The 72,089-nt window shown below is 42.0% G+C and overlaps 1 long non-coding RNA gene across 1 annotated transcript in view; it reads right to left on the bottom strand.

Moving 5' to 3' along the window:
* Positions 1-71,372: 71,372 nt before the first annotated feature.
* Positions 71,373-72,089, bottom strand: part of LOC117548416 — a 2,418-nt gene continuing 1,701 nt past the window's right edge. The window contains exons 2-3 of the long non-coding RNA XR_004569330.1: positions 71,871-72,089; positions 71,373-71,454 (exon numbers count right to left, since the gene is read on the bottom strand). The exon at positions 71,871-72,089 is cut by the window's right edge and continues 7 nt beyond it. This is a non-coding gene — a long non-coding RNA (uncharacterized LOC117548416). The remainder of the gene's footprint in view (positions 71,455-71,870) is intronic.

Raw genomic sequence — 72,089 nt, 5'->3', positions numbered from 1 at the left:
CCAGGGCCCTCGGCCACGCTGGCTCCGATGCCCGGACCTTGGCTGCCATGCAGGACCCGGCAAGGGTGGGGCTGGGTGGCATGCCACCCATTGAGCTTGCCATTGCCTCCCTGATTCTGGCTCCTGACGAGGCTCTAAGGCCTGTGGTCAGGTGCCCTCAGCCTCAGTGCAGGGTCACAGATGGGCTGCTCTGTAGGGCCTACGACGCAGCAGCACGCATGGGTCGTATCGGGAACTCCCTCTCCCATCTAATGCTGGCCGTCTCCGCCTCGCTGCAGCAGGCTCCGGCCGAGCCTTCTTTGCTGGGCCTCAGTGATGCATCACTGCAGGCCTTTGCCCTAATGACTAGGGAATTGGGACGAGTTATGTCCTTTCTGGTACAGACTCGTCGCCAGGTTTGGCTGGCTCAGTCACCACTGACGGAGACATGTAGGAGAGTCCTCCGTAGCGTGCCAGTCGTGCCAGGGGAGCTGTTTGGGTCAGCTGCCCTGGAGGCGCTGGAGCGCGCTGCCCAAGCTAAGCAGACCAGGCAGCAGCTCTCGGGTCTTCGCAGACCCGTGGCCACTCCCAGCAGGCCCAGGGGCCGCTCTAGCAGCCGCACTCAGCCACCGGCTTACAGGGGTGGTCTGCAGAGGTCCCAGCGGCCCACTCAACCGGCCGATGGCTTTCGTGCTGTTTTTCCCAGCAGCAGCTCAGCTACTGGGCTGCCTGTACTTCCGACCCTTGGGTGATTTCCACCCTAACCCAGGGCTACGAATTGCAGTTCCGACGCCGGCCCCTAGCCTTCGGCCGGGTCAGTATGACAGTTGTCAACGACCCGGCGAAGGCCTTAGCTCTGGCCCAAGAGTTGTCCGTCCTCTTGGCCAAGGGCGCAATCGAGCCAGTGGACCCCCTGCTTCAGGGCGGGTGGTTCTACTCGGCGTACTTTCTTGTGAGCAAGAAAGTTGGCGGATTCCGTCCAGTTCTGGACCTCAGAGGAATCAACAGATTCTTGAGGGTACTGCCCTTCCATATGCTAACCACAGCAGACACCCTTCGTGTTGTCACACAGGGGGAGTGGTTCACAACCGTGGACTTGAAGGACGCCTACTTCCACGTGCCAATTGCATCCCATCACCGGAAGTTCTTGAGGTTCGCCTTTCAGCTGCCTCAGCCGTTGTGCCCTTGGGCATGCTATCACTGCGCCCCATGCAGATGTGGCTGAACAACTTTCGCTTGGACGCCAAGCGGCACAGGCACAAGAGAGTCAGGGTGTCTCAGCGGTGCCTCCACTCTCTGTCCCGCTGGAGGGACAGGGCCTATCTTCTGATGGGTGTGCCTATGGGCGCCATCCCATCCCGCCGGGAGACGGTCACTGTGGATGCATGTCTCTCGGGGTGGGGTGCGGTGTGGCAGGGCAGGACTGTGCAGGGGCAGTGGTCTGCCCAGGAAGGTGCACACCATATCAATGTGCTGGAGCTGCGGGCTGTGTTGCTCGCACTCATGCACTTTTTACCCCAACTGGCGGGCAGGCATGTGCTCATTCGTTCGGACAACATGTCCGCCGTTGCCCAAATCAACCACCAGGGGGGCACCAGGTCCACACAGCTGCTCCGTGTTTCACAGAGCCTCTTGCCTTGGGCGCTCCCCCGCCTCGCCAGTCTGCAGGCAGTCTTTCTGCCAGGAGACCTGAATCAGGTCGCAGATTTCCTCTCACGGCGCAAGCCTCCACCGGGGGAGTGGAGGCTTCACCCAGAGGTGGTGGAGACAATTTGGAGCCTTTTCGGCAGGGCCGAGGTGGACCTCTTTGCCTCAGAAGAGTCGAGGCACTGCCCCCTCTGGTTCTCCTGGACGGAGGTGACCAGCCCGTTGGGTCAGGATGCCCTGGCGCACGACTGGCCGGACACTCTCCTGTATGCCTTCCCGCCGCTGCCTCTGATACTGCAGACGCTTCAGAGGGTCCTTACTCAGGGGCACAGGCTCCGTCTGGTCGCCCCCCGCTGGCCGGGGAGAGTCTGGTTCCCACTGCTGCGCAGTCTCTGCTGCAGCTCACCTTGGCGTCTCCCCGACAGGAAGGACCTTCTGTCACAGCTCAAGGGTCAGATCTGGCGTCCCGACTCTCACCGCCTTCAGCTCTGGGTTTGGCCTCTGCAGGGCCCAACCCACTGTTGAGCGGCGTCACGGCATCAGTCATGGAAACTATCCTGAATGCCAGAGCTCCATCCACTCGGGCACAGTATGAGTGCAAATGGAAGCTCTTCTCCCACTAGTGTGTGAGTAAGGCTGAGAATCCGGGGCATTGCTCCGTGGCCACCATTTTGGAGTTCCTGCAGTCCCTTCTGGAGAGTGGACGTTCTCACTCCACTTTGAAGGTGTATATGGCTGCGATCTATGCCCGACATGTCGGAGTTGATGGCGCCACAGTGGGGCGCCACAGGTTGGTGTCCCTCTTTCTAAGAGGGGCTCTACGGCAGCGTCCCCCTAGCACCCCAAGGGCCCCGGCTTGGGACCTGCCCCTAGTGCTGAATGCCCTATCATCTCCGCCCTTCGAGCCCCTGGCCCAGGTCGGGCTTAAGTGGCTGTCCCTGAAGGCAGCATTTCTGCTTGCCGTAACCTCAGGGAAGCGAGTCGGAGAGCTTCATGCCCTCTCCGTAAGCAGTACATGCCTGAGGTGGAACTCCGATGACTCGGGCGTTACCCTCTGGCCGAATGTGGCGTTCCTGCCCAAGGTGCTTCCACTAGCCCACTCCAATCGGCCTATCCAGCTGGCACGCTTTAACATTCCACAGGAGAGCGGCACACCTGAGTCAATGTCGCCACTCCTCACCCTCTGGGTGTGGTCCTGTTGCCAAGCTCCGCTGCTTCCAGCTAGGTGAGTAAGTGCTTGGATTCTTCATGACATGGTTGGTATAGGTCATCCAGTGCTAAAGCACCGCCTCTGGCGGTCAGTAGGGACAAAATAGAACGATAGTTACGGCTGTAACTACGGTTCTATGAGTCCCGGATGACCGCCAGAGTATCCTGTCACTCAGAATTATTGTGTGCTCGCGAGAAGATTCTGGGAACAGATCCACTGACGACACCGGCTGATATAGCCGGTGTCACGTGGGTCACAGGTGACTGTGACAACACAGGTGTTGGTATTGGTACTCGAGCTGCGCATGCGCGCGATGGACACATCCAGTGCTAAAGCACCGCCTCTGGCGGTCATCCGGGACTCATAGAACCGTAGTTACAGCCGTAACTATCGATTTTAGCCTTTGCAGACCTTACATGAACAAAAACCCTCAACAACAGACCATAGGAAAGGGAAAACCAAAAATGGCCCCTTTAATGCCCAGTCCTATCCAGATTTTTTTTTGTTGTGGTTTATTGAATATAATATTGAAGCAGTATGCAATACTGTGCAGCTCTAGTGTTACAATGTACAACTTTAGGTGTAAAAAAAACACCAGAATTCCATCATAGAACTATTGAGATAATTGTGACAGACTGCAGTTATTTTCCCTGGTATCGTCTTATTTTGTATAAAACCAGCACATTGTGCCTTCAGAATCATTTCAGACGCCATTATCATAAAACAAATTCAACAATAGCTTTAAAGACACCAGATAATTGATATGTAGTCAACCAGACATGAAGAAACACATGCACATGTCACATTTGGATATTTTGCGAGGTGAACACATCCTGATGCAACAGAGAGAAAGATTAGACATCCGTCTCTCCGCTAAGGGAACAGGAACAAGAGAGTCAAGTGCTCAACTCACCTTCTTACTCTCTTCCATCTCGGCTCAAACATGGCACTGAACATCGGCGAGTAAGCTGAGACAGACAAACAAAAGACACACACAGGTTTGTTATTGTGTGTAATGTTGATGCATGCTGAGGTTTCTGATATCCGTTAACAGCCTGCCACAGGGTCAGAGGAGAGCGGGGGGGATGATTGACAGCAGTGACAGCAGAAGAAGCTTCATGTGGAAAAGCTCTGCCGTGCTGACAGACTCATGACGACCTCTGAGGTGCGCTTAGCAAGAGTGTAACGCTGATAGACCGACGACTTGACTGAAGCTTGTTTGATACATTATGCTTTAATTAAGATGTATCTTCCTGGCTTGATAACATGGTCACGTGCTGCCACTCAAAATAGACTATTCTCTAGTAATATATAGGACTGGTAAGGCTTATTTCAATAAAAAAAAAAACTTATTTATCTACTATTTTTTTCAAGAGCGATTTTTACCAAGCTTTTATGTCCTTATTTACATTCATTTTCTTAAATTGTATTTAGCTAATTCAATTTGAACATGAATACATTTAAACCCAGTTACCACAAAGTGCTGTACTGTAAGAGTTGTGACAAATGGAGGATTTAAGTGTTTCTATCACTTCACAGGTGAGACGGCCAATCACTTGTGTGTTTTCTCTCTCACTACTCCAGACATGACCCCATCTGCCAAGGTTATGTTTCATCTTCAGCACAGACCGACAATGCCAACGGTGTGATCCAACCACAGCACTTCCAATTACGTAAATCAGTCCTACTTCTTTTCTCAAGATCAACTCCTGTATGATAACGCGGCATGAGTAAAATAATCACCACATCTCGTCTCAGTAGTTCTGCTCGAGGCAACAACACTGTATTCTCTCTCTTATCATGGCAGCCGTGACAGCTGTTAGTCTCGACACAGGCTGAGGAGGACGAACCTCACACATTGTTTGAACTCCGTAACCTATTGGTTGTTTAACAGCGGAGAAACTGTCTCTTATAAATACCTTTAACCTTCACTAAAAAACTAAAAATCCCAAATCAACTAGCATTGTGCTCTTCTGTTTGACTCCACTTTGTTTGATAATGTGCTCATTGGGTAACACTTTACATTACTATTCACTAATGAATGCTTAATTAACTAGTGATTAAAATGTAACCAATGTTTCAACATGTTATTAAGTATGTGTCAAAGTCAGTAATATGTTAATTCATTTAAGTACTTAATAATGAGTTATCAACCTCAGAGCTAGCTACCCATTTAATGACTCATTTGGAAACGTGGTGTCATCCATCAACTCGGAACGAGACACAAATAAGGAGAATACAGATAATATCAGTAAAGCGTGGGCCTAAAAGTGGATCGATAAGGTAACAATGGGACATAGCTTCTTTGATATTAACTAATATCATCTATAATTAAAACGGTAACCAACACCCCCAAAGCACTCAACTCAACGCATTCCAGGTGTGTTTCAGATATAATCCAGGGTCAGAAAAATGTCCAAGGTCAGGCCAGAAACAAACGCTCTGGGTTAACCCACAACCTATATTTGAATAGCCAAAACACAGAGATTTACTTTTTATTAATGTTTTCCGATAAATCTATTGAGTTGTCATGGTGAGAAGGGTCTGCGTTGCTTTTATCATGAGATAAGATGTGACAAGACATGTGACAAACCATTTCTCAGTCAGTGTCAGAGGGAGCAGGTTAATGCTCTCCCTCCCAGCAGCTGGACCATTATAGAAGCTCAAAAGTGGAATGGGTGGTATCTAACTATTAAAAGACGAGGGTTGTTTAAGGGATTAGTGAAATAGATACAAGGCATTTTAGTATCCCTTCTGCTTTCTCTGCAGAGGTCATTTGTTTGTTTATTTTACACAGGAGGTGAACAAATCTGTCCGGACAGCTTAAGCAACTTAAGGTTTTGGACAAATCCACCAATGATGAGAATGTTGCCGTAAGAAAACATGGTCTACAAGATAGAGAACCAAAAAAGGGAGTATGTGCAGTGTCAAAGACAACATGCCAAAGATTCTTGGTGCTTTGCCATGTCTTACAATTATATGGCAGGCCAAAGTATCTTGGATCATGATTTTCCTACTAATGCTTTTGTCCCAGATCAGGTAGGGTCAACATCCGACAAAGCTCCCTAAAAAAGTTAGTGTAGTCGTCAGTGAATAACATGCATTCTGGATAGCATACTTAGCACTCAATGGGCAGGTGGGACTGTGGGGACAAACCTACAGTAAGTGTGTCTGGTGCAGCTCAATACTGGTGAGCTCATACTGCAGCAACAAAGGGAAGGGGCGGGCGAGAGAGACAGAGACAGAGAGAGAGGGTCATAGAAAGTAAATGTAGGGAGAGAGAGAGAAAGTCAGGATTTGGCAGTAAAGGGAACTGAAAAAAGAGATGAAGCAGAAAATACTTACAGGAAGACAAATAGTATAGTGATAGGGAGAGAAGGGGGCAGGAGAGAGGAAGGATGCAAATAGAAGACGGTAAAAAGAGACAAGGAAGAGATATAAAGGGGAAAACATGAGAGTGAAAAAGGGGATATTGACAAAATGTAGAATAGGAAAGAAAAGCAGAGAAAGAGCAGGTAAGAGAGAGCGGTGTAAAGATCACATGGCCAATGTGGAGCCAATTTCAGTTGCTCTCCCTCCTTGGTTTGATCCTTCTCTGTCCGTCTCCACGGCGATTAACGGCCGGGAGAGTTGTCACGGGAACAGCCGAGAGGGGGAATAACGAGGAGGAGGGACTTCGTCTGGACCAAGTGGAGCAGAGAGAGAGAGGGAGGGAGAGGGGAAGACCCCAAACCACAGCAGCACATAATTAAAATGGCTCCTCACACACACATTTCAACAAATCCAATAATGAGCAGCCTCTGCCTCTCTCCACAGAGACGCACAGTTCACCAGTTCCCTCAAACTGACTGACGCTGTCCATCATTAAGGTGCCAATATATGCAACAAGTTGTTTACCGTGCATCATGTTTGTTTGTGTCTCAACATTAAAGGTTGTGGTCAATATATGTATTATATGAAGGCAGATTAAGTGCTAAAGGTGCTAAGAGCAGATACGTTGTTTTGATATTGGATCTGTTGAAATGTAACCATCCCTGTGGTAAACAGAAATTATTCATTAAAGGAATGTAATTTGATTAAGTATTTCCTCCGGAATTTAACTCCTTGAAGAGAGGGAAACATTTGAAGCAGAATTAAGACTGTATTTAAACTCTCAAATAAAAAATTCAGGATAAAGACAAACATTAATTTCCTCATACAGTATATTAGTTTGGAAGCATTCCAACTCTTACACCTGAGTCAATACTTGTTGAATCAATCTGCAGACACCAGTTTAGATGACCCAATAATATAGGTAACGTATGACACAAAAATGCCATTGAGTCACTTGTTTTAGATTGTCAAATGAATGAGGATTAGCTGTTTTTCTTTGTTTTATTTTATTATAATTTCAGTATCTGGGTTCTAAAGAAAAGGATTCACCTTGGATGTCTTTCTGGGATCAAAAACATCAAAGAATCGAAAGGCAACGAACCAATGCCTTTCAGTTTTTCCCACTTGAACGCTAAGTATAAGTCTTATTCTATCACCTATTTTAGATATGATGAATTAAAAAGCATATTGTCCCCCACCATAAAGGCTTTGAGCGGTATTTCTGTCCGGTCACACACACTTTCGCACAGATCTCCAAACTCGTTGTCCAGTCTGCAGTCAGGAACCTTCATGGTGTTTTGGCCACATGGTGTTCACACAGACCTGCACCACATTCACCTGAAAACACAGACGAGTAGAATGTAACATTTGAGTTGCTTGTCTAGCTTGTCTGAATACATTGATTAGAGTATTTACACACAGACTTTGAATTTAATAACTGCTCCTTTACCGCACTCACTAGTTGACACAAATAAGAAATGTGCAACGTTCATAAAAAGAAAATGAATTGGGTAATAAAAACATGCTGTGAATGACAAATGTGGGTTCTCTGCTTCTGTAATCAATACATCACACACTCAATATGGAGGCTATTCAAACAGAACCGATTCTTCCTTCTTTATCAAATCAGATCGGCCACGCTCTCAAACAAGCCAGAAAATCGGCATTGATGTGAAATTGGGCGTGCCCGTGTGTGTGTGTGTGTGTGCACATCAGAGTTGTCTGTAGCTCTTCCCTGCTGACTTCACCACCTGTTCCAGACAATGTCAACCAGACTCATTTATCTCTCAACAGGAGTCACCACACACACACACACACACACACACACACACACACACACACACACACACACACACACACACACACACACACACACACACACACACACACACACACACACACACACACACACACACACACACACACACACACACACCAGGTAGTCATCCACAGCCCTGCATAAAATATGATAAGCAAGTTATTCACTAAGTTACAATTCATGAACAGGAGACCCGTCATACTCATTTAGAGTGAAAATAAATCCTAAAGTATTCTTTGATGGTCAGCATCAAGAGTGTAATAAAGCGTAAGGGTTGGCAGTCAACTCGAGCACCAATGATACATTAACACGTGACGTGTCTCTCTTACAACCAACCAAACACAATCTCCTTAACTTGCCGCTCTATTTAAGCTGCCAGATCTGCCTCTGCCTCGCTAATGCTGCGGCTCTGTCACATTGCTGATGCGTTCACGTGCTGCTTGCCTGCCCCACCACCACCCCAGCTTCCACCTGTAGGCTCGGGGGATAGTTACAGTATCTAATCATCACTCAATGTTCTATGTAAATCTGTGGAGTGATGAGGCCGAGCCTAGACGCCAAACTCAACTATATGCTGCTCTAATAAACATATTAAGTGAGTTGTCTGACTGAAATACACTATACCAAAAGTTGTGATAGAATTTCACCTTATACTATATCTTGTATGGTGTGTTGTACTTTATCACATTCTTATGTTTAACTATAAATCAAAGTGTTATAATACATACTATGGTCAAATACTAAGTATCATTATTTAATCATTCTATACATTAGTCTGGTAGACTTTCTGACTTTAAACCACTCTCTCTTTAACCTTGTGATTTTTGTCTTAAATGGTATTGTTTTTACATAATTTTACTTTCCTTTAATTCCTTGTTTACCTCTTAAATGTTATATTTCACTTTCTTCATTTATCTATACTTCTTTTTGACCTTGCGCTGCACCAACAACAGAGTTTCCTTAGGGATCAATAAAAGCTTATCTTATCTGATCTTGAGGCTGTTAAATGCATTCAGCAGCTTTTAGATTTTCGACCATTAAACAAACTATGGTGCACTTTAAAAATGTCAGCTTGTAAAAAAAAGAATTCTTTAAATTGGCCAAGGTTAGACATTTTAATTAAAGGCATTAAAGTAATACAAAACAAAAAAAACAACAATGCTTGAAATCCAGTCTAACAAATCTGGAAAACATTACTAAACAGGTTTGTCCTAGGTTTGTTTAGGAACTTTAAGGTGAGATAATAATCAAAAAATGTTTTTAATATAAATCTGTCAAAATATATTAAAGCCTACCTAATTGTTGCTGGATAGTAATGCATAGATAATTCTGCTAAATGTTTTCACATTATCAAGAAAATATATAATTTCTAATAAGGTAAGCCTTTGTTTAATCTTAGAGTGCACATGTAAAGATGTTATACTATCAAATTGAAACTTTTAACATAAATATCAAAAACATTTATAGGATTTAAAATAGTTATAAAGGGATTTGTAATACAAAATAGATTCTCAAGAAGATTTGTAACATCTTAAAAAGATCTTACTGGATTGTGAAACTGTTTTAAAGGTTGTTTTTAATTACCACACAAGAGGAAGAAGAAAATAAACTTGAGGATAATCTTGGTTCTTCTGGTGCTGACAGATACAAATACATTTAGTATACAACTTTCAAGAAAAGGCTGAAAATCCCCACAAAGTGACCTTGCTATTAAAGCTAAATAAAAACATCCCTGCTTATCCATCCCCATCCATCTGCCTGCCTATTCGTCCCATAGCACACCCATCCACCTATTCAACTCACACAAAAAGAGTCCTAGAAAAGGAGAGAAAGCACATACAATAGACAAGTACGTGGCAAGCAGGAAATTGAATGTCAAGGAGCCTTGTTTGCTCCTGATGGAGGTTTTGGAGTTACCCTGCAGGGGACAGAACGACAGAGAGAAAAAGAGATGGAAGGAAAGATAATAAAACAGAGGAAGAGAGGAATAAAAAGAAGGATAGAGAAAGGGGAATATAGGGATAATAAAAGGCAGAGAGAATACAGATGCAGAGATACCAAGAAGAGGCCATCACACATGGGGGGCGGGGGGATATGGGTGCGATCTGCAGTTGGAGATGGCCTCTCTTAAGAAGCAGCTCATTTGTGGCTGAGAAATGACAGGGACACAGTGAGATGGAAATGTGACTTTTTTAAAGAAAGGAGCTTTCACAATGTGTTCCTATGACTGTGTGACAGTCTGGTTTCCACAGCGGCTCTGTTAATCACACTCCAGGGGGATGCAGGTCTGACTGACTGACGTACATCCATCTCCTCACAGAGGAATGCTCACACACACATATATATATACATTCACATGAGGAGGAGACAGTCCCACTCAGACACTGGCATTCATAAAACGCTGATAAGCAATATAGAAAGCTCGGTAGAAAGAGAGTTGCTATGCGAAGGAGAAGAGAGGGAGAAGAAAAAAAAGGGGAGACTGACGGACAGACAAAGACAGAGGGCAGGGGACATCAATTCAGTCAGCTCAAGTTTAAATGAAAAATGGCTTTAAGAGAGGAGGAGGGCTGCGAGTCTTGCTTTGTGTCCTGAGAAGTAAACAAGTCTGAAAAGCGAGTTGGAAGAGAAGCCAGCGAGCCTGGTCAATGCCTTTCGGTATAAATAGCCCAATTATCATGGCGGAGCTGTAGCTGGGCTCTCAGACGCAGCGTGGCAGAGCCGGTCTAATTACTGGCTAACTTGACCAATTATTCCACTGTTTAACCAGGCAGAAACTAAATCGCAGCACCTGGTTATTTAGACACACCGGCTGCCCTGACAGTCTTCACGCCATAAGCTGTCATCTTCAGTCATTGTCAACCTCCTCCTCGTTCTCCTCAGAAACCCTTCTTCTCTTCTCATACTGCTGGGTGGACAGGGATGTAAAGGGTTTGGATACATGTGCTTTTTTCTGAAAATACCGTTAAATGTACTCAAATCTATAATGGTAGTTTAAATGAAGGGCTTAAATTCTATTTTAGATTTTTGAAATGCTTTACAGACATTAGAACTGCAACTATTAGTCGTTAATCAGTTAATAGACAGAAAAAGAAACATAGACTGTGAGTAACTATTCATGCAAAATTGGCAGAAAATTCAGTTTTCAGATTTCCTGATTTCTGTTTTATATCATATTGAACTTAACATCATTAGGTATTGGACATTTTTTTCCTGAATATGTAGTGTCCATCTGTTCAAGGCTTTTAAATTGAATAGATAAGTCATTACGGACTGAGTCAATCTGTTCATGTGAGTTTTGTAATTCTTATAGCAGTGGAATGTTTTTGGCTTGATGGTAGTACAACAATCTATGTAAAAAATAATCACTAAAAATATTTGTGTTCAACCTATGTTTTTCACAGAGAATGAACTTAATACTTTTTAAGATATCAAGTAATAATGTTTTTCGTATATATTTCGTTGTAATCCAACAAGCAGTGGTGAAAATATCCAAACAAATTGTTAGACTGACCAACAAACTTACTTTTATTTACTCCCCACTGGTGCTAATTATGATTATGATGACAGAAATACATTCTGTGTGTACAACCTAAGGTAAAGAATAACAGTAATGAAGAATCATTGCTGCTATATCACCACAATCATCATTTGTTTTAGTAATTAAGTTCCCAGGATAAGTACACACTAAAGCGCTTCCCAGTTAGTTCCTCAGACATCAAGATGGATCTGTCGTAAGCTCCCTCTCAACCCTCCAGGCAACGCAGAGTTAATATTGAGTTTATCTACCCAGATGATTTATTCATAATGCATCAATCTTTTTCTGCCTGTTTATGTGTTTGTTTATGGATTTACAGTGCTTTGCCATGCGTGAAATAGTTTGGAAAAGGGGGGAACAAATCTAATTAAATGAAATTCATTAAGTTATGGAACACTTGTTCGTTTACCTCCCAAAGTCTCACTTTTCTCGACACAGGCGGAGATCAGGGACACATGGACATATTCATATTCATTCAGTACACTGACCTTATCAGACTGCACACACTCATATGACACTATAACACTGCAGCTGTAAGGTTTGAAATAGAAAATCAAAGTATTTTTTTCTCGCAATAGATCATTTGCATGAAAATTATTTAAATGTGCACATTGCATAGTTTTACTGACCTGAATTGAAGAGGCGCCTTTGAAATCTAATTTAATATTACTGTAATATATTTCACTCCAAATTCAAGATATGTCAGTCTATGTAACATGACATTTTCTTTCAAGCCCCCTTACCACACATTTTCATGACAGCACATTGTTCAAAATCAAACAAATATTGTTTCTTGACATAATATGAGAAGGGTTGCCAGTCTATTCCCATACTAGCTGGACAATTGGTATTTATTACATACTGTATGTGAGAAATAGGCACCGGTTTGATTGGGGAAATAATGGAGAGCTGCTGACAGGCAAGCACAATGTCTAATGATCTTTTACTGTAATCGATGGAGAAATTGTGTGTTTTTTTGACAAGCCGATCTTTCCACAGACTTGTGTGTAATTTATAAAATTTGAGACATAATAAACAAACAAATGACGGAATGTGCAAGAGAAAAATAACCAGCCCCATTCTGCTGACAGAGGGTCCGACAGCAAGTTTAGGAAATGGCTGCCACACAGCTATTGCCATAATGGTGGTCACATTTAAATGGTTCATAGCTAGAGTCATAATGGTCCCGTGTAATAAACAATATTTCAGTGAAAATACCAAGATTAGCTCAATTTATTCATGTTCAAATCCATATTACACCTGCTGCAGCCCACTGTCACCTTCATCTTTATGTTTTAAACTCACCCTCTTCTATCTATTAGCTCTGACTGCTCCCAATATTTTATTGCATTCCCTACTTATCTTTTATTCAGTTTTGGCTGTCAAAGTATTCAATGTATTATCCTGTGGGATATACTTTGTTGTTGACAGGTTATCACTACATCATTTTACTCGACACTTTACTTTCACATTGTATTTCCGGCAGATGAAACCAGCACACTCTTTTGCCTATAGGTTAAAATAAATACTGAGCATTAAATACAAATGGTCGCTTTTTGAGGAACCAAACATATGAATTCAAAAAAATGATTTAATTTAGCTTTACAGAAGGGGAAAACCAGATTACTGTATTGTGGCTCCATCATATTTTATTCATTAAAAGTTTGTTTTCAACTTAAACCAAACTTTTAGCGGGAAATACAGCATATCACATATTAAGTCTATCACACACCTCATATATAGGTGAATCTATTATAGCTGATAAATGTTAAAGTAACAAGTGACTGCAGTATTTTCATTTAAACCACATAAATACACACTCAACATACAGGCAAACACTGCAATGGCTTAATGGATCTGTGATCTTTAAACTTGTCCTCTGAACCCTCCGAGCACGGAGCTCATCACCGGCTCTTTATAATGCATCGCTCGCCCTCCAGTCTGCAGCCAGCCAGAGTAAACAGACCCACCTCTCTTCAGCTCCATTTCTGCCTCTGCCTTTTCTTATTCATCCTCTGCAGCCACTTTAATATGGTATTGCCTTGCTCATCAAAACCAGAAGCAGAGGGCAATGATGATGATTTTCCAGTCAGGAGACTCGGATGAAAGATTTAGTTAGCCGGCCCTCTGGCAGCTGCAAAAGGTGACTGAACTGATTAAAACTGAGAATAATAGCAGAATCTGATTTGTTCTTGACACAATTAAACAAACACAGCCCCAATTCCCAATGCTATTAAACCAAAGTCAAAAATAAACACTGCACTCTCTTTCCTCAGAAGGCAAAAGCCAGAATATTCTTTAATTGCAGGTTCTTCATTTCATCTAACTTACTCATAAATGTATTTCAAGGCACCATGTTCAACCAATAAGACACTTTTATAGTGGCTGTCTTAACAACATTTAGAGCACAATATGTGACATATGTTTGTTGTTGGGAAAACAGGAGAAATACTGGGCAGCGACAGACAACAAGCTGGAGGAGGAAACAAAAAGAGCGCACCATCACAAAGCATATCAAAGGCTGCTCAGTTAATCAGAGACTAAAGACTGCCAGTGTAAGAAGAAAGAGCTGCCACAGTGAGCCTAGGATGAAGGCTGTACAACAACTCCTCAGCAAGGTAACAGGCTTATGAGGATATTTGGCAGCACACTAAATGTATACACCAGTTGTTTTGAAAGCAAAGTAGACCTGTAGTATTGAACTCACTGTTACCAACAACAACTACAGGTGGTGCTAAAACACTCAACCCAGAAAGATTATGGAAGGAAATAAGGGTCATTAATATTCTGAGCTTGTGAAATAATGCTCAAAGTATTTGACAGCCTTAAATAATTATAATAATATTAAAGTTTATGAATGTGTTATAAAGTGTTATAGTGGTAAATATATTTTGTTTATGTTTGGACAAAGTGATATAAAAGGAAATGCCATTTGTTACACATGCACACACATTTACAGGTGTATACAATTATTTGGGAAAATCCTTTCAAAACACTAATGGCCCTTATTTGAATCCATTGGCTTTCTCTTAAAGAAAAGAAGGTCTTACTGAGTTTCTGCTGAAACCCGAATGCTTGAACTAAACTGCCATGATTCTTCACTCAAATTTAATCCCACGTAATCACAAAACTGTATCCATTCATGTGTTAGAGCTGTGTAACCTTTCAGGTGGCTGTTTGCAGGGACGCAGATGTATCCATTTCAATGGCTCAGACAGGCGTGCCAACCTGCCATTGATACATTTCATGCATGATTTCAAGTCAAGCTGCTCAACGAGTGTTGTGGCCGGCACCCCCGTTTACAGCCAAGTGCCTGTCCAGCCCTGTTCTTACATATACACACACCCAAATACAAGCTGTCAGACATATGCAGGGTTTCCCCACACTCACACACACAATCACACACACTTATTACCACTGACAGTTAGCATGAGCCTCTGCACGCCGTGTGAGCACCATCCATTTGGGTCTCTTTATAAGTAGATTTGTTCCCTGTTGAAAGATCACAGAAACAAAAGTGAAAGCTTTGAGACTTTGAGGCCCGATTTAAAACGCTCGAAGGAAATGTTTGGACAAAGAAAACTAATAAATAAGCAGGTAAAAGTGTTCTGTTTGTTCAATTACTGCTGTCTTTACTCCTGGAGAAGAAAAAGGCTTTTGATGGGATATAAAAGACCCGTTGATGTGGTGCTGCAGAAAACATTTTTCAGAGGAAGTATCAATTACAAGGATCCATTGTGAATCGAAAATGGGCACCAACTAGCTATCATAAACAAATCATAATGCAATGAATCAAGCTTTTATTTCCATTAGGGTGTTCTCTTCCTCTGCTCACCGTCTCAATCAGCATTTTAATTTCCATCTTTTCACTCAGGTCAACTCTAAATCATCTAAGCCTTTAAACATTTCCCTCCTGTTCTGTTTGACGCAGCTATATAATTATATTTGATGTAATTTCCAAGGAATTCATTATTGTTTTTGTCGTCCCTTTTTACACAAACCCAAATCTCTTGTGGACCCTCTCTCCTCGCCCTAATCTCCCAACTCTGCCTTTGTATCCCCCTCAGAGGGCTGGTTGGTGTGTGTGCGTGTGCGTGCGTGCGTGCGTGTGTGTGTGTGTGTGTGTGTGTGTGTGTGTGTGTGTGTGTGTGTGTGTGTGTGTGTGTGTGTGTGTGTGTGTGTGTGTGTGTGTGTGTGTGTGTGTGTGTGGGTGTGGGTGTGGGTGGGTGTGTGTGGGTGCTCAGTGTGCATGTGTGGTGCTCAGTGTGCGTGTGTGGTGCTCAGTGTGCGTGTGTGGTGCTCAGTGTGCAGGGAGGGAGCAGCTGGAGCATCTGCAGTCGTCTCCTCTGACAGCAGCACGGCATATGGCACGGCCCTGTGAAGGATGGGTGCTGTCACCCGGCAAAGTGCTTACCCACCGACAGGAGAGGCGAGCGGCACTAACACCATGAAGAAGAGGAGGAAACAGCTGAACATCAGCACCCCACTCATTCATTCTCCCACTGCCACCTCGCCCAAGGAGGGAGGCACGAGAGAAGCCTTAAAGGAAAGACTAGCTAGCATTGGCCAAGACGGCGCTTATAATGCAATTCAGTATTTGAAGAAGATCTATTAGGTCAGAAAATAAATGGTGACACAGTGAATTTATTACAAAATGATCTACTTTGGTCCACTACAACAAAGACAAATTGTTGTGATGACACAAAATATTGCTCTTAAAACGATATGATAATATTAAGCACATGTATAAAGAGATACAGAGACAGAAAAAGCAGGCAGAGGGGGAGAGGGTAGATATGATGTCCATACTGAGGTAAATGTAGCCAAACACACACTTAATGGTCTAAAACAACACAAAGAAAGATGCAACCTGTAGTGATTATACAGTTCAATGGTGGTCACGTTCAGGTTCAACTTTAATGGACACAAACCACAACATCTGTCCACTAGTCCACAGTGTCCATTAATGAAAGCCTGATTGCTTCCTTTTAGTTTCTTATAATCACTTTTTAGTTATTTACAAGCCTTTAGTTGCATGTTTCTTCTCCCACTGCAATCTTCCTTGTGGGTCTCGTAAATCCCATCAGTGCAGTATTTACGCCTCGTTTTCAGAGGCCGGGAATTTGCAACTGTAAATAGCATGACCTCAGCAAACCTAGCAGAATACATAATCATCCTGTGTTAACATGTACCTCCTATGAATTAGGATATTCTCCCTACATGCGTATGCAACGACTGAAGGGTTGCACCTTGCAGACTTTTCCACAAACTGACTAATCGCTCAGACTAATAAAAACAGAACATGTGTTTGAGTGATTCACATCTGCTCCTTAAAACAGGCTCAGAAGCTTTTGTAAATCTCGCCCTCTGTTTTTCCCTCTGTCGCACTTCACAGCAATATTTGCTGAACATGACCAAGGAAACTCTCTTCATGTCCCCTCCCTCATGCATTTTATGTGAATCAGACGGCATTTCTAAGTCAATTTCTGGATGTAACAGCGATTTGACCCAAAAACAGATGATCTTCCATGTCCACAAAAAAAGGGAATGTATTCCAAAAACAAATGAAGGCACAATGTTTGTTTGGGGTTATAAAGTACGGTAGGAATTCATAGCCTAATTATAAACCCTTTATGAATCATTTATAAGGGTAGTCTTATTGTATAGTGGAACCTAAAGTACAAAGCCTTTATTATACAGCAGTGGTAAGTAACTAAGACTAGAGTAGTAGCACTATTGACTGCACGCCCGCCGTCATCTGTTGACTGAAGGAAGAGATCGTCTACTCAGACTCCTGGCTGACTAAAGGTGGACTGGTGTGTTCCTTCACCTTTGAGCAGCCAATTTAACACGACTGACAGATAAGTTTCACCATATATTTCTTCCTTTCAAAACAAGCCCTTCTTTTCCCTTTCGTCAGTCAAAACAGACTTCCAGAGTGGTAACCCTCACAGTGTCAGTCAACACGACTGCCTGCAGGCAAATCCCGACAGCACAAAGTCGGAGAGATTTTCAGGGAGCCACCAGGCCCCACATGTGTGTGCCTGTATAACTGTAGTATCTGCATTAGACAATGAACAGCTAGAGGGCAACAGTCTGACCAAAGAGCAAGAGGTCACCTGTTGTGCTGAAATGGAAAGAGAGAGGATAAATGAAGAGAGGATTTATTTATTTTACCTTTTTCACTTCTACGTCTCAGGAATTCAAAAAAAGACGTGTTATTCACATGAACATGAAACCACTCTATGAAACCTAATCCTGTACCATTTTTATTTGTCCTTTTCGTCTGTTCTACGCCCCCCATTGGCTCGATATTGCCAAGAGTGGCCACTTTTCCTGAGAAGGCCTTTTTCTTCAGTCTCTTATCACCCTGCCTTCTTCCCTCCTCCTTTATCTCCCTGTCTGTTCCTCATGCTCTCTTTTGACAGCCAACGCAGCACCTTTAATGGGAGCTATCTCCTCATTAAATACCTGCAGGTGTCTGCAGCGCTTTGGCAGGGACAGAGACAGAAAGAGAGATGGAGACAAAGAGGGGAGACAAAAGGTGAGAGAACAGTGAAAGGTGTTGTTCAGGCTTTCTCCAACATGACATGTCAGATTCCCTGGGCTAAATCGGAATAACTTATGTCCCCGGAGGAAAATGAACCGAGCTCAGGGACCAGGGGTCAGGAGGAGAGGTTGAGCCAGTGTTCCCCTCCAACAGTGATCTGGTCTCTCCACATAGCCTTTTCGCCTCTTTGACACTTCGCTACACAGAATAAAAGAGGAAGACAGACGGAAGATGAAGGAGGGCAAAGAGGAAGAAAGGGAAAGTAGGAAGGTTGAGCAGAGGGGGAGATAACGGACACCAGGGAGAGATAAAGGTAGTGATGGGGGTAAGAAACTGTGAAACTCCAAGTGTGAGGCATCCAGACATTAAAGGAAAAGGCAAAAGAGGAGGAGAGGATTTGGTCTGAATGAGAGATAAGATGGAGGGGGAAAAGAGGAAGTGTAGGGGATGAGAGAAGCGAGGAGAGGGAGAGCGCTGGGCTCTGGGGCTCTCTCAGATGCAGGACGAGACCATCTGGATGAGAGAGGAGCCAGGTCTCTGACGGTAAACACTGGGCTTCACTTTCACATGGAAAAAGACCAGGAAAAGACATTCAAACACCCGTTCTGCACTTACTCACCACCATCCACCCAGAACCCAACTCCACCAACCATCCAGCCCATGTGTCGGTGCGAAACGCGACCAGACCTCGCTACTGGCAATCTCCTCACTTACTGCACACAACATCCCACTTCCAGACTGCTGCTTGTTATTTAAACACACAAACATGTTTAAGAATGACTGGTTGTTTGTATATTAAATCTCTGACATGCTTTAAGAAAACAAACTCTGTAAACTATGACGGAACATGTTCGTAAACAACATAATTACAAGACAAGATGGCAGTGATTCAACACAAGTTATTGGTTTTGGCTAGACTACATCAACTGAAATGTTAAACATATAATCGGCAATTGCGTCTGAAGAGAAACACAAATTAAAATGGTAAATATAGCAGCCAAAATTGACACTGTTCTTTGGTCATCTGAGGGCTGTTCTGCTGAATGTTTTCTTTAAATCATGAAGCTTTAGTTATTATGCAAAGCACAGTTGGAGAAACCTTTCATAATACTGGAGAGTTATTCTAAAACCTAGAAAACGCAAAATATTGGTACAGGGAATGTTCTCTGCCTTTTTAAGTGAAGTACATTTTACTTTAATTTAATCATTTTTTCTGTTTGACTGTTTGTATATTACTTTGTGAATATAATGTAATATATAAATCAGGTTTGCCTCGCCGTGGTTTTTCATATAGTGCCGGTTAATTACCACAGTACAACAGATATTTACGGGGGAGGAAGTGGCCACAAACCCCATCTCTCCTCCCCTTCAGGAGAGTGGATGCATTCAGTGAGAGGACTCTTCAAGGTAACTCATCTCTCTCCTACAGCTCATTCTCTCCAGAAATCCTCAGAATTACGTCCCAACGAGACACGCTTGCACAAACATACATAATATGTACAAGTTACTCACACACACACACACACACACACACACACACACACACACACACACACACACACACACACACACACACACACACACACACACACACACACACACACACACACACACACACACACACACACACACACACACACACACACACACACACACACACACACACGCTCTACCCCCTATCCCACATGGCTCTGGAGAAGCAGCACTGCCCCTCCTACCCCTCTGTCAATAAGCCCAGTTTGGAAACACTTTAAACAGACTTGCACATCGCTCCGCTATACAAAAAGGGAAAACTTCAAGACATGCTTTCCTCCATACCCGCAGGGTTAATTAGAATTGTTTTTAAACAGCCACTGCCATGCTATTTAAACATTTATGGGTGCATGCATTACAACTAAGGCATTAACATATCCAGAAAGTGTAACCTCTTCTCTGCTCCCGGGCTCTATTATGAGGAGCAGAGGGGAACCAGAGTGAGGACAGTTGACCTCTGCTGCCCCCTGTGTTACAGCTGAAAAACAACAAGGGAATTTTCAATGAGGAGCAGCAGCCCGTTTTGGATCAGAGGAATCAGAGCCAAGCCACCATGCCGTCTGAATGACAATCAGCTTGTATGTTGGTGAAGAGAGAGAGGTGTAAACCCAGAGGCTGTGTAGTACCAATAAAAACATACATTATTCACTAACAGGGACATACAATGAGCTGTAGTGTAGAATACAAAGATGAGTGAGAAAGGAATTACAGTGCTGATCACTCTGAGGCAAACTCACTAGAACGTTTAGATATTTCAACCTTATTTTTAGATTAGTCATATATTCTGGGGAAATACAAGTAGTTCTTGTACTGTACACAAAAGTCTGCATCAGTAGATCCAACAGGACAATTTAGATTTTGAAAGTTAATCAAGTCTGTGTTTGTCTGCAATATTGAAAAGTTAATAATAATTGTATCTAGTAATATAATAAGGATTATGATTTCTTGAAAGATTTCAGCATGTACAATGACGGTCTTTTGGAAAAGATGTGGCTGAAAATCAAGACAGTGTGAACCTTGTGTAACAAATAACCAGAGTTCAGGTAAACTGGCTCAATCCTTAGCTCACAGAAAAGTTAATTTGTCATCGTTGTAAACTTTCCGAAAACCCCTGTCCTTCCCCTGCACAAAAAACAGTACGCTCTCTGACTGTCTGCAAAACATGACACACGGACAAAGAAGGAGAAACTAAATTATTAAGAGACTTTTCACGGTGTGATTAAGCCCTGCTTGTGTGAATGTGTGTGCGAAAGAGAAAGTTTGTCATGAGTCATGGCCATAAGCAGCGGAGAAACAATGGCGAAAGAGGCAGTGTGCAGGAAGTATAGCCTGCAGGGAGCTTTTAACACTTCAGAACAAAACAGAATCTCTCTTTCTCTCCCCCTCTTTCTCTCTTTGTAAGCTCTCACTGCCACATAAAGACTAGTGGTAAACATGAGACAGAACTGCTGTGCCTCTTTGGCCAAGAAGTGAGAAATTGCAGGGATCAAAGCAGTCCAATTATCATGTGTTTATGGAGTGCCAATTATCTCTGACAGTGGCAGGAAGGATTCTGTATCACTCAGTTTCACTACAAAGACATAGGAAAGGTGCCGGAGTTCTGCACAATAGTCACACTGTGGGGGTGGTCACAGCTATCTGCAGTCACCTAACAGTCACAAATGCTCACATACAAGGTCAAAAGTTAATGACTATGGACTATGACTCCTGCAGAAATCACAGCAAATTAAAGCTAATTGCCGATAGAAGGGAGGCAGTCCACTGAATTCCGCAAGTAAGTGGAGCTCTGTTGGAGGGAAGTAACACCATTCTTTGGAGAAATTACATCATTCGCCATTTTGTTAATGAGGCGAAAACGCTTCCTCGGGCACTGCTCTGGGATTTCTGAATGTATTCAGCCGAGACGAGCTTCAAACCCTTTCTGAGTGTTGAGACATCTTAGTCCGTTCCTATCAGGGACGACATGCTTCCCCACACGATGAAGGTAATATCTTAAGGCCGTTTATGTTTGTTATTTTCATTATTTCCTATAAAGGCTTAAATGGCATCATAAGCTGCAGGGAAACCACTAGAAACCAATTCCCTATTTCATTTTCTTTGGTCATGAAAATGACCTACACATGATGTTGACATGCATCTGGATGATTGGATTGTGTTGAGAAAGAGCATAAAGACAATCCAGTAGTAAATTCACTAAAAACACACCAAATATCCAATCACCAGAATAGGTTGTCCAACGAACATTTGCTCGTAATGTCAAAGTGATATAGCAGTGTGTCCCCAGTCTACATTCAGTACATCAACTCTGTTATGGAAATGAGCATGTATCATTTCAGAAAGCATACATGCAAAACCAAACCCCTACTAAGTTCTAAGAGGATAGTAAGGTGCCTAGCAGGCTGGGATTTGCAAGAGATGTCAGTATTCAACATGTAAATGAGGATTATTTTAATGTCACTGTTATCATGTCCCCAGCAGCATGAGATATAATGAAAAAGAGAACAATGTACAACAAAATAAACCTCCAAATGAATACAACTGTAAAGAACCTGTGGCTGCTTGAGCAGTCCTGAACGTTCACCAAAAGACACTCTGAACACTGTGGCAACTGCAATATAAAAGTCCTGCACCTTTTAGAAGGAGGGAGACAGCACAATAATGTTATCTACTGTATTAATGCTGTCCATGGGTTACCATTATTAAGTGGGGGTGCCTCCACAACTTAGCTACTTACATTTTAACATAGTGCAGTCAGGATGAGGAGCTTTAAAAGATCTTGTTGGCGCAAAAGGTTTATTTCGGTTGAAAGTTTAAGTAAGACATGAAGAATAGCAGAACATACAAACAAACATACAGCCACAGATTTAACTAGCTAGATTAGGAAAAGCTATAAAAACAACCCTTTTCAAACTGTGGAACATTGAACAGGAGTGTTTTTACTTCTTTATGTCCATTTAAAAAAATAATTCATTATCATGTTTTTTGTCTGGTAAATAAAAGAAAACGGCTTGAAATAGTAAAAGACGTGTGTCAACTGAAACAGGCTCACCACATACCAAGAGATCATCACCCGACACTTTCATACAGCTGCAGAGTAAACACTACATGTGGTTCGTGCCACCAGTTTAAACCGATTTCTCCTTAGGCCGCTCTAGAGTAGAGATCCCAACAGGAGATCTGCAGACAGATCACAGTGGGAAGCACTAAGATGAAGTGTCAATGCTGCTGTAAGATCCACTGTCAAATCCCCCTGTTTGGATCTGAGGGAGCAGGCAGCCTAAGAGGGGATTGGTGGAGGAGTGCAGTACATATGCAGTTATTCCCACTACTGCTCATGCAGCAGGCGGTCCTTCACTGTAATCCTCTGTCCCCAGAGACTGAAGAATGCAAAGACGCTGGCAGAAATCACCATGCAAACTCACACACACACATAAGAATGCATACAAGCACAAAAATTACAAATCCTTGTATACTGCTTTTTCACAGCACCCTACTTTATTCATTCAGACGGGGAGAGTCAGTGCTTCAAATAAGAAGACACTGAGTTTTATAGACCAAAGATCTCCCAACCAAAGCTGAGCGTGTTTGAAAAGGGAGTCAAACTTCTATACACTGTACTGTTTTTACTGGGTAGACACAAAGTAATCGTACATAGTACCTGGATGCCTCTAGAGCGTCTGAAGAAACTCTTTCTCTGCTGACTTGCACGTTCTCTTTCATGTCCTTTAAACATGTTTGATAAGACTTAGCATGTGAGACCCCAACAAAGTCCCTAGGCATAGACTCTCCTTGTGAAGTTGTGTTATTTAGGTATGAAACAAGACTAGGAGTGATGAGTGAGGACTTCCCCAGGGGCATTATCTAAAGCTAAACTCGGGGTGTGAGGAGAGAGGCTGGCAAGCCAAGAGGAAGAGGTGAGGAGAGGTGAGAGGGAATGCTGAAAGAAACTCCAGCTAGTGGAAAGGGGCAGAGAGGTGTGACTTTTTCATGATTAGGGGGTGTGTGTGTGTGTGTGTGTGTGTGTATGTGTGTGTATGTGTGTGTGTGTGTGTGTGTGTGTGTGTGTGTGTGTGTGTGTGTGTGTGTGTGTGGTGTGTGTGTGTGTGTGTGTGTGTGTGTGTGTGTGTGTGTGTGTGTGTGTGTGTGTGTGTGTGTGTGTGTGTGTGTGTGTGTGTGTGTGTGTGTGTGTGTGTGTGTGTGTGTGTGTGTGTGTGTGTGTGTGTGTGTGTGTGTGTGTGCTGAGCTCAGCTAATGCCATGCTGCCTTTTCCAGTGGGGCATCGGGAACTTGCATTGGCAGAGAATCAACTACAGGTCAGATCTCTGCTGCTCACTCTTTCAATGAGTGTGCCAAGATGGCAGGAACACAAGCACTCTGCCAGAATAGCAAAAAGAGCTGGCCAGCGGTGGAGGGTGTCGGCGATACTGTCAAGACATCCAACGGGAAAGGTGTAAGTGATGAAAAAAGGCTGAAAGCCAGAAAGATATTAAAAAAAAGCCTAAAAAGGAGATGGTGTTTAATGTCACAGCACACTTAATTACGATGGAATTTGTGTGAAAAGTCACAGTCACAATGTAGACATGAATAGGTACTGCTCAATAAAGAACAGAGATGATTTTACAACATCGTGATGCACTTCGATAGCTCGCCGGCATTGAAGGGTGAAGTTTCTCACCCTGCCAAAAATAAAGACTGAGGGTGATGGGGAAGGTGAGAAAAAAGATGTCTGAGCTGGAGACAGGAAAGATGAGGAAGGCAGGAGAGATGCCGGGTGTTTAAGTGAGCGGGGGCATCCATATTCAGGCAGAGGGCTCAGGGGCACGGTTGGCACACAGAACGAGAAGGTCGCCAGAAGACGAGCTGGCATGTAGAGAAATAACAGCCGACACCGCAGCCAGAGTCAACATCTCCCTGTCTGTCTGTCACTCTTTAATATATATATATATAATAATAACCATCATCCACAACCACAAACACACCATGCTCACATCCATTTTCTAACCTCTCAAAACATAAAAAGGTAATTAGCATATCTATTAATTCACCAGTCAATACAAGGGTGTATTTATCTCACTAGGAACAGAGTTTAAAAATCGAATAACCATCGTAAATCCTTCCACACACTGATTCACATTGCAGACACATAAACATGACACACAGTCTTTCCGAGAAGAAAATCAAATCTCTATTGACGATTGGGCTCTATAAGCTAGTGTCTGCACAAACATGTCTATTGACATCCTTTCTACTTATGTCAATACCATCTGATTATATAAAGACTGACCAATAGCTCCTCCTCCATTAGCCGTGCTCCACTCACCCACACAGAATGTCTGATCACCTCCATCAGTTACTGCGGGCAACACACTCTGACAAGCTCACACACAGAGCTTCAATTAACTGCAACAAAAAACACACAGTGAATCTCCAGTTACAAAATATAGAAGAAGCCCACAGCAAAAACCTACTGCAACGAGACTCTGTCCAACTCATACACACATAAGCTTACTTAGCCTTTGGCTACAAAACAACAAAACCATTGTCTGTAGGGGCGACTTAACAAGGAGACTATTTGAATACAAAACAGCTTGCGGCAGAGGATGAGAACTTTCCATCTCTCCTCTCCGAGCTGTCAGAACAGGAGTCTGCAGGGGGGCAGATGTTTTCTCTGGCAAAAGGAGGAGGAAGGGGGGAGTGTGTCAAGAGACAAGTTACAACCCACCCAACAGCCTCCAAACGAGAGGAGCAGCACATTAAGCCAGGGAGAGAAATGATGTGGCCAAGCCGAGAGTACGGGAGTATGGCGTGGGGAGGGGGGGCGCAGGGCTACTAGTGCTGCCTGAATCTATCTCCATTAGCAAGTAGGTACCATCAGAGGATCCAAACACAGACACACACTCTGTAGTGGGGGGCTCAAGCGCTGAACGATGCCCATGTGGTGTTTCATTAGATAATGTCAAAATCTGCCATCGTAGCACAGCCTTCAAATCTTGGACTGTTTTTATACCTGCTTTAAGTACTGCAGGGTTGCTCTAATGCTCAGTATGCACATGCCAATCAACACAAATCAACATTTATACCTGCTCAGGGTCTGGGTGAAGTTAAACAATTAGCGTATGGCTGATGCTTTTTCATCAGTGACATAGACTGGCTTGTGACTGAGAGTCTGTCTAAAAGCTACAAAGACACACATTTCAACTGACACGTCAAACACAAACATCATCTCCTCAGATGTGCAGCCCAGCCCTGAGAATTTCCATTTGCTTTCCGTTCTAATGTTACTCTGTTTTGTTTCCATACAGCAAACTACAAAACGTTCCTTTCTGCATCGACAATCCACTCATTCCTCTATCTTACTTTTCCTGTTTGAAGTACTTGTAAAGTACAAGACCTAAAGCGCCTTGTATTAAAAGTTGTCCCCGCAGGGACAAAGTGTATAAGCAGGCCAAGCAGTGACCTGCCTCATGAACAGTTCACAGTCACCCAGCATTCTTAATTAAGGCACTTTGTTTTTATTTGGCCTTTTTTTGCGAAAGGCCTGGATTAGATTGGATTCTAAATGATCCAGAACCGATAGAGCAATCTTTACTGCCATATTGTTCGATGGAGTGCTCACTAAACTGTCACAAATATGCTGGCAGTTGTGTAATTTTCTCCTGTGACAAGGCGAGCGAAGACGAGGGCCCAGGTCTCCCCCGGGGGATAGAGGGAAGATTGGAGGAGGGCATATGGTAAGAATGGGATGCTGTGTGCACCATAGAGCACACCATTTATAGGCGTAAGCCCCTTGAGACACAAAAAGAGAGGAGAGGAAAATGAGATCCTCTTCAATTTGCTCGGTATTCCCCACATTCAGGCTTTTCTGTGGTCATTTAAGAAAGCAGTGCTCACAAAATTGCCCAGCAAGGAAGTCATACACCTCAAAGGTCTGTTTATCACTCATACAAGAGGCAAATCCTCACCACAATACCACATCGCTGCAAGCATAGTATGATAGCCACGATAGAAAGCTTTTAGGACAATAACCGCAGTAAGGTTAGGTTTGTGTGAGTCTGTCACTGAGATTCAAGAGGTAGTATTTCAACATTCCAGGGCAGAAGTGGAATAAAAAAAGGATTAAAGACAAAGAAAGTGACATTGTGAATGTATAGAAGAGGAGAGAGAGGTCTAAGTGAGCAAACGAAGCAGCGAAAGAACACACAGGGAGGTGGGGGTCTCAAGTTCACATGGGGGAATGTTTCTCCGCAGGAAAAACGATTTCCCTTATACACAACCTGCACCGCGGGGGGTTGTACACAGTTACACTGCATACGCCTTCGACTTAAACACACTTCCGCCTTCCACCTCTCCGCTCCCTAACTCCCACCCGCCCTATCCTCCCTCCTCCACGCTTCCTGTACAGTATGCTGCAGGGCACAGGAGGAGAGGGAGGCAGCCAGAAAGCCTGATAACCAGGAAGCGGTCACATCTGGCCCTCACTAATTCAATTCCACACAAGTTTGCTTTTCCTCCCAATAACATAACCTAATTAAAAAAAGCAGGAATTGGAGGCACATTCATTTCCAATTCATCAACGCGGCGAGAAGCGGACGAAGGTTTCTAAAAAGGTTGGGTCTTTTTTAATTAAAATCAAAATTGCCCCACGCTACTTTGAATTATATATTTAATAGAAATGAATCCAACTTGCAGTGATTACACAAGCCCATATGGCTATCAATAACTCACATTATTAGACACACTTGGGGTATTAGACACACTCCTCACCTCCTGCATTTACACATTTCAGCGCCCCAAAGACACAGGTGTGACAGGAGGTTTTAATTTTCAACCTCTCAAACTTTTTATAGATATCCTCACTTTTTCTTGCTGAACATAGACTTCTAGGCAGGTTGTGCCAAAATAGTTTTTCAGTAATTAACACCAACTTATTTTCAATCACAAGTTAAAAGAATTACAGTGGTGGAAAGTTAAAGAAAATTGGAAATCAGGACTTTAGTTAGAGTTAGTCACACTCACCCATGGCTTTGGCCTCTTCCCCTTTGGCATTGAGGAAATAAAACGTCCTCCGTACACCTCTGTTTGGACAGCAAAAGGAAATAAAGTGACGGATAGCCTTTACTCTCCGACATTCAGGGTTCACACGCAAACACCTGGAGAAAAGAAAATAACATGTTGATCAGAAAGATAAAAAGGTTAAGTAATGCTTCCATTTCTGAAACATTTAACTCAATGTCTGCAACATTAACATTATTCCATCAGCAATGGCAACCTGGCTATCCAAATGCATGTTAGACTTAGCCTGTAAAAGATGGTTGCAAAATTAGCATCCTTGGTTTCACAGTCTGATATATATCGATTTCATCCACAACACACATAACTGGTTATAACATAATATCCATGTAAGTTGTATTATTTCATATTTTGAAAACCGTGGACCAAAGTTTTAGCAATTTTAACAAAAACTTAAACATGTGTGCCAATTAATTTTTGGGCAAAATAGCAATACCCAATTGCCCCTTGCGGGATTAATAAAGCTGTTGATTGATTGAATACACTGCTTAAACGCTTATGTAGATGCCAAAAGCAGGACATTTCATTAATCAAACTGGAGGGGAAGGAAACAGCTCCTCCTTAATAGTGGTGCTGTGTCAATATGATATTGTGCTGTTGTGTTCATGTGTTCATATTTTAGCCGTTACCGAAAAACAACATTGATTATTTGACCAAGATTGCAGTCTTTAGGCTAACCTTCGTGAACTCAAAATGGAAGCAGAGATTTCCATAGCTAACGTAGAAACAATGTACACTTTCCTTCCAAACAAAAATATGTCCAAGCACATGAACAATATATTTTACCCAGGGTATTCTAAATATTTGCTGTGTTTAGTGCATTGACGCTACGGGTGAGTCGCAGTCTTTTATGTTTACAAAGGGCAGTTTCTCAAAAAAAATCCCTGTCCATTTCTAACATATGACAAACAACAAACAGTCCGTTTGTTGTACAGGCTGTTAGACATTGTTAGAACAGGGACATGAAACACATAACCATGCTATTTAAATGGTTGTGCTCATCCATTTGTAGCACATACATTTCACATTTGCAAAAGAGAAACAATCCTGTTGTGCTGGAGCTCTTTACAACAAACACAAATCAATATATTTTCAAAGAGTCTGTAATGAATGATTCATTTAACAGGCAATTGTTAAATAGCTTTAATACTCGCTTCATCAAATATACTGCCAAATGTCTACTCCATTATTTGTATTCCCCTGTTTTGTTGATAACATATCCTACATTTTTGGAAAGTTGTTGAATCCATGATTACATGTGTTTTGATTAGTGTGTTAGAATTTGTGCTCTCTCTTTTTGTAATGCCTAAAGATATGGGGCTGACCTGCAGCGCACTCTGGATCTCTTTTCTCTAACAAGCATCTTTGGGAGCATCGAGAAACAAGCAAAAAGGCCCCTGATGGTGAGCTAAGATACAGAGGGCTGGAAAAGAACAATCACAATTATTCACTCAGATAATATGAAACGAGCATGTTACTTGCAGGAAGAATTGGACTAATGGCATAATGTCCAAAAACAATTTAAGTTAATGTGGTATTCGTAGAAAAGCCAAGTATTCTCTGAAATTGCCTATCACCATTTATTTCTAATTTAAGCAGGTATTTTACTAATCCTCAACTCACTGTTATTGTTCCCGAAGCTACAATCATTACATTCGGCCCCCCTAGAAGGAACCATGTTTTTGTGAGATACAGAATCTAGAAGCCAAGGTGTTAACATGATACAATTAAAAATAAAAGGATTTCAATCCGACATTATTTCTCTTTTTTAATCTATTGTATACAGTACTTTATAAATAAAGGACAGCTGTTTATGTGCATTAGAAATCATAAGCAGAAGTTCTCAATGATCAGTAATCAATCTTTCAGAGCAAACCATTGTAGAATAAAATCATTATGTTTTCTAAAAAATATTTTTTACATCAATTCTTCCTCCGAGTTTTCCTCAGTTCTCAGATCATTGTGACACAAAACACACATAACTACCCCCATGCTGAGCTTGCCACTGCGGATGTTTAAACTTACATTGCAAGCTCATTATGGATTCGCTCAAATATTCTAACTCTGCCTCTTCTACAATAATAATAATAGCTTGAATTTATATAGCGCCTTTCATTAACCCAATGTCGCTTAACAATGAACATATAACAAGACGACGTATACAAGACATAAAACAGGGGGAAGAAGTGGAAGTGTTACATTGCAGGGGGGGATGAGTGAGTTAATGTTGGAAGGCTTTGTTGAACAGATGAGTTTTCGGTGTTGATTTGAAGATGTTCAGAGAAGTGGTGTTACGGATTTCAGCAGGGAGGGAATTCCAGAGGGTGGGGGCAGCGACACTGAAGGCACGGTCCCCGAAGGTGCGGAGGCGTGAATGGGGAATGGAGAGCAGGCCGGAGTCTGAGGATCGAAGGGTGCGGGACGGGATGTATGGGTGGAAGAGATCTGTGAGGTACTGAGGGGAGAGGGCATGGAGGGACTTGTAGGTGACGATGAGGAGTTTGTAGGTGATGCGGGACTTGAGCGGGAGCCAGTGGAGGTTGAAGAGAGTGGGGGTGATGTGTCTACAGATAGTGTGACGTCTGCATGTACTGACCTAGATATACTTTTACAATTGTTTTCCAATTTTACACATATACATTTATCGAGGCATGTGAAAAGGTTTCATCTTTCACTCTGAACCTAATTCAATGTGAGAAGGGGAAAATGCAGCCATATTTGACTAAATTGAAGCAAGAAAGAGTGCTAGGTAATTATTATTTCAAGGACGTATTTAAGTTAATATTGTTGTTAATACAGAATAGATTAATGCATGCAACATTATATGTCTTAAGATGCAACAAATGGAAAATGCTTGAGCAGTTCGATAGCTTCAATGCTCAGCCCTCACTAACCATTTGAGTTTGTCGCTGCATGGCTCTATAGGAGAAAGTTGTCCTCCCATCTCCTCGCGCCAGACACTGAAGGTGTTGATGGTCCCCATGTAGGAAAACCTCAGCACTTTGATCTGTGCAGAAAAGACACAGGAAGAGCTGGAACCAGATCTCTTTATTTATATATTTTGCTATTCTATATGGGTAAGTGGTGTTTGGTCAGCCTGGACTTCAAAATACACATCAAAACTGCCTTTCATCTTAATAAACACTGACAACAAACGGAGGCAAAGAAGAAAGGATATTGTAAAAGCGGCAACAGAAAAAACAAAACAATTTTGCAAGAGGAGATGAAAAAACCGACATCATCAATGACTTTATCTACCTTGGCTCTTAACAGCAAAGTGATGTCTGAACTAGCAGAGCCTGTACTGCAATGACTGAAACAAACACCATTTTGAAGTATAGCTAACCTTGAAACAAAGCCTTAAATAACACCAATTTAGCAGGAAACAAATTAGGCTTGTAATATTGAAATCATTCAGGAAAACACAGTTAATGTTAAAATCCCGACATGATGTATGCCACCTAAGTGCTTATGGATCAATCACATAAGATGTGAAGCTTTACAATTTTCTGATGTTTATTTAAAGTGAATATATTCTGTTTTGACAGACAGGCTTACTTTCAGAAGCTACATTCACAGCAATGGAGTAAAAATCGGACAGCAAAAATAATATTTTTTACAAAACAATGAAACCCGCTCCTTTTAACATGATGACAATGCTTTACTTTGAACAGTTTTGCTCTGCATGCAAAAATGTGCTCCTTTGAGAACACACTCCATCCTCACCTGAGTATAACACCATGCTCTCAGCTGCTGGCCTGCTGGACATGTCCGTCAGGGGAAGGGGGGGGGGTGGTCTCTGGACATTGCCAGCCTCAAGGCAGAGATGACCTCTATGGTGCCAAAGCATCAGCCAGATGTGGGGTGAGGTTCTATGGGGAGTGCAGGGCCAATACTCAGTCAAGCTGGCCGCCTCTTAAGCAGCACCTGCCGCACAGAGAGCTGAATCCAGAACCACAGGATGCCCAGACTCCAAAATAGCTAAGGGCACTCTGTAGGGACACACAAGCAGTCATTAAAATAACTTTAAACTAGTGAGGCACACTACTATGAGAAGAAGTGACCTTGTGTGAGAGCTGGTGTGTATCTGTCTGTGTTTGAGCATGTCAAGGCAATTCCTAATTAAATGGTTAGTCTAATTGAGCGGTATTTCCTAGTAAACGCAAGTAGGACATTAGGGGTCTGAATTCATTTGCTTTAAAATGAGCTTTAGCATTCAAAGCACAGCATCGGCACCAGCTCTACTTCACTGGGGGAAGCCTTCCTTTATCTGCGCGTGGTTTCCTCTTTGTTTTGCTTTGAGAGGAGCAGAGCGCTGTGCCAGCCATCTGATTCCAGCCAGGCTGCACCCGTACACTGTGGCTCCAAGTGAAGTGCAAGACTTTCATCTCAAGCTGCCAGTCTTTACTCGTACAAACACCCACAAGGTCATGTATTACTTTGAAAAGCTAGTGCTGGCTTAGAAAGGTCACAGTTGTTTTTAAAAAGAAGGATTTTTCTATTCTGAAGTGCTGCGATTGAGATTTAAACTGCAATTGCCAAATAAAAACTGGCATAGAGAAAGTTCCTCATTATTTTTGTATAATTTTTAGTCCTTTCCTTCACTAGCAGTCTCGTGGGATTTAAAATCTTGATGGGAAAAAAAGCAAGAAAAAGGAACATGCGACAGTTTGGTTTCAAAGCTTCATTTCTCGGCTGCCTTAATCTCTCATTTCCTCTGGTTTCATGCTCCTCTCAAGTTCCTCTCACATATTTCAAACCTCAGTTGACAAAAAGGTCTCAGGATCTTGCTTTTCTCATTCAACCTGCAAGTCCCCTCGATCTCCTGCCAGAGAAACCCTTCCACTAAACTGCTTCATTAGTAGCTGATTGAAAGAGGAGTTCAGGACCTGAGAAAACTTGTCAGAAACTGAATATCAGACTGAGAGCGCAGAGAGACAGAGCGAGAAATGAGAGAATGGGTGTAAAGCGAGAGAGACCCCTGTACTCGCGACTGGATTGTAGACGGGAGAGGCAACCTCAGCAGCTCCAGCACCAGACACAACTTAATTCATGTTTAGAGATAACGCCTGCATCTGATCTTCCTCAATCCACTGCCCCCCATTTCTTCTTTTGTGCTATTTGTATCTGATGAAAAACACTGGTGGCATTTTCACTCAGTAAAACAATAAAATATTAATTACAGAAGTTGGGAGAACAAGGCTGCACTGATTTGCAATTTAAATTACCTGAGACTTCCTGGCAATTAATTATCTTCTATAAGAGTGAGTAAGTGAGGGCGTTTACGCAGATTTCCGCACGTGTGTTCCTCTGTGCACGTGTGGTCTTCTGTGCACGTGTGTTCCTCTGTGCACGTGTGTTATTCTGTGCACGTGTGTTCCTCTGTGCACGTGTGTTCCTCTGTGCACGTGTGTCATTAATCCGGCAGGTCTGATTATAATGTATCAAGCGCTTTTCTGGTATCCTGTCACCTTAAAAAGAAACATCAATGCCAAGTTATCACAGGGAATCAATTTCAGACAACACGACAACACTGACAGCAGCCTCTCAGCTTTCTAAATAGACTCAGATGACATTTGACCAGAATAAAGAATAAAGATAAGGGTGTGTTTTTTGTATTACCCTTTTGCACAGCAGCAATAACAACTCAGAGAGACGGAGGAGTTGCATGCTAATCATAGGACTCCCTCAGAAGAAATGTCTTCAGACAGTTCATTTGTCATGGGAATCAGATGATGACAGCATACATGGGAAGAATGACTAATAGGTGATAATGCACATAGAATAGAAAAATAAATATTGTCACATAACGGTGTATGGCAGGGAGAAATTAACAAGCGTGTGTGTCCCCTAAAGGCAATTAAAAAACAGTAAAGGACATGCTATACTTCAGATAAGGGAGTGTTTGTTGCTGCTACTTTGGCTCCATTTGTACCTCGTATGTTTGATAAAAATCAATTAAAGTGATGATAAGGTAGAAAACGATGAGGAGAAACTAGTTCAGATTCTGCACAGTATACAGTCTTAATATCTTCTCTGGCAAATACAGCAATCTTAAAAAAAAACAGACATATTTTCATATTGCGTACATACACTGAAAGGCGCCGCAGTGAATAGGACATTGAGAAGCATGTAATGTGCAGTTATTGCTAGGATTCACTATCATTTCTGAGGATTACTGAGATATGAAGTAGAGGATTTTTCTTCCAACAAATTGAACATTATGAGTTTCAGAGAGATATGTCATTGCTTCGTCATTTAATTGAATTTGATTGTATAGGTGTTCACTGACCTTTAGAAAAAGAACAACTAATGCCATGTTGTGTTTGAATAAGACATTGGACTGCATAATGACTTTTTCTACAACTCAGGTGTACTTAAGCTGTTCTATAAAGACTATTTATAGTATGTAGTCTATAAAATGCCGGAAAAACACACATGTATCATTTTAGAATTATATGAAACGGATAAAAGCAGCAAATCATCACATTTCAGAAGCTGGAACCAAAGATATTTTTGACAATTTTGCTTAATAAAAGACGATTACTGGTGACTGACTAATCAATTACTCAACAAATCCTTTCAGAACTGATAGGATGTATGTGTATCTTAAAGTATCAAAAGATGTCGTCACTTATCACACCAACTTTCCTAATTCATTGATGAAGAGATCTCTCCTGTCATGAGACATCATCATCAATCAACACAATTAGCATACACCATGAGACAAAGAGTAAAATGGCAACCAACCTAAACTGATATATACAGTACAGTTCATTTTTATAGTACAAGTTCACACTCTGCCTTAACATTGTGCTCAACGTTTTTTGAATATATTTGTTGAGAAAGTGCTTGGCACATATATTTATATATATATCACAAAGTCAAAGAAATACATTTTAAAATGTTCATGGATTTCAACAACTAATCATTATTTGAAAATAATCAAAAAACACATTGTTGTAAGTTGTACCTTTTCTGGAGAACTAATATAAATGCTGGTATTTATTTTGGTTTACCTCGTTCAACTTATATTGTTCACATTTCTTGGATTTACTGAATATGATATGAATCTCTTTTCCCTTTACCATTTGATTATTTTATATATTAAGTATATGTTATTTCCTTTATACATTGCTTTGTTGTAAAGTTGTTTGAAAAAGTTGTTGTCTAAAAGAAAAGTTACAAATAAAATAGAAAGATTAGTTTTAGATAAATTCACTTTCGTAATAAACGTTAACGTTAAAGTTAACTTGACAACACTCTGAAGACAATTTTAAAAAGCGCTGGTGTGCTCTGCATATATTGCAGAGATGAAGTAGAGAAGGAGAGAAGGAGTGTGGGCTGTCTCCTTCCCACATCCTCGTCCTATGGCTGCTTTCAGAGAGGGGAGCAAGATGAGGAGAGTGAGACCTGGAGCCCATTTATATTCATTACAGAGAGACAGTCAGCTCTCCCTCTGCCAGTCCAACCTCCATCTCTCTCCATCTCTCTGTCACACACCTCAACACGCCAGGGAGGAGAGTCTGACAAACCAACAGACAGATAGATTCAACTTCCTCTGTATAAACAAGAGCTAAGAGAGGTGATGCCACATCGGCCCCCCCACCCCATCAGTACGAGAGCCCCGATACTGACCAGCCACACACAACGTACACACATGATACTCAGCTTATGGAGTAATAAAGCTTGTGCTGTGATATTAACTCCAGCTGTACATTTGATATGGTGATAGCATATATTTCTGCACATATGTTACCTCCATCTGCAAAACTGGTAATGAGAATAGCCACAATGCATATTTAAATAGAGTCAAGGACTCATGACTGTTGCTATGTTTTTCCATCTGCACCCGTGGCCGTGACAATATGAATAGCTGGTGATGAACGTGTCATCATTGCCTTTCTAACCTGCACGTCTGCGTTGGAGACAATGCATATTTAACTGCTTTATTATTCAAGTTTAACACGTTCAGCTGTGAACTGTCATTATTCACATCACAGGCATCACCTTAATGAGAAAAATAATACCAGCAGCAAGTATCTTGATAGATATATATATAAGTTGTGTCTAATGTGATGCTAATTTGTGAGAACAGCCTTTGTCAAAATATTTCACTCAGGATTGCTGAAACAGACTGATTTAAATATAGAGCCACGCAGTTGGCATGCTTTCTGTAACCCATTTATTTCATAATATGAGCAATATAATAAATAATGAGGACAATTCATTATTACTTCATCAAAAAATCTAATTTCCAATTCATTTATTTGTATGTTTAATAATACATCATGTATTAATTGAATAGTTTATGTACGATTATTTGAATCTGCAATATAATTAAATTAGTCACTTACATATGAAACAAGTACAATATACAACCTTCCCTCTAAAATGTATTGGAGAAGAAGTATAAAGTAGATAGACTTTACAAATGTGCAGTAAATGTACATAGTTCATTTCTACCACTGGCTGTTGGTAATACAGATGATAAATAATATGCCCTTCATGAGCAGTTTAATCGACAGATTTGTATAAAATAGTTAAGTGTATTCCTCAAATCCTTCAGTATGGCCATATAGCAGAGACTTCAGGCGACTAGGCCTGCTGTGAAATGGGAGGTAAAGGGCGACAGAATAGAGAGATTAAGCCTTATATGGAATTCATTACAGCTTCTGCTGAGACTCCCAAAAAGAGAAAAAACATGTATTATTAAAAAACAAAAAGAAACACACATGCACTTACAAACACACACACAACGTGTCACCATCTACATTCCCTTTAACTTTGCAAAATGAAAGGGAAACATCAGAGAATTTCCCACAAGCCTCTCCCTTAGGGATCTGCTTTCTCCTGCTGGGAGGAGAAGAAAATGGGTGGCACGGTGCAGAGACGACACCACCAGGTGGACAGGGGGTGGAGCGGTGCGATTTGGCTGCTGCAGAAAAGGAAGGGATCCCAGCAGGGATCCTGGAGTGTAGAGGGTCACCTTGTGCGACAATAAGCAGCGAGAGGAACTGTGAAGAACAGAGATGGGCTGCATAGTTTAAAGGGGAAACACTACAAAGACTGAAAACATGCCAAAAAGCTGAGGCTGAGTGTTGCAGTGGGACGCATTTCTGAGCGTAAATAAAAAGCCCACACGCCGGCTCCCTCTTCCACGGCTTAGAATCAACCCTGTGCTTATTTTAACAATACCCCCCTCCTCCTACCGACATCACCAGCCTCTTTTCTCCCGCTCTGGAGAGAAATCTGACAGAGAGTTAATGAAGCCTGTTTATTATAAGGTCAGACACCATTAAAAGTGGACGGGATATCCAATGAAAGCTTACAGGAAGCATGTGCAGAAGCATCCAGGGGATCAGCAAGACTGATCAAGTGAAATAGCTCATTTCTAAAAATCCAAAGCTGGCTGGAGGCGCGCTGCCTGTCAAATAAGCACACACACACAGGGATCAAATGACGGAAGTGATTCCAACTTTTAGATAAGATAGATTTCAGGAGCTTTGGCAGCACACATGAGAGAGGAAAGTAGTGCTGTGGTGTCTCTGATGTTAATGGAGAGAAACCCTAAACTATCCGAGGAGCCGCTTGTGCAAAACAGGCAGAGGAATCGATAACTTCTCCTCAGGTGTGAGTGAAAGACACATCCTTGTGAACAAGTGTGGAGCATGTTTGAAAACATGTCTGCTGTAAAACAGTGTCTGTCCGTCTGGCCCGAGGCACTGCTGGTAGCCCTGACACTCACTGAGAGGATGAAAACAGGAATATAAGGGAATGCGGGGAGCAGTGGGCACACATGCATGACAGGGCTGAGCGCGATCTGGGTGGCGGCGGCGGGGGGGGGAGACACTGGAGTGTGTCGGATCCAGGGCCGCAGGAGGTGTGATGGATTAAGAGGCGCTGGCAGAGACACGGGCCCTCACACCGCGGTGCAAACTCCGGTGAAACAGCACCACCATGCCTCTATTGCTGATGGTCTCCTCTCTTTATCTCTTTTTTTCTGCCTTATTTTTCTCCCTTTTTTAAACCTAAACTCCTCAATTTTCTCCGTCTCTCTTTAAACTAGTCACAAGGGCTATACAAACCAGGCAACCATGCCAGTGCCACGTTTCTTTCTTATTGCTTTCATTTTGATCACATTTCCTGCTTTTCGAAGATACACAATTGAGAAACGTTTTAATTTCTGCAGATGAGATAATGCAAATTACCCTAGGAAGTCACACACAAAGAAAGAAAGATAGCTTAGCCACAATTATTGATAGTAGTAAACCTAGCTGCTGCACCTCACAGCATGATATGGCTGTTATTATAAATTAACTTAATTCTGGACAATTAGAGATAAGCACTGAATATATTGATTGATTACATTTCTAAGAGATCATTTTACCTTGTTGATATACTTTGACGTACATGTAAGACTGAGAGCAGTTCTCAAAACATAGAGTATTCAAGTAAGGCCAAATACATAATATATGTATTGCAACAGGTACATCATAACAGTGTGTCTACCCCATTGCTTTTTTAATTAATCAAACAAGCCTGCCACACAGGGAACAGTGAAATGGTCAAACCTTGGAGACATGAGAGAAGAAAATCAGCTCTCTATGCTACATCATCCTTCATTGTTCTAATACAATCAATGGCCTACAGTGGCTAGAAGCTGTCTCAACCTAATGTTATTCAAGATGTGAAAAGACAGTAGGATGATGGTGGCAGAGAATACCATCTCCCCTTCTCTCTATCCTTTCTGATCTTGAAGCTTTTATTTTCGGAGAGCTCAACAGCTACTGTGAGACTTGATGTCTCAGTGTAAAAGTCCTAAACATGTCTAAATCTTAGACAAACAACAGGGCCCCAACAGTGTTCACCACATTAAAACAATCTCTACCGTCAGAATGTTGAACACTTCTGTGTAAAGTTACCATAATGTTGGGACTAATCTGCAATCTGTGAATGAATATCTCAGTAAATACATGATCTGGTTTACATACTTCAGAAATACCTCCCTACTTAACAGATTTTCATTCTTGGTAAAGCATATTACTCATGCAAGTCAAACTTCTGCATATCTTCTTTTGATATTTTGCACACTCAGCTTGAAAAAAACAATGTTAATCAATAAGATTTGCCGGCAAGAAAGATAAGGGGCTCGTCGGCTCTAAAAACGTGGTCATAGTTTTGCACGTGGTTACACACACTACCCTTAAATATTGCTATATATGTTGCTATACAGTATATGCTGGAGCATTCCACATCTAAAGCCTTTCAGTACGCACCATCACCATTTGTCCTCACACAAACCAATGCGATCAATTAATCCTCTTGTGTGAAAAAACACACTAACACTTCTACAGAAGTCACAAACACACACAGAAACCCGGAGTGGGCCAAATCTACTGTGAACATTTGAGACATGAAAAAAAAATGCTGTACATCAAACCACAATGGGTAGCCAAGATAACAACAGAAAAGTGCTTTCTAAAGGACAAAATGGGACTGGCTGCAGCAAGTCCACAGCTCGCTCTCCCTCTGCGTTTTCTTCTCTAACACATGCGCCCACTGCAACACAGCAAAGTCTCTCTAACCATCAAAATAAAACTCTTTGGTGGCATTTGATTTCTTCCTTTCTCTGTACTGAGCTGCTAGAGAAAATATCTGTGCAACAATGTTTGCATGCACACACTAAAGTAAAGCTCCTCTCACCTTGATTGTTAAGAACCTTGACAGACACTTGGACTCAAACGCACGACTCAAAAGAAAGTTTGTTCAAAAAAAGTCTTTACTTTGGAAAAGTATAAAGTTCAAACAAAAATCACTCCTGAGAGGCAAAACGTAGCAAAGCAAATTACAAACTAAATAAACATGACTATGGTCACAAAGTACAATAATCTCTTGGTGAGACAAGCTGGCTCTCTAAATGGCACAAGGCACAAGACACAAGACGAACTGGCACAGGACAAAGGGAGACAGGACTATTTATTAGGGCTGTCAAACGATTAACATTTTTAATCAGATTAATCACAGCTTAAAAATTAATTAATCATGATTAATCACCATTCGAACTATGTCCAAAATATGCCATTTATTTATGTATATTGTTGTGGGAATGGAAAGATAAATGAAAGAAGGCGGATATATCCATTTAACATACAGTAGGCCTATCTATGTTTATTATAACATTGTTCTGCGTGTCAAAATGAAAGACAACCCACACACCTATCAATCATCAAACCGTGGGGTCTTAATTCATTACGTGTTGATTTCTATCAACGGGGGAGTACTTCAGGAAAGTCGACAGAGGGGGGGGGGGGGGGGTGGCGGCTAGTGGAGTACTTCGTGACCACAGAGTGTGAACGTTGTGATCAGCTGTTTTAGCGCAGTTCTCCAGTGAAGGGGGGAGTCTCCCTCCGCCGCCGGTTGGCGTAGTTTTGGCACAATTCCGTTGTACAGACCGACGTTAACAGCAGCCCTGTCTGTGCACACGGAGACCGACTCTGTCGTCCGGTGATCTAACCGCCTTCTGGAAAAGCTTCACAAGTACGTCGGTACGCAAATGCGCTTTGTGACACAAGTGACGGTACGCATTTCAGATTACGCACATAACCTGCGTACCAGTTATGTGCACCCAGGGCCGCCCCTCCCTACAGGCCAATCACGCAGGCTGCATGGGGCCCCGCCTTGCGCAGGGGGCCCCGCCCAGAGGGCCCCAGCTGCTGTGCGCAGTTCTCCGCTCAGTTCTCCGCGCACCCCCCGCAAGAGTGAGTGAGAGATGACAAGGGGAGCATGTATGTAACCCGACACCGTTGTAATGTATCGACATCTGACTAATCACGGCTTTGATACGGCCACTAGTGCAGGTGAAGAGATGTCGGTGAAAAGACAGTTTCAGTCCGGCGCAAAAAACAAAACATGAAGAAACTAGAGCATCACTCGAAGGTGGGTTATTGTATGAGTCAAATGTACAACTTGCGAATGTTGTATAAGTCAAATTGCCAATTGCCATATTAAAACATCAGCTGCAATTCACGACATGAAGAAGGCAGTCTCTGCATAGCATATAGGCTAATGGAGATGCAGTTATTTCCAGCATTCTTTATTTACCATTCATTCAAGTATGTTATGCCTTTTATCTGCTAATGTACAGGAGGAAGAGTGATCAACTGTCTGTCTAGTTGGCTTACATAACAGTTAAAGTTTAGAGCCTAAAAAACATGGAGCATTTTTTCCCCTTTTATTCATTTTTACGTCAATTTGCACATTTCATGGTAATGCTCAGCCTCTCTCCTTAACTCCTAACAGTCATCATGTCAACCACAACACAGAGAAATACTGATAGAAATATGTGTAGTTGTTGATACATTGCTGACAGAGGGAACTACATTTTAATACAGATTTAAGAAATATCAGTTTTTGAGCATGTCATAAGCATGTTTTGTCTAGACTATATTATAATAAAACAATATAGTATTTTTATTATTGAATTGATTATGATTATTATTATTAGTAGAAGTAGTGAGGCTAGTATTTGGCAGGAAATGCAGACGTATTCACCTGTAAACGCACACTGAACGACATACATGCACATTTACCATTTACCTCACTGTATAAAAAAGTAACTGTTGATAATAATAATAAACAGGAATTATATTTGCAAACATTTTTTCACTCCTGTCGGTTGGGGGGGGGGGGGCCTCATCTCACAATGTCGCTTGGGGCCCCAAGTTGGCAAGGGGCGGCCCTGTGTGCACCCCTGTACTACAGCAAAAGTATTCTCCGTCGGGACTTCCTGCAACAACACCACGCCGTTATCAAAGATGTTCTATTGAGAAGACGATCACTACGTGACAAAAGTTTTCAAAACCGTGGCTACTGAAATCAATCTTACTAACTGCTGTCTGTGCAATTTACTCCGCGCGAGTTGGCAGACTTTATTTAGCTTACTTTAACATCATTTTTCATGGTGGGGCTAAGCCATTTCTTGGTATGGGTGTAGCCTACCCCAGCCATACCCTGGCGCTGCCACTGGTGGCACGTATGGGGCGGGCCATTCTGCACATGCGTTAAATGCGTTAAATATTTTAACGCAATTAATTAAAAAAAATAATTACCGCCGTTAACGCGATAATTTTGACAGCACTACTATTTATACATGAGGTAAGGGGGAACAGGTGGAAACAATCAGGGGCGGGGCAGACGCTGACGATGGCGGGAAAACACACAAAGGGAGGAAGTAAGGGGACCTGAAATGAGAGACAAGAGGTAAGTACCAAATAAAACAGGAAGTGCAATGACAGGAGGTGAACAAATAGACTTGACTAAACATAAATCTAACCTGGGCTATGAACTAAACGTGAAACAATAACATGAACCTGATTAACACGACATGAATAATTTAGCAGACATGACGGGATGTTACAGTACCCCCCCCCTCTGGGGACGGCTCTTGACGTCCCAGGAACTTCTGGGTGATCTGGGTGAAACTCGCTGGGATTCATGCTCTCTCTTCAGGACCGTACCCATCCCAGTCCACAAGGAACTGTCTTCCTCGCCCTCGCTTACGAACTGCCAGCAGTCTCTTTATAGCGTAGACGGGGCCTCCTTCTACCATCTGGGGGGGTGGAGGGGGTTTAGAGGCGGGTACCAATGAGCTCTCCCTGACCGGCTTGATCTTGCCAACATGAAACGTTGGATGGACCTTTAATGACCTGGGTAGACGTAACGGCACAGACACCGGGTTTATCATCTTCGATATCGGGAATGGACCAACAAACCTTGGTGCTAGCTTTCTCGACATGACATGGAGGGGTAAGGTCTTGGTAGCTAGCCAAACTCTTTGTCCAGGGCGATACGGTGGAGCAGGTCTCCGGCGTCGATCCACCGCCTTCTTCATCCGGCTGGCACTGCGCAAGAGAGCCCGACGAGCACCGGCCCAGATCCGGCGGAACCGACGGACCATAGCGTGAGCTGATGGGACCGTGACCTCGGCCTCATTGGCAGGGAACAGAGGTTGTTGGTAGCCGTGCACACACTGGAACGGTGTGAGTCCTGTTGCGGAAGTGGGCAGCGTGTTGTGGGCGTACTCCACCCACATCAGGTGCTTGCTCCAGGATGCCTGATTCTGGGAGACCAGGCAGCGCAAACAGGTCTCTAGTTCCTGGTTAATGCGCTCTGACTGGCCATTCGACTGGGGGTGATATCCTGAGGAAAGGCTCACGGTGGCTCCAAGGAGATGGCAGAACTCCTTCCAAAAACGGGAAATGAACTGTGGGCCCCGGTCTGACACAATGTTCCTGGGAAAACCATGAATGTGAAAGACATGACGTAACATGACCTCTGCCGTTTCCTTGGCAGAGGGAAGCTTGGATAGTGCAATAAAATGTGCCATTTTACTAAATCTGTCCACCACCGTCAAGACGGTGGTGTTACCTTCTGATATCGGTAGTCCGGTGACAAAGTCCATCGAGATGTGGGACCATGGCCGATGAGGAACAGGAAGTGGCTGCAGCAACCCCATCTGTGCTTCAGTGGAGGTCTTGTTCCTGGCACAGACAGTGCAGGCCGCAACATATTCTGCCACCTGCTTCCTCATAGCCGGCCACCAGAAACGTTGCTTGATCATGAAGGTTGTGCGTTTCACTCCAGGATGACAGGTGAGCATAGACGTGTGAGCCCAGTGTATTACCTGTGATCGAACGGAAACAGGGACAAACAACCTATTTCGTGGGCAACCACTAGGTGCCGGGGTCTCAACATTTGCCTGCTTCACCACTGATTCTATTTGCCATGAAACTGCTCCAACCACACGGTTAGGTGGAAGGATGCTCTCGGGCTCTTTGGCAACAGGTTCAGGATCGTACAAACGTGACAATACATCAGGTTTAACATTCTGTGTGCCTGGTCTGTATGACAATACAAAATGAAACCGATTAAAAAACAATGACCATCCAGCCTGGTGGGAGTTCAGTCTTTTGGAGTTCTTAATGTATTCCAGGTTTTTATGGTTCGTCCAAACTAGAAATGGTTGCTCAGCCCCCTCCAACCAATGACGCCATTCCTCCAAAGCTGTTTTAACTGCTAAAAGCTCCTTATTCCCCACATCATAGTTCCTTTCTGCAGGTGTCAACTTACGTGAAAGGAACGCACATGGGTGTAGCTTGTTGTCCTGGACAGATCTTTGGGACAGCACCGCCCCAATGCCATCGTTGGAGGCATCCACCTCCACGATGAATTGTCTCTGTGGGTCAGCCACTGTGAGGATTGGGGCAGTCGTGAACAGTTTCTTGAGCTTCTGGAAAGCTTCATCCGCCTGTATATTCCACTCGAACATGACATGGGAAGAGGTTAAAGCATGTAAAGGTGCTGCAATGCCACTAAAGTTTCTTATAAACCTCCTGTAAAAGTTTGCAAAGCCTAAAAATTGTTGCACCTTTTTCCTGTTGGTGGGAGATGGCCAATTGGCCACTGCACTGACCTTCTCTGGATCCATCTGGATTTGGTTGGCCGAGATGATGTACCCCAGGAAGGAGACGGTCTTGACGTGAAACTCACACTTTTCAGCCTTGCAGTAGAGTTGATTCTCCATCAGGCTTTGCAGTACCTGGCGGACATGATGAGTGTGGGTCTCCTCATCGGGTGAGAAGATCAAGATCTCATCGAGATAAACGAATACAAACTTGTTGAGATAATCCCTCAGCACATCGTTGAGAAATGACTGAAAAACTGCCGTAGCATTGCATAATCCAAATGGCATGACTAGGTACTCGTAGTGACCACTGGGAGTGTTAAAACCGGTCTTCCACTCATCCCCCTCTCGTATCCTAATGAGATGGTAAGCGTTTCTCAAGTCCAATTTGGTGAAGAGTTTTGCATCCTGCAAAAGTTCAAAGGCTGAAGACATGAGAGGGAGTGGGTATCTATTTTTAACTGTTATTTCATTAAGGGGACTATAGTCAATGCATGGACGGAGGGTACCATCTTTCTTATCGACAAAGAAAAACCCACCGGCCGCTGGGGAGGAGGATGGTCTGATGAGTCCAGTCTTTAGAGAGGAGTCAATATAGGACTTCATAGCCTCCCTTTCCAGTGCAGAGAGAGAGTAAAGTCTCCTTTTAAGGATCTGAGAACCAGGCAACAGGTTAATGGGACAGTCATACGGTTGGTGAGGAGGTAGGGACATGGCCCTAGTTTTGTTAAATGCTTCCTTTAAGTCCTGATAACACAAGGGCACTTTAGTCAGGTCGGGATAATCTGAAATGGAGTCAGGCTTATGAGTGTGTTTGTCTTGTTCCTTTTCAGGTTCTGTGGAGAACCTAGGAAGGTCTGAACAGGTCAGCCTACAGCCTGGGCCCCAGTCCTTAACCCTCCCTGATCGCCAGTCAATGATCGGATTATGTTTGATCAGCCATGGATAACCCAAAATCAAGGGGTGTCAAATAAAAAAGTCAAATAAATGGAATTTCATTTCCTCTATGTGTGTATTGTCAATGGATATTTGGACAGGTTCAGATACATGGGTTATTTTAAATGATAACTTGCCATCTAAGGCACTGGCAGTAACAGGGGAAGTCAACGGAACAGTCTTGATGCATAGTCTCTTTGCCAAACTCCAGTCCATCAGACTTTCGTCGGCACCTGAATCGACTAATGCCCCCACAGTAATGTCTTGGTCACGCACTTGAATATTTACCATGGTCAATGAACATGGAGGGAAATCAGTTGCAGATAATTGGCTCACCAGCGCCCTCCGTCGTGCCGATGAGCCTCTCCTTTTACTGGGCAAGAAGACACCACGTGACCCTGATGCCCACAGTAGTAACAGCTTCCTTGTTGGACTCGGCGCCGTCTTTCTTCTGGAGAGACCTTGGCTCTGCCCAGCTGCATGGGTTCCTCCGGTGCAGCCGAGGGCGCTGGTTCCTTGGGCGAGGCTGAGGAAGGTGGACTGGAGCTCCATGGGTGTCGAAAGGCAGGTGAGCGCCCCATGTTGCTCGGAGGTCGTGCACTGGTTCTGATTCTCTCCTCCTGCCTTTCATGAAGCCTGTTATCAATGCGAATTGACATGGCAATGATGGAATCAAGATCTGTGGGTAGTTCATGGGGTGCCAACTGGTCCTTTATAGAGTCTTGTAGACCATTCATGAAGGCATCAATTAAAGCAGGGGTGTTCCACCCACTGTCTGCTGCTAGGGTACGAACATCTATTGCATAGTCTGTCACTCTCTGTTGTCCCTGTTTGATCTGCATAATGACTCGTGAGGCTTCTCTGGAAGGTGATGAGTGATCAAACACACGGCTTAGGGTCTGGGTAAACATGTTCAGTGACTGACATATGGGCGAGTTTCTTGACCACTCGGCTGTAGCCCAAGCAGCGGCTCTACCAGACATGTGGGACAACATGAAAGCTACTTTAGCTTGGTCCGAAACAAAGGCAGCAGGGTTATGAGCACAATGTAGTTCACACTGTACCAGAAAGGGTCGACAGTTCCCAGAGTCCCCGGAAAACCTCTCCGGAGGAGCCAGACGAAGCGTCGATCCAGGTGGGGTGGTGTGATCCGAAACAACAGCAACAGACGGTGGACCTGGCATTGCTGGAGTAGGTGCAGAGGAACTGGCTTTGAGGTGTGAGAGAACCTGCTGCATTTGAAGTGCCAGGTGATTTACTTGGTTGGTTACAGCTGATTGGAATTCAACCTGACGATCCGTGAGACCAATCATTCCTTGGTTGATGGAAAACAGCTGTTCAGCATGGAGGGTTAGCTTAGCTTCCTGCGCTAACACATCGGCCTTGAAGGAACCAGAATCGGCTGAGTCCATTTTGTGGCCAGTTCGTTCTGTTAAGAACCTTGACAGACACTTAAACTCAAACGCACGACTCAAAAGAAAGTTTGTTCAAAAAAAGTCTTTACTTTGGAAAAGTATAAAGTTCAAACAAAAATCACTCCTGAGAGGCAAAACGTAGCAAAGCAAATTACAAACTAAATAAACTTGACTATGGTCACAAAGTACAATAATCTCTTGGCGAGACAAGCTGGCTCTCTAAATGGCACATGTCACAAGGCACAAGACGAACTGGCACAGGACAAAGGGAGACAGGACTATTTATTAATGCTGTCAAAATTATCGCGTTAACGGCGGTAATACATTTTTTGAATTAATTGCGTTAAAATTAGGGCCGGGACTTTAACGCGTTAATTAAGATTAATTAATCACACAAAAATTAACGCGTTAAAAAAATTAACGCATTTTAATCGCACTTATTTTTGCACCGCGGAACGTTTCTCACTGGATGAGTTTCAGGCGTACCGATTATACTGGAGCACCAACTAACGTTCATGACTTCAGACAACAACAAACCACAGTGAACAACTGTGGGAAATGTTGTTTTAAAAAACGGACGGATGGAAGCGTCGATAAGAGCACGGTTGTGTGCAAATTATGCAAAAAGGAATTCGCATATCACCGCAGCACATCAAGCCTCAAGTATCACCTCAATGCAAAACATAGAGCAGCTAGCGTGGAAGCTAGCGTGGACGTTAGCCTCTTTTATCGCGTTCACACCAAAAAGCGCCGGTACTAAAATTAGTTCATGAGAACCTTTTTACCCCCTCGAAAGTCCCTGCTAGAGAGCAGAGAGCTGCTAGAGAGCAGGGACTTTCGTGCGGAAAAGAGCTATATTTCTGATTGGCTGGGCGGATTGCAAACCACGCCCCGTAAAACTCCCAAAAAGTTTTGTGAAGCCGCCATTTTATTATCCTTGCATTAGCATTATTAGCATTAGCCCAGCGCAGAAACGCAGAGAGACTAACTTATGGCAACACAAAATAAAACATGGGAGCGGTGGAGATGAGGAGGTGTCGGCGTTCTGGCGATTTACTCGGAAGGCTTCAGTAGAAGCTGCTGGGACTTCCAGCAGCTTCTACTGAAGCCAGTCCCCAACTCCGGGGACTTCCGGCCGGGGACTTTGGGCGGCAGTATACGCCGTGAAGTGGTTTGCGGCCTGCCAGTAAACCCAAAGCAGAAGAAGAACAAGTGACGTCAGCGGCTTCATTTGCCTAATCCATCCCCAGGTTCAAAGAGTTCTCATGAACCTTTGTGGGAAAAGTACTGCGGTGTGAATGCGCCTAATAAAATCCATGGGAAAAAAATTGCTTCTCACTGTTCTTAGGTCAAATATTTATATGTGATTAAAAATGCGATTAATTTCGATTAATTAATTACAAAGCCTCTAATTAATTAGATTATTTTTTTTAATCGAGTCCCGGCCCTAGTTAAAATATTTAACGCATTTAACGCATGTGCAGAATGGCCCGCCCCATACGTGCCACCAGTGGCAGCGCCAGGGTATGGCTGGGGTAGGCTACACCCATACCAAGAAATGGCTTAGCCCCACCATGAAAAATTATGTTAAAGTAAGCAAAATAAAGTCTGCCAACTCGCGCGGAGTAAATTGCACAGACAGTAGTTAGTAAGATTGATTTCAGTAGCCACTTGTCTGGAAATACCGGAGACCAGAAACGGTTTGAAAACTTTTGTCACGTAGTGATCGTCTTCTCAATAGAACATCTTTGATAATGTCTTCTGGCCAATCAGAATCAAGATAACGGCATGGTGTTGTTGCAGGAAGTCCTGACGGAGAATACTTTTGCTGTAGTACAGGTAACACATAACTGGTACGCAGGCAGGGTTGGGTTGTAACGGAATACATGTAACGGCGTTACGTAATCAGAATACAAAAATCAAGTAACTATTCAGCTCGCGTTACATTTGAAAAACGAGTAATCTGATTACAGTTACTTTCGTAAACCTGACGTGAATACATTTTGGATTACTTATTGGAATTATTGGTGGAAAGATTTCCTCACAACATTTAATATTAATTACTAAAGGTATACAGCCGAATCATCACAGCCCACAAAACCTATTACCGCCGCAGATGGACCAAAAAAGCGTTTGAAAAAAAATCGCGGGTCCGCTCAGTGAAACAATAACAACGAAACATGGAGGAACACAAGTCTGCGTTTAAATCGCGTGTGTGTGGTTAAAACACATCAGCCTGCGGTCGCTCTTTCTTTAGCCTTACTAATGATTATTTCTAAAGGTAAACACGGTGAAGGCGGTGCGTGAAAGGCACTGCGTGCTCGTCTTCTCAGAGGCTGAGTTAACCCTCCCGCTGCCTCCTGGTGCTGCAGAGATTTCATGAAGTGAAGGAGGTGTTCCTTCTATAAAACAGCTGCGGGCAGCAGATACTGTGAGAGTTACGGACATGAATTCATAGATCAAGGCAGACTGGTGCACACACTCTCCTGTTTTGCCAATCCGGTGCTTAAACAAATATAGCTCTACACCCCTGGCCGTAATGTCCTTAAAATGAAGTCCGAGTTTGACATTGTAATTCATGTCCTGCCAACACTGGCAGGACAGAAGGCGACACGCTCGTTCTAAGCCGTGTCCCTCACTCCTCACATCCCAAACTGCATCCCCAAAAAGTTAATTATGTTGTTACATCGTTTCAGATGTTGTGTTTCAGTTGTGCTCTTGATAAGCCATTACAACAGTAAAAACACATTCCTTTTGCTTTTTGTGTCTCCTGTACACCAAAACATACCCATCTGTGATGGAAAAAGAAAGTAATCCAAAAGTAATCTAAAAGTAATCTGATTACGTTACTTTTTTAAGACACGTAACTGTAACTGTATTCGGATTACTTTCAGAGCCATGTAATCAGTAATCAGTAACTGATTACATTTACAAAGTAACCCTCCCAACCCTGTACGCAGGTTATGTGCGTAATTTGAAATGCGTACCGTCACTTGTGTCACAAATTGCATTTGCGTACCGACGTAGGCCTACTTGTGAAGCTTTTCCAGAAGGCGGTAAGATCACCGGACGACAGAGTCGGTCTCCGTGTGCACAGACAGGGCTGCTGTTAACGTCGGTCAACTCTGTACAATGGAATTGTGCCAAAACTACGCCAACCAGCTGCGGAGGGAGACTCCCCCCCTTCACTGGAGAACTGCGCTAAAACAGCTGATCACAACGGTCACGCTCTGTGGTCACGAAGTACTCCACTAGCCCCCCGCCGTCGACTTTCCTGAAGTACTCCCCCGTTGATAGAAATCAACACGTAATGAATTAAGACCCCACGGTTTGATGATTGATAGGTGGGTGGGCTGTCTTTCATTTTGACACACAGAAAAATGTTATAATAAACATACATAGGCTACTGTATGTTAAATGAATATATCCGCCTTCTTTCATTTATCTTTCCATTCCCACAACAATATACATAAAGAAATGGCATATTTTGGACATAGTTCGAATCATGATTAATTAATTTTTAAGCTGTGATTAATCTGATTAACATTTGTAATCGTTTGACAGCCCTACTATTTATACATGATGTAAGGGGGAACAGGTGGAAACAATCAGGGGCGGGGCAGACGCTGACGATGGCGGAAAACACACAAAGGGAGGAAGTAAGGGGACCTGAAATGAGAGACAAGAGGTAAGTACCAAATAAAACAGGAAGTGCAATGACAGGAGGTGAACAAAAAGACTTGACTAAACATAAATCTAACCTGGGCTATGAACTAAACGTGAAACAATAACATGAACCTGATTAACATGACATGAATAATTTAGCAGACATGACGGGATGTTACATTGATTCACTCGTGTTATTACTTACCGTGTCTCAGTGCTGTACGATATCAGTCACCTCTGTGGAAACATTGGTATAACTGCCTTTTTTAATTTATATTTGAGTGTTGTGTCTTTTAAAAAGATGGACCAAGAGTCTCTTTAAATAAAGCTGATGATTACCCTGTCTGTTTATTTTCTGCCCTGCATGAAGCTTCATTCTAATGAAGTGAGTGGAGCTGGAGCAAAGAGGAGAGAAAGGAGGGAGAGAGAGTTGTTTTGTTACTACACTCAGTGCAATGATGCAATTTATAATTGAAATGCAAATAGAACGACAAGGAGTCTCTCTCTTCACCTTGTTTTCACTTTACTCAAACATTCTCAGAGGAGGCCCATCTTAGCCCAGGATCAATGTATCCAAGCCATTAAATCAATATTCATATGAAGCGCTGCAATCAATTTCAAATTGAGGCTGCTGCTTTGCAGGGAGAAAACTTGAAATGCATGGACAGACACACCCAGCCTGTGGCTATAAAACATTTTTCTACTTTGCTATGATGATGTGTGAAGGATATTTAAAAGCTCACATCCCTAAACTGAAGGCTAAAAGCAATTATTTTGGCAACAGTGAAACACAGGCCTGTCTGACACGTCCGCCATTGGCCTGTCTCAGTTTTGTCTATAGCTTATCACAATAGGTGGCTCATACATCCCCTAAGCTTCAATCTCAACAAACAACAAAGACAAACGCTGTGGAATGAATCATTTGGGGGAATTTTATTTCAAAAGTGTTCCTGACAGAGAAAGCAAGGGGGGGGGGGGGGAGTTGAGAGAAGGCCTTTTTTAGTGGTTGTCCTTCAGCGTGACTTTGTCATGTAACACATTTCCAGCTAAATTATCTGCATCCAGTGGATTTCAAACACATTTAGCAGGGACCAGAGAGCTTGGTAATTAGCAGGAGCCCTGGCTCATAAGGGGGCCAAAAACAAAGCCTGTCTTTAGCTCTATCTTTATCCCCTCCGCTTGTCTAATCTCTTCTGATCCTTCTCTTATCACAGAGTGTGTTAGACATCATGTTTGCACTCAGTCAATGCCTTTGCGGGCCAACAGGTTTCAGCTTCTGTGGACCAAAGCATCATGGGAAAACCAGATATCTAGTGCAATAGAATAAAATACATTTGTGAACCTGACTGCAGGTATTATCATTAATAAATTGCAATACTAAATGTAACATACATATCAGTTATCTCTAAGCAAAGTAGACGTATTTATTATTATTTGAATGTATACTCACATAGAGTTATATATAAAGAAGAATAAACAGGCCTAACTAAGACTAAAAGACCTTTGATATTCAAAGAGAGATTTCTGAACCATTACAATGCACTCAAGTGTGATATTGTTCTGATTTCCTCAGAAAACAGAACATGTAGTTGTGATGACATTTCACACAGAAAAGAAACAGCAGTCTGAAAAAATCGATTGAATGTTCAGATTCATGACATGATTAGAATTTCAAATATAAAGGTTAAGACCATTTCAGACTATTGGTCACCAACCTCCTCCTCATGTTGTTTCGACTTTAATTATGGTTTGAAATCATGTCAGCTTGTTTTGGAGCAGAAACGTTGCCTTAGGTAAAACTATTTTTTATTATATCCCAACATACAAAGGCTCATTTCAGCAATGGACAGCTACAGCACTTTGTCCAGAACCATTGCCCATTTGCTTTCCAAGTGTAGTATACTTACATACTTACATTCAGATATTTTAAAAAGCCCCCTAAAAAATAGAATAATGTAATGGTTTGCTGCCACTCCTAAGGTTACACAATATAATGATTCATGATAGAGTCTTGAATCGTATTATATAATAGACTATTGACTGTTAATATGCATAATATGGTGAGAATTGTAGCCTGAAAAAAGAAGGGAGCGATTGCAGACACAGTTAGGTTTGACTCTTTTTACTCCAACACTTTTTCCCTTCATTCTCTTCTCATCATTTCCTCCATTCTTTCCGACAATTAAAATGATGAAGTGTGCCAGCAGCAGTACAAGTAACTGAATTTGTGATATGTCATCTTAAACGGAGTAAAATGTCCATTAAAGTTTACTCTTTTTGGGAAGAAAAAAAGAGCCTTCAAAAAATACAAGGCATGATTGACAGCCAGGTGTACCAGGGAAGTATCCTGTATCTCAGCACACCACCAATGAAACAAATATTAGTGACAAGTCAACATCTTTTTACTCTACTGTTGGACTTTTTATAAGCACAAGGTACTTCAACACAGACACACTGAAAAGGATCCAATTAAGACCAACTGCTCACTTAACTTGTCATACTGTCTATTGCTGTGCAGAAATATGGGGATCAAGGGCAATCTAACACCATGGGGGAGAGGCTGGCATTTTTCCACACAACAGCCCATCTTCACCTCAGGGGACGATATCCCTGCTTCCTGCCAGATGTCACATCTAATCTTCTCTCACTTTGGAGACCGTTCGGCAGTAACTGCTGAAGCAGGGAGACGCAGTACGGGTTCATCATTACGGGTGGTCCTGGGTCATCCCTTGTTAAGACTGTCTTCCCAAGGAAAATTACAGGATCACTTGTTTCAGCAAATGTACTAACACAACATTGTGTTAACGTTCAAGTGACCTCTATAGCCGTGGACATGATGGTGGCTGGATGGGTCAACCAAACAGGTTTCCATTTTAAAGCCTGAGACCACTCTTTGTTTGTCAAGCTTGGGTTATTCCAACTGACCATATTCCATTAGGATTAGCAAGTCTTTATTTCCATGACAATGAAACATCCCCTAACCTTTACAAAGAAGTAATTTAAACCCAAACCAACAGGGCTGCAACTTTGAAACACTTGTTTGAGTCGTAGTCAAAAATTACATATTCTTTTGATACTGAATGATAATTCATTCAAGAAAATGTACATTAAAAAAAAAAAAACTGAAAGTTGAATTTAATCTATTATGTCAACAGATTTCACATAACTGTATTAGGTTAGTTGAAAGCAATAATATTATTATGTATGCTCACATCTCTGGTCAACACATAAAAGGGGGCTTTTGCATGATTCTTTGTGGAAAGTCTGTTGTACAAATCTGTCAATTAAACCGACTACGCGATTAGGCAAATACATATTTTAAGGTTTACATATAATAATTCAAACATCAAGCAAGTCCTAAACTGATGTTTGTTATGCTGCGAAATGTAAAATGCAAGCGGTGGGTTTCAATCACCTCTACTGAAGTGAAGACATTGGCTTCCTGACGGCAGAGTACAGATACAGCCTTCAGAAAGTCAAGGCAAGATGTTGTTCTCATTTTGTGGTCTACTCATGTGAGGCCATATCTGATAAAAACCCAAAAATTGAAACAAAAACATGTGCCAAGTATTTAAACAAATCAGTTCCTGATGGTTATTCAAATACAGGTGTTTTATATTTCATTTAATAACGGTCAGCATCTATCTAATTATATATAGTTTAATCTGTCAACTAAACGGTTTTTCATTCAGATTCAGCTTTTTCTCAATTGCTTCAGATACTGAATTCACATATTCATTTTACAGTGTATGGAAACTCAGACAGAGTCTAACAGACCATTGAGATTTGGAGACAGGGAGACAGTAGCATACGGCACACCCTGTCTTATTGCCTTGCTCTTTTCAGTGAAAGGAAGGGAGAAGAAAGGTAGCAGCGCTAATAAGTGCACTTCTATCCATCGGTTGCACTTGGTACGACATGGGTTACTCCTTTGTGTGCCCTAACGTCACTCTGCCTCCCAATTATCACATTTACACACACATTCACACTAATTTATATTCAGAGAGAATTTTAAATGCTCTCCATTAAATTCATAAAAGATGGAACGTTTTTTTAAACCAACAGTGATCTCCTCACCTTTTATACATTGTTAGCTATACAATAAAGAGCACATACATTATACAGTGTGCTGAAAATGAGCCGTCTCACTCTGGAAACTGTCAAACCACAGCCCTTATAACGAAAAGGGAATTGCCAGTTATACTAAGTAGAGAAAAGTATTGCTGGACAGATGAACCATTAAGAGTAAAAAGAAAAAACAGAATCGGCTGCAAAAAGCAACGCTGATTGAATTTTACTGCTATTCCATCGCAAATAATTCAGTAATGAGCATGAGCCTTTACTTGTTGCCAACCGTTTCCTTACATTGTTAGCTCCTTATGCATTATTTAAAGTAGAAGTATATCTTTATGTGTGGCGTGTATGTAAATAGAGTTACAGTACAATGACACTACCATACATTTGTTTCCTATGAGACCTGTAGATAACTGTCTTTATGAGATAGACGATATTAAAAATGCTAAAATGTCAATAGTTTCAATATTTACATATAATTTCCAGGTGACATTTTCAATATTCACTCCCTGAAGAACCCTAGTTGAGATAGTGGTGGGCGTCGAGTACTTGCAGTCGTACGTCTGTTTGGCTGCTGGCACCTAAATGCCAACCTCTATCCACGCAGTGCTGAAGTGGAAAAGACTGCAAAGTTGCAGCCACAGACTGATGCCAGACAACTGTGAATATGTAGTATCTTCTGTATTGAACAGTCAGATTTGAGATCCGTTCATTACCTGCAAACCGGTGCTCACAGACAAGCCAAAAAAAGAGGAATCAAATCCGAGCTCCTACGACACTATTAAGATAAAGCGCTCAAAATAACGTCCGGTGTTAGCAAAGGTGACAAATCCCTGTATGTCATCCTACAAATCCCAGCTTTCCTAATTCAAGTTAAGGTTACGTGTGTTCCCCTCAATATTCAAGCCTTTTGGAGGGTCATCAGATGGTGCTAGTGCTGTGGTTGCTTCTGAAAGCAGAAAATGCCACACAGATAAAGCTGCGAGACCAACACAAACACACAGTGACATTTCAGATCTCCGCAGTGCATCTAGTGCAGGGACCAAGTGTTATGGCTTGGATTCAAGCCTTTCTAGTACATCACCCTCTTTTTTTGCCATTTCTAAAAGCACAACTGCCACTGAACTAAACTTGCAGTCTTAAAACTCATCTTCTATTCCTATTGTGCCATTTTTTATTTCTCGTGTTAACTATTCAACACGTTTCATCTTTGTCTAAATGGCCCTGACAAATCATCGCATCAGGCTGCTTTTGTGGCAACCCCCTCTGAGATTATCACTCTGTAATGAAGCCATTTGAGTCAGGCAGGCACATTCCAATCTCTGAACGCCCAATCAAAAGCACCAGAGAGACTTTCTCTGCTCCGGCAGATGCCAAGATGGTGGCAACAACAGACAGTGATGGACAGAGGGACAGAGACAAATAAACAGAGAGAGAACAAAGTGGAAAAACACAACAGTGGGGAGCCATATGTGTTTATCTTTGAGCATGTTGAATACGTACTCCATCAATTCATAAAGATATTTAGATACAGTAAGAGTAACAGGGAAAAAGTGGTTTTTATTACATATGAATCTAAACATGAACAGGTTTTGTTACAGTATAATTTGACCAGCGAGTAAAAAAAGAGACAGTATTCTTTTGACAGATAGAAACTATGAAAGCAAAGCAAACAAGGAAGACAGGTGTCAATCAAATCAAATATCAGTCCCTGTAACGTTGGATAAGCATGATGGACTTAAGAAGTTACTGTAGTGACTCAAAGAGGCATTTTCTTTTCAAAGTTTTCCCAAATTCCAATATTTCTATGTTTTTTAGATGCCATGATCCCTTGGAATTATGACCATAAAGCTTTGCATTTAAGAATTATTTCCTGATGCTGAAAAGTACTAGAGAGCATTATTGTAAATAGAAATAGGAGAAAAGGAGCGAAAGAAGAAGTGAGGAGAATTCCAGCTGAGCAACAAACAAGCATGAAACTGTCCAATCTCACGGTACATCTACAGTATATCGTGTTAGTGTTTCAGTGTGTCAGACTAGTTCTGATACCATGTAGACATCAGCCAATACGGAGATTACAGCAGTTACAGAATATGGGATGATTTTAATGAGCAAATGATTGGCTGAGAGTGCTTGGGCACACGTTTCTTATATTATTAAACTTTACAAGGGTTTTGATTAAACTTGACAATTCTAAATTATTAATGTTTAATAAAAAAATCTTCTGCTTTACATTTCAGTTCAGGTGATTTGTGCTCATCTGCTTTGAGTGAATGCAGACACTGAGGCAGATCATAAAACAGCAGTGTTGAAGCAATTTTCAAATAAAATGTTCAAATTAGGGCTGTCAGTCGATTAAAATATTTAATCGCAATTAATCGCATGATGTCCATAGTTAATCACGATTAATCGCACATTTTTTTATCTGTTCTAAATGTACCTTAGAGGAATATTTTTCAAGTTTTTAATACTCTTATCAACATATGAGTGGACAAATATGCTTTGTGCAAATGTTTGTTTATTATCATTGGAACAATGACAAATATTCTCCTGAATATTCTCAACACAACAACCTGGAACCTCTCTCTCTCTCTTCTCTCCCAACCCTGTGTACTTCTTTGCACTGAGCCAGTTACTCAAACAGACAAGCCTGTTCCATTTCGTATCTGGCTTCGCCCTCTAAGGCTATCCCTATTGGGTAATCCCCCCCAGGTCGAGACCCCGATGAGGACGACGAGCATGCAGATGAGCTTCCCTGAGACGGTTTCTGACAGTTTGCGCAGAAATTCTTTGGTTATGCAAACCGATTGTTGCAGCAGCTGTCCGAGTGGCTGGTCTCAGACGATCTTGGAGGTGAACATGCTGGATGTGGAGGTCCTGGGCTGGTGTGGTTACACGTGGTCTGCGGTTGTGAGGCCGGTTGGATGTACTGCCAAATTCTCTGAAACGCCCTTGGAGACGGCTTATGGTAGAGAAATGAACATTCAATTCACGGGCAACAGCTCTGGTGGACATTCCTGCTGTCAGCATGCCAATTGCACGCTCCCTCAAAACTTGCGACATCTGTAGCATTGTGCTGTGTGATAAAACTGAATATGTTAGAGTGGCCTTTTATTGTGGCCAGCCTAAGGCACACCTGTGCAATAATCATGCTGTCTAATCAGCATCTTGATATGCCACACCTGTGAGGTGGGATGGATTATCTCGGCGGAGAAGTGCTCACTATCACAGATTTTTTCAGATTTGTGAACAATATTTGAGAGAAATGGTTATTTTGTGTATATAGAAAATGTTTTAGATCTTTGAGTTCAGCTCATGAAAAATGGGAGCAAAAACAAAAGTGTTGCATTTATATTTTTGTTCAGTGTAGATGTGCATAAAAGCAAACAATCAGACAAGGCACACTGAGCAAACTAATTTGCCTCCATGAATGGCAGCGGTTGAGCAGTGACAGTATGTGTCCTTGAGTGACCATGATGCACGACTGACAGCTAACAGTGGCTGTCTGCAGTTTCATGAGAAGAAAAGGAAAACACAAAGACAGACTGCAACAAAAACAGGAGAATAAAGGTCAGAAGAAAGCAAACATCAAGTAAGCAAGAAAGACTTGAGATGAAGATACAGTGGAAAGAAAACCAGACATGTGCGGTTCCATTGAGAAGGAAGCAAAAGCTAGATTTCCCCTACTGTTCTTGTTCTTCTGTTTCTTTATAAATGAAACACAATCATTGACCAGCTCTGCCACACTTAATAAGGAGCTCAGAGAGACGAGGGAGGAGAATATAAGTGGAGGGAGCAGCAAGGTTGCCGCGGCAACTGAAATTAGAACCTGGGATAACAAGAGAAATGAAAATGTGTGGGACGACCCAGGTGAGACACACAGCGAGGGGAATAGAGAGGGAGAGAGAAAAAGATGAATAGAGAAAAATACCTTCATTACTGAGAGCACCGCTTATACAACGTGATAAATACTACCTTAAAAATAGACGGCAGCAGCCTATTCAAAGTAATACATGAAGAAATGTGTTCTGAAATGGGACATCATCTAAATAAAAAAAGAAACACACACACTTACTCTGCAGTATTATTGTAGCAGTGTGTAAAATGCAGCCAAGATTAGATCATTATAGATGCAGTGTTTGAATACACTTTACTTCCACTTCCACTTAATAATCAATTACCAAGTCAATTGTATTTATATAGCCTCCAATGCTTTCTCAACGCCCACACTATAAAGATAAATGAATGCCTTTCAACCTCAGACCCTCACTGAAAATGAGGAAAAACTCCAATGAAAACTTCATTAAGATAGATGCAAGAAATCTTAAGCACTGCTACTTATCAGTAAAATACAGACAATGATTTTTACAACACTGTGATTAATTTAAAAGCACCCATTTCACAACAGCTGACAGAAATGAAATCAGCTGGGAGCACTTATGAAGCACCTTCCTCAGTGTGCTTGGAGGTTGCCAAGAGAAAGATAATGCCAACTGGAGGCTGGCAGTTTGTAAGGTCTGAGTGCTAAGACCTAAAATGTCAATATTGGTACCACAGGGGGAGGGATAATTAAGGCATAAAGATCTAAAAGGCTTGTCACATATGGCTGGCCAGCTGTCACATCTGTCTTTTCATATTCATGGCGGTAACAACTAGGCCTATACTAAAGCAGCAGCAGAGTACGTAATGGCTGAGCATTAAATGTCAGCTGACTGAGCTACAACTAAAGGCTCACACAAGAAGAGGCACAGAATGAGGGAGGCTGGCATTTAAAACAATACACTCCACTTCTCATTTTAGATGTTCACTCCTGAGTGGGTTGTCTCAAAAAGATCTATTCCCTGTGGTTCTACTTCACACATCCCTTGTGCTCAGTGTTATGGCAGCACTGCAGAGCCAACACAGGAACACAGTATTTAAAGATATAACATTCCCGCATTAAAATGTCTAAAAACAACTAAATCTATGTCATATATTTTGTGGGTTGAAATTCGAAAACCTTAAGAAATCTCTGATTCCAACGGACTTTTTATCCAGTTTTAAGCAACATTTATCCAATCCAATATTTTAACTGGAAAAAAATGATTAAAGTCATAGACATACAGTATGTTCCCAAAGTTATAAGAGCAACAAGCAGGGCAAATGTAAGTGGTAGCCGACCTGCATTACAGAAACACATATTTTTACTTGCGACAGGGTCTGTTCGTTTTCAGACAGAGGAGACCTCTGAGGATAATGCGGCTCCTGAAGAATAAACCTCCTTAATGTCTCTACCTTAACATAACAGATAAACAATCTGCGCACACATTAGTGGTAACTCCACTTTCAGCCCCTCCAGGAAGATCATTCTCAGCCAAACATTATCGGAGATACACTGTATTCTAATTTGAAAGTGTTTTCACTGGTTTTAAAGGTCACCTATCATGCTATTTCTAGGCAATAGCATAGGTCTCAGATATATTAAAACATATAAAAAACATGTCTATGAAGTGTTTTGGTCAAAAAACCAAACAGATCACCCATTCTAGCCATGCCTCATATCCTCTATTTCTCTTACAAAAGTGCTGATTCTGGGTATAAACAGGTCTCTCCTGAGAATGACACCCTGTGTCTCAATGAGATTTTCACCTGTATAAATAAAGGCTTCTTTTTTTTTTTAAACTGAAAATAAATTAAAATAAGAGGGAGCGGAGTGCCGGCTCATGCGGCGGGACCATAGACTGTACAGTATATGGACGTAGTGTCCGTGACGTCACCCATAGGATTCTGCAGAGTTGCTGAGAAGCCCTTACTAGGAGGGGTCGCCCACTAACGGCTCGACAGTGACGTCAGTCTAACTCCCGCCTGCTCCAAATAAGGGCAAAGAGGCGGAGCCGAGGCGGGACCTGCTGCCTCCGAGCTGGAAATAACAGAGCTAGCTCAGGCTAAGAAGCTAAGCTAACATGAAATAAATGCATAGCCTACCAAGTTACTGCGTGGCACTTTGGTTTTGATAAAACAGTGTAGTTCCACTATATAAACGTTACATTCATAATCAAACGAGACAATCTGCAAGATAATTTGCTATTTTTTGTTATTCTTAATGCTTGTCATTCACACGTACGTTAATAAAATAAAAGAAGTACCGATACATAGCAGAACAATTGTGGCGATGTTCAGCTTAATAAGCCTTGTTCAACATAATTTATTTAGCTAAAGGCCCTGACACACCAAGCAGTCACCAGAGAACTCGCTGACGCCGACTGTTGCGTCGGCGTGTTCTCCTGCGTCTTGGCCATGTGTCGCACTGGAACACACCGCAAAGACAGCCGAGCACGTACAAACTGCGCATGCGTGAGCGGCAATAACTCTCCTTACCAGCATGCAGCGGTAGTGTGTATTCGTCATTCAAAAGAGGCAACAACCGGAAGACAGAGAAGAAGAACAGACTACGTGATATAAACAAACAACAAATAGCGTGTGCGTTCTATTTTCACTCTCGTCTATCGAAAACATGTTTCGTGCGGTACTGGAGTTATCAGCCATTGGAGTGTTGCTTGTGGAAGACATTCTCAAGCAACCGTTTCGCTTCTCATGCACTGATTCGCTAGCTGAACAGCCAATCAGAGTGATTTCTTTGTCCGACTGCCTGTGGCCGACGCACTTGAATCGGCTGTGCGTCGGCCATGAAAGGCCAAATAAGGCGTGTCACGGCCGACGGTGCGGGACACACCAAATTGAGTTTGGGCGACAGGGCACGCTTCGTCGTCCGACTAACGAAAACGGCCGATTTCGGCCTGGTGTGTCAGGGCCTTGATACTACAGCGGGCTGCAGGCGAACCAAGTCCGCGTTTCGCTAAATTCCTTGATCTCCAGTTATAACGCCGGACTCCACCGCCCTGGGATAATTGGGTCCCCTTTTAACATTTGCTCCCGTTTAGCATTATGGGCGTCATAGCCATAGACTATAAAAGTCTTACCCAAGGCTGAATCATAAACTAAATTGTATATATGTATAAAGGGTTACGTCCTTAGCTGGCTAATAAGCTATATAACAAGCTAAGCTAACAAGCACACAAACACCTGCTAACGGGGTTCACGCTCTCACACTGCCCAAACTATTCTCACGCCTAAAACAAGATGAACCGGCGATCGTTTTTGGTTGGTTATTTACAATGTTGAGTTGACAGCTGCTCAAGCTGTCGATCCGCTCCCTCCCCGCCAGGTGTCGCCTGGACCTGGAAACATTCGGGGCTTAGCCCACAGTGGCGGCACTACAGTCAAATTTTCTACTGCAAGGCTCCCCACACGCACATACACAATTGCGCTATCTGGTGTCACAAACGTGTGCCTGCATTAGCTTTGTTACGGCAATGGATTGTGGGAGATTCTCATAGCACGTGAGGATCTCTTGAGGGTAAGGTGCATGTATTATCTCGGTGGACAAAATGTATGTTTTTATTTTATAAGGACAATAACGTACTGTTGTGTTTGTTTAGTTTAATGTTAATTGTTTAATGCTCACAGTCACAGCAACATGTTTTTTGTGTGATTGGCTATTTGTTTTATATGATTTATCAACGTGATCATCAATAGCTAATCTGAGCAACAGAACCCAGCTCACGTGTCCTTTTATGCTGTCCATTGAAATGCAGGTATGTGAGTTTTGCACACCAGTTTATTTATGTTTAATGCTTCACATTGCTCCACATGATGCCTCGACTACAAAGTCTTCCATGTTTCTACGCTTCTTCCTCTGTGTCAGTTTCGGGAATATCAAGATCATTGCACAGGGCCTTGGTCTTGTCATAGACCTCATGTGCTTTCTCGTTACTTTGGTAACTTTTCAGTGTGTTCTCAACTGCTGTTTTGTAATCTACTGCCTGCACCAAGTCAATTGTTTCTTTCTGCAGGTATTTGTGCAGGCCCTGAGTAGTTGAGAGCAGTGTCTGGAACATGACAAGCATGCAGATGGTACTGAATTTTCAAAGCTTGCTTTCCAGTCCCTTTGCTAGAGGGGCTGAAAGGCTCCCTAAAGTCTTGATCAAAGCAGGGAGGTTTTTGACATGCCCAGAGAACAAGTTGTTTCCTAGCTGTTTCTGAAATGTTTGCAATCTCTGATGGTGGACAATAGATGTGGAGAAGAAAGAGTAGAGACACTCCAGTAGATCAACGCAGGTATGTGAGTTTTGTACACCAGTTTGTATAAGTTTAATGTTTCACATTGTTTGTGAAAAATATACTACCACTATACGATCACTGATGTTTTGTTGTTGACTGGACACTTATTTTGTAAAGGCAAGGCAAGGCAAGTTTATTTATATAGCACCTTTCAACACAAGGCAATTCAAAGTGCTTTACAAAAAACGAAAGACATTAAGAAAATGGCATTTAAAATCAGTCATTAAAAAGAAAAGATAATAAAATAAACATTAAAAGAGAAAATACATGGATAAAAGTTACAGTGCAGTCTAAGATATGAATAGTTCAATTAAAAGCAGCGGCAAAAAGAAAAGTCTTCAGCCATGGAGATCTGGATGGTTCATAATTTAGCAGGAGGTCAGAAATGTATTTTGGGCCTAAATCATTCAAAGCTTTATAAACCAGCAGCAGTATTTTTTAAATCTATTCTTTGACACACAGGAAGCCAGTGTAAAGACTTCAGAACAGGAGTGATGTGATCCACTTTCTTAGTGTTAGTGAGGACTCGAGCAGCGGCGTTTTGAATCAGCTGCAGCTTTCTAATATATTTTTAGTGAGTGTAGGAGCCAAAACGTTGATTTATTATTTTGATTATATAATCATTTAATGTATGTAATGGAGTATAATTGATTGGTGTCAGGTGATCGTGATCCGCAGCCACGGCTGGGCGGAGCGGCTGATTGGTGCTGCGATTGCCTCAGCTGGTTAAAAGAGTCCTGCTGATTATACTCTGGGTTCTAGTTTGGTTGTGAAGCCACACGGTTTTTTGACCGCTGCATTGCATTGCACTGCAGAGAAGAGAAGATTTGTTTATTTAAATGACGAACACTGTTTCAACCTCGTCTGGTAAGATACCTTCATGTGTGTGTTTTAAAGAAGAGAACGACCAGTGAGGAAATGGAAACGATAACATGGAAATAAATGTACCAAAAACAAACATATCTCTGAGTGATGTGTGAGCGCGTCGGCCAGGCGCTAAAACCAAAGAACAGAAAAGAGCTTAAGAAAGGTGGAAATTGATGTTGTTCATTCATATCTTATTTTACCTTAACATTTATTTATTCATGCATTTTTTTTTATCTCCAGTTTTAAAGCATATTTTTGGTTACTGTCTTATATGCATTGGAATGATTTTAAACCTGTTTATCCCAATAATTATAAAGGAGAGCCTTGGAAATATGTGTTTACATAAATTGTGACCAAACTGTTTGAACTTAGACTAAAGTGAACTAACTATCTAAACAATCAGAGTCCTTTACCTCACTGAGCTGTAGTATCAGCCTCTCAGTCTGACTGGAGAGGACTCTCCCTCCACATTATTGTAGAAACATCTTCTTCTTATATCCGTTAGAGCAGCTAGCACCAGATTCTAATAACAACAGCGCCGGTACCGGTGCACCCTCCCTCTCTCCCTCGCTCACTCGCTTTGGCTGTGAGCTGCGGGCGCCAGATAAGCCAACATCCCCCATTTTCATCACTTACAGCGACCATCGTACAGGGCAAATGAAACGTGTAACCGGGAGGAAAAGGGTGTTACATTTACTTAATTATGAATATTGTTACATCAAGGCCGAAAATTAGGATGAGCACCAACGGTCAAAAATGTTTTTTTCCCTCCCAGAGCTGTCAGCGCATCGCCCCCCAGATCTGGCGCCCTAGGCGAACATCTATAACGCCAGTGCTATGTGCCGGCCCTGAGTTCATATCGTTCATATGCAACTCGCAAATATATTTATCTCTCTCCTCTCTTTTCTCTCTCTCTCTCTCAATTTTGGTACGCAAATGCGCCTTTTTTCAAATGACCCGGTGCTCTTTTTTTGGCGGAGGTGCGCATGCGCACCTGCGCACCAGTTATGTGCAGCTCTGACTATGTCAAATTATTAGAAGTTATTTGTAATCAGATTAAACAGAAAAAAGGGATGGAAGGAAGAAATAATAATCCCTCATCTCTTGCTGATTCCCTCATCACTTGCTGTTTGCAGTTGAAATGATCTCTTTTGCTGGCCAAACATGCTGGATGGAAAGCAGTGATGTCTCACTTGCCTTGGCCCTGTATCTGCAGTCCCTAAATCAGTCATGTTACCCATTGACTGTGTTCCTGTTCATTGTTGTCTCCATTGTCGTTCTTGCCTGTTGTATCTCCTTCTTGTGTGTCCCTTTCTCCTGTTCTCCTTTCTTCATCCTCTACTCTGTTTGGCTCATCTGTGATGACTGTGTAGGTAAAGACAAACAAGTATGTAAGTCAATCAGTTTCCAGCTCTGTCAAATACATGAATTTCAAGATACACAAATGTGTCTTCATTAAAATGAATGTCACCACACTGTCACAAAATGTAATACTAACCAATTGAAAATAGTTAAATTTACATTGGAAACCTCTTGTAGATATCACTGTTAAGAGTAGTTATCTGCCAATAGGACATAATCATTCCTATACAAATGCAGTTTGAGTAATTCACTTAATATATTCACTTAACACTTTAATATTCTAAATTCATTTTCACTTAATACTCTAATGGCGCATTTGCACTGCAGCGGGTAGCCCCGTTTAAGCGTCCTTAATCGTCCTCAAGCGGTCAGGCCAGTTTTTGGTGTCTTTTCCATATAGCGTAGCCCCAGCTAGCGGGTACTTTTTCCCCTCTTTTTCCGGCCCCATAAAATTGTGGTTCTATCAGGCCAGGGCCAGGGCTGAACAAGTGACGTCAACACTCTCGACTGCTGATTGGTCAGAGAGAATCGTCACAAGATCGCGCACGAGATCATCCCCAGCGTCGCATATATATCTAGAAGCAAGCTTGCAGCATTTTTATACACAGCATTTTTGTAAACGGAGGAGCTACAAAAATGGCAACGTCAAAGAAAAGCACACCGTGGTCGACCGAGGAGGTGACGACGTTCCTACATCTCATTGGGGATGATAAAATCCAGCGGGAGTTCGACGGAACAACTCGAAATGTGAAGCCGATCGCCCCGCCTAGTACACTGCGTTGCTACCCCAGGTCCTAAACTGTAATGGCAATGTGCCACGGCCTCGGACGGCCAGCGAGGCAGCCCGAGGCCTGAGCGAGGACACTTAGGGACGCTTAAACGGGGCTACCCTGCTGCAGTGGAAATGTGCCATAATATAGTCATCTTTCTGCATTCAAAACTAAGGAAAGCTGTACAATTTGACATGATAATGAGGAAAAAAGGCCTCCGACAATGCAGATCATTCTTTGATCATATCAATTTTAAGATGGGGTCAAGGCTTAATATTTGGGAGCATAGTGTCCCTTGTAGGGATGCTCCGATCGCCAATTTCGGGGCCGATCGCCGGAATCACTATCGGCCGATACCGATCGCCGATCCGATCGAGTGGGCGGGGCCTAAATGGAAGATTTAAACATCACTCTAAATCTTCCATTTAAAGTGATGTTTAAAACTCAGTTAATGGGGCTCATTCTCTGGAGCTTCCACAAACAACAATCAACTTAATTATTACATTCAAATGATGTACATTATTCAAGTTTACATTCACTTTGGATAATAACACGGGAGAAATTAGCAGAAGCGCTCTCTTTTCCTATCTCCCTCTCTCTCTCCCTCTCCTGACAGCCTGTCAGTATCTCATGCAGCTCACTGATCCAGTAATGAGTGACCCGACAATGAAGAATAAATATATTTATAATAACTAGTTTAGCTTGTTCCAGAGGTAGATAGTGTGTTAGGTCTAACTCTTACGGTACATCCACACAGCAGCTTTTCAAAAATCTTGAAAATCTTGGAGCTGGGCTTGTCTGAAAGCTTGGGGATTTTTTGCGAGCAACGCGACCAACAACCAATCACATGAATCTCCCGCCCCCGACATACAAAGCAAAAAACCCCGGGGATTTTATGCGAGCAATATATATAAACTCCCCAAACAGGCGAAAATGTACCAGTTTCACCCACTGTCTCTTCCACCTCCCTCCATGCCTGGTTCCTCCGGTTTGTATCCCGTTAATAGTTCTGGTCGTAAAGAACCGGGTGATTTGCTACCGTAATTTCTCGTTTGGAATATGAGGAAATTAACTGCGGTCTGGTTCTCCCTGTGTGTGTGTTTCGCTGCGCTTACCTGTCCGGCGGGCGGAGCTGCAGGATTTCTGCTTCACACACGTTGCATACCGCTATTTTACTGTCTTTTTCGGACACCTTAAAATAATGCCAGACCGGTGAAGCCATTTTGGCGAGCTTATTTTGCCGCACACAGAGAAAAGTGTCATGTATTTTACGTCATGCGATCGGCTCTCGCGATCGGCATGTTTAGAGAGCACCGATCGATCGGTAGAGAGTGAGTATCGGCCGATATCGATCGGTGACCGATCGATCGGAGCATCCCTAGTCCCTTGCCCTCTTTCAGGAGCCCCACTGGATTAGCTTTGATCTGAAATATTTGTATAAAAAGCTTGTTAGCTGGCTGTCCATCTCATAATGTTCACATAGAAACTAGCTGTCAATAGGAATATCAATCAGAAGAATTATAATTTCATACAAAAATCTGTCACAAAAAGAGGTTGTACATTTAAATTCAGGTGTTGTTATGGCCACATTTACTGCTGCAAATATGTTCAAACATGCTGTTGACACGCAGTGGCAACTATGCCACCATTTCAGCTGACTTTTCCTCAGAAATACTGTCACATAACTTCCATATATGTCAGTGCTAGGTTGATGCTTAGCTAAGCTAACTATGAAACACTTTAACTGACAGGACTCGGGATCAACTGTGTACTGTAACGGTAGCTTCTAGCTTCATGTCAACATTTCCCAGAGAGCTTTCTTTGAAATCACCGGGTAACGCTAAAAAACACAACATTTAGATTGTATGACAAAGTGTTTATTTAATATATCTGACTAGCTATAGCTACTTGCTAACGGTTTAGCTTACCCGCGCGATTCAAAGTAACGACAATGTAATTTATGCTTTGTTTGCTTACATGTTCGCATAACTTGTAAGTTTACTGACATTTACATACCTTGTTCACCTGGCTCAGGTGGTGGCTCTGGGGTTGTTGTGAGCCACCACTTGAGAATTGCCGTCTTTTTTATTTTAAAAATGTCTAATGTCCATCTTCAGAAACTCCGCGTCCGCGTCTGAGTTTAAAGTTTAAACCATACAGTCTATGGTTTAAACCTTTATATATACAGTCTATGGTTTAACACTGTCACAGAGGAGAGGTACGTAACTGTCAGCCAATAAAACACGTTTATTTCCATGCAACTCTCTGATTGGTCTAGTGGTGTCTTGCCTCTGTTGCATTCACTGAACACGGGAAATTAAATGTCTGCCGTCCTCTAGGTAAAGTACGGTTAATGTATTATTATTATTATTGAGGGAGAATTTGTCCGGGGCTAAAGAAAAAACCCCGGATGCCTACCCCAGGCTACCATGGATGTATAATAAGAACTGGATACAGCGTGGGAGGCGGGGCCTCATTCATTCCTATGAGAGTTGCTCAATGGCGCATGATGACAAAATGGCCCAACTTTTGAGAGAGCGAAACGTCACAGATTACCCGGCATGCCTGAGAAGTACCCGTATGTGCACTCATAGATCATGCGCAACTTTAACCACGCCGCCCAAAAGGCTCGTTCACATTAAGCACGTGAATTTGCGTACACGTAACAGCACCGCGCGTTCATGACAGCATGGTACTGGATTTATATTAACGAGGCGGCAGTTAGCAGCTAGCGGCTAGCTAGTAAATTATGCTAAATTACACATCAATCGTTATGTACTTTTATATTACGCTGACATCAGGATCTAGTGATATCCAAGCAACAGAGCTTCATTTAGCATGATACTTGTGTGGGTTGTACATGAAACCACTTGGTAATATATAAAAATGTATATGTTGAAGCCTGTTATGATCAATTGTGAGTTAACACTTTATCTAAAAAGTAAAGCTGATGATGGATTACTGTGGTGGAGTTAAAATAACAATAGCCTATTTCTTTTTGAAATGTGATGGAGTAAAAGGATAGTAACTGTGATTATTCATGTTAAGTAGCCCACAAGTAACTAAAACAATTGCAAGTGCAATAAGAAGCTACAGGGACGTTAATCTACGTCGGTAATATTAACTTTATTTAATACAACATTTACGGTACACGATTTACATCATACAGCCCATGTAGTATAATATTTGACAAATTATGAATTACAGCAAACATGTGCAATATATCCATTATTACAGCTCCGTGGGCTGGCAGTAAGGCGATATGGTCCGTTGTTATTGTGCATCCATGGGTAAAGAGAAAATCATGTAGTACTGAACACGTAACTTGAACGTGCCGGGCGGCGCGGTCCCGTGGGTTAGATGCGCGTTCATAATGCAGAGGGAAATAACTCTCAGAATAACGTTATTAGCACATTTTTACAACTTGAGGAACGAATGTTTTTAATAAGGGCTTTACAAACGGTCATACTGGGTAGTTTATTTAGTTTAAAAAAAATTATCCAACGAGTTACAGACCACTCTTTCCCAATGTAAGTCAATGGGAAAAAATGTTTCCGGGCCCAGCAACCTAAAGGAAGTGTAGTACCGCCGTTTGACCAGCACGAATATTCTCATCAGACTCCGGCGCACTTCCTGGGGGCTTGCAGGCTACGCCCATCATAGATATATATAAACAACATGTGTTTATATATGGAGCTATTTCAGAGTCATAAGTTTTGATCATTAAAAAAAATACAATTTATTTGAAAGTTCAAGTTTTTATCCTGAACTTTGAAAAATACAATGATGTAAGTATTTGAAATCATTTTTCAGGTTGAATATTATTTTTGATTCAGTTCAGCAATTTTTTTGAATAAAATATTTATTTTTCAGATTTCACTTTTATACATATTTTGATATTAGAATCCTTATTTTTTTCAGTTGCAGGTTTTTCGTTTTCAGATTCAAAACAATTATTTTTTCAGTTTCAAATCTTGTTTTTTCAGGTTTCACATTGCTTTTCACCTTCCATCGTTTTTCGCTTTCAGATCTTTTTTTTCGCTTTCAGATCTTTTTTTTTCGCTTTCAGACTTTTGGCCCTGATGTTGCTTGGGGGGCGGGGCTTAGCAAAGAGTAGTTTGGCTTCCTGAGTGACAGGCCTCCCTCTGTCATGTTGCCTTCATGGATGTTAGGTAGTGCGAGAAATATAACTCAATACTTTCTATACACAATACTCCCGTATAAAAAGTATTTATTAAGTAAGGGATAATGTGCAGCAATCACAATCGAGTATTCAACTAAGCCATGTAATAAATATGTATATATACGACATTTTCGCGCCATAGGTAATATATGTAATATGTTCTTTTGTTATGTTCAGTGCCGTTGGTACGTTAGTGCAAACAGTAACGGACTATTTTTCATCATATGTGTAATTCGTGGCACAATTCAAACGGGATCGAAAGATAATCTTTCTCTCTCCATTGACTTCAATACATCATTTTTCCGAAATAAGGTCCCATGGAGGTCCACCGGAAGGGGAGGGACTTCGCCAGGTCCCATGGGTTGGAAGTAGATGGGCGGGACTTTGCCTCTCTATTATTATTGTATTAGGGTTTAAGTGAATTTGTTGAATTGTCAAGTATACTTCTAAATAACTTGTTGTAATAAGAAATACGCATTATTTATTTGTTCACAATGCTCAATGCTCTAAGATTCAAGAAGGAAAATCAAAGAAATTGCATCCGCACTTGAGACTCGGCTTTGTTGTGTTGCCAAGGGCTGCTACATGTTTAATGAGTTCAGTGCTCGGTGTGTGTGATTGATTAAGTTGAAGTATTTAATGTATTGTATTTTTCCACAGAAAAATTGATTTGTTCACTAAGTTCCCCACCATTAATGATGAGGAGGTGCAGGACCTTCGGCGAGAGGGACAATTACTAATTGTAAATATAACATTTCCCATGATGTGAAATGACTGATGCAAATATTGTAATTTAGTTATTGTGACATGTTTATCTGCCCAATTTAACCTATGTGCAAGTGGGACAGATTATATGTATATTTTTAAGCAGATACATTCATCCAGGGACAATTATTTAAGAAAAAACATGTGTATTGAGTAATTGTACCTGGTAAAAGTGCTTTGCATTATTCCTTACAGCAATTCATTAATTAATACATTACTTAATTAATACCTGGGCCTAAACAGGCGGCCATATTGATACAATTCAAACCTTTTGCTCACATTTCCAGATCTGGGGTATACAATTGTGTGTACAAAACTAGTTATTTTTAATTTACATAAAAATGCATTTATTTAATTGCATGTTATAGATGTAACCTTTCTCTATGCACACACTTCTCTAAAACACAGTAATGAGAAGATAATGCAAATTACATATTTTTGATCATCATTGTATATATTTCTAAAACCTCATCGTATATATTTCTAAAACCTAAAGTTGTATAGTATCATTAATAATGTTCTTCCTGAACAATGCTATTAAGTTGATATTTAAGTGATTAAACGTTTTCTGATGATAAAAATATCACTGAAAATATGTGAATGTGTTCTCTCTGTGGTGCCATATGCACTAATTATGTATAATTATTATTACTAATGATAGTTTGCATATGATTACTGTGCAACAGTCTGACTAACAGCCAGCACTAATTGTTGATATTCTTCAAGATACAGGGAAATGAAATGCCAAATGTGTGGCAGAGGATTTCTGGAAAAACAGTATCATGCTTTCTATAGCAATTAATTGATGTTTGCCAACATTATTAAAAGAATAAGGTATTATTGACAACAGCTAATACACAGCACCCTGCCTACACCCCCCCTCTCTTAACTTTCTTAATTATAACTACACACATACCCTGAAAATGAACCGCGAACAGTAAACCAACAACCACATGAAATAAATGAACATAACAACTTTTATTAAAAAATGAACAAGTAACAAACAATATTGAACTATTTAAAAAAAAAAAACTATTCCATCTCCTCCATCTGCGTGGACGTCTGTGTTTGCTCTGCACACATGTAGACAAATAAAAACAATAACACATAAGTAGTGACAAAGGCCTTTCTTCTCAAGACTCATTTTATGATTATGCAATCAAAAACAAGAATGTTTTGACACAATCTTTATTAACCTTCTCTTACAAACTCACTGGGCTCAAATGTTTGACCAAGTTGTTAGAAAAACAGTTTAGTCTATAATGTGAATTCCTTATCCTAATTATTCATTATTTGTCTGTACTTCTAACATAAGATACCTTGGAGTCATATATTGAGGACTGCTTTAATTAAATAACATGTTCATTTTTGAAGACTAAAAGACAATTGGGATAGTCCAGCCAAAACAACAGTCAATGTGACACTACATAGTTGAACATAACAATATAATCACAATCAAACATTTGAGACTTGAACAACAAATACTTACCATCCTGTTCAAAGGACCCCGTGGCCTGCAGCACCTCAATGAGCCGCAGGGCCTCCTCCAGCTTCCTATTGAGGACTTTATTAACCTCCTTTTCTCTGGCGGCCTTCTGTTGGAAAACACGCCGCAGCCTCACCTGTCGCACCAGGAAGTCCAAGCAGCGCCAGAAGACCCGGACGCCGCAGGAGTAGAGGTCCCGGCGCGGCAGGGCTTCATCCAGGA

This window comes from Gymnodraco acuticeps, unplaced genomic scaffold (genome assembly GCF_902827175.1).
Source record: "Gymnodraco acuticeps unplaced genomic scaffold, fGymAcu1.1, whole genome shotgun sequence".
NCBI lineage: Eukaryota > Metazoa > Chordata > Actinopteri > Perciformes > Bathydraconidae > Gymnodraco > Gymnodraco acuticeps.
This window is presented reverse-complemented; position numbering and strand designations above follow the sequence as displayed.